The sequence below is a fragment of the Gasterosteus aculeatus genome, chromosome 17 (genome assembly GCF_964276395.1).
Source record: "Gasterosteus aculeatus chromosome 17, fGasAcu3.hap1.1, whole genome shotgun sequence".
NCBI lineage: Eukaryota > Metazoa > Chordata > Actinopteri > Perciformes > Gasterosteidae > Gasterosteus > Gasterosteus aculeatus.
The window spans coordinates 19,017,647-19,078,594 of record NC_135705.1 but is presented as its reverse complement, the minus strand read 5'-3'; the positions used below and the strand labels follow the sequence as shown (position 1 = coordinate 19,078,594).

At 47.1% G+C, this 60,948-nt stretch overlaps 3 protein-coding genes and 3 long non-coding RNA genes across 9 annotated transcripts; 4 read left to right on the top strand and 2 right to left on the bottom strand.

Moving 5' to 3' along the window:
* Positions 1-1,444: 1,444 nt before the first annotated feature.
* LOC144388889 (uncharacterized) lies at positions 1,445-6,607 on the top strand. The gene is made up of 2 exons (XR_013453145.1): positions 1,445-4,981; positions 5,425-6,607. It is a non-coding gene; the product is annotated as an uncharacterized LOC144388889 (long non-coding RNA).
* A 20,151-nt stretch (positions 6,608-26,758) lies between these two features.
* barx1 (BARX homeobox 1) lies at positions 26,759-30,283 on the bottom strand. The gene is made up of 4 exons (XM_040203550.2): positions 29,561-30,283; positions 28,151-28,442; positions 27,641-27,725; positions 26,759-27,271 (listed from the first exon to the last, which is right to left on the bottom strand). The coding sequence occupies exons 1-4, from the start codon at positions 29,763-29,765 to the stop codon at positions 27,131-27,133; spliced, it is 723 nt and encodes a 240-aa protein (XP_040059484.2). The 5' UTR covers positions 29,766-30,283; the 3' UTR covers positions 26,759-27,130.
* A 1,455-nt stretch (positions 30,284-31,738) lies between these two features.
* ptpdc1a (protein tyrosine phosphatase domain containing 1a) lies at positions 31,739-43,550 on the top strand. 4 transcript variants are annotated; one of them, XM_040203542.2, is made up of 10 exons: positions 31,739-33,646; positions 36,250-36,345; positions 38,166-38,337; positions 39,132-39,212; positions 39,317-39,435; positions 40,289-40,426; positions 40,663-41,693; positions 41,946-42,131; positions 42,334-42,444; positions 42,537-43,550. In XM_040203542.2, exons 1-10 carry the CDS (start codon positions 33,205-33,207, stop codon positions 42,648-42,650), a joined length of 2,490 nt encoding a protein of 829 aa, XP_040059476.2. In that variant the 5' UTR covers positions 31,739-33,204; the 3' UTR covers positions 42,651-43,550. The 4 variants fall into 4 exon arrangements, with proteins under 4 accessions (XP_040059476.2, XP_040059477.2, XP_040059481.2 ...); XM_040203543.2 differs by having other exon boundaries at positions 33,332-33,646; positions 36,250-38,016; XM_040203547.2 differs by having other exon boundaries at positions 33,631-34,145.
* LOC120835049 (uncharacterized) lies at positions 38,528-50,792 on the bottom strand. Its single transcript, XR_005714532.2, has 3 exons — positions 49,017-50,792; positions 43,546-43,659; positions 38,528-39,555 (listed from the first exon to the last, which is right to left on the bottom strand). It is a non-coding gene; the product is annotated as an uncharacterized LOC120835049 (long non-coding RNA).
* LOC120835050 (uncharacterized) lies at positions 44,368-46,676 on the top strand. Its single transcript, XR_005714533.2, has 2 exons — positions 44,368-44,449; positions 45,980-46,676. It is a non-coding gene; the product is annotated as an uncharacterized LOC120835050 (long non-coding RNA).
* Positions 48,748-57,505, top strand: wnt7aa (wingless-type MMTV integration site family, member 7Aa). The gene is made up of 4 exons (XM_040203548.2): positions 48,748-49,317; positions 49,537-49,763; positions 51,604-51,875; positions 54,744-57,505. The coding sequence occupies exons 1-4, from the start codon at positions 49,247-49,249 to the stop codon at positions 55,221-55,223; spliced, it is 1,050 nt and encodes a 349-aa protein (XP_040059482.1). The 5' UTR covers positions 48,748-49,246; the 3' UTR covers positions 55,224-57,505.
* Positions 57,506-60,948: the final 3,443 nt, after the last annotated feature.

Below are 60,948 nucleotides of genomic sequence, written 5' to 3'. Positions count from 1 at the left end.
CGAGCGACGATTCTGGGCACGATAACTGCATTTTTGCTGCTGGATCGCGTTCCCACCGTGAGCGAAGGAAGCCGTCATTTGAGGCCTAATTATGTAAATTGGTCCCGTGCTCTTGACATGCATGTGTGTGTGTGGAGGAAGACGTATTTAACGCCTCCTGTCGCGGGCAACGGGCCAGCAACGGCCTCGTGGCAGAAGGGAATAAGTTGAAAGACTTTTTTTCCTTTCCCAAAGAATTTATATGAACGAGAAGGTTTTTAATACTCAACCCTGTGAAAAAAATGACACCGGCTATTTTGTTATTAGATGTAAATTAGTGTCAGTCAAAATCTGCTGCCTCGGCTGACGGCGTTTGGAGATTTCCAAATAAAAGCTGATAAGATGAAACTATAACAGTGAGTTTGCCTCAGCGTCTGTTTCTCTAAATGGCGTTCGGGGTTCTGAGGGGAAAAGACAGTTTGGTTAAATGTCCAAACTGCTTTTGAGTCATTCATGTTTCAGCACAAGGAGATTCATCAGCGTGTATGAACATTCCTTACTGTGGACTTGGCATAGATTTGGGGCGGAGAGGAACATTTAGTGTTTCAGCTCAGTGGGTGACCTCCTGAACAAAGTGCACACGGTGCCTTAGAGGGCCGTGGCTATTCGCTGGAACATCCTGCAGGAGTCTGTGACGAAAACCATTGCAGCCGATGAATTAATGAGCGCTTAACAGAGCGGTTGGTGGGAAATCGCAGCGGCCACACCTGAATTCACAGAGTCCGATTTGTTTCAAACGCCCTTTTTTTTCCTCCTCGGATCATTTATTTTGAAAAGGCTTATTGTGGATGTAGCATTCATCACCTCCGAAATTAGCGGCAACAAGAAGGCGGGGGCGGACGTGGGGGGACGTGGGGGGCGTGAGGGGGAGCGTGAGGGGGTAAAAAACTGGCCTTACAGCGAGCACAGACCCAGCAGACCTCGAAGGGGATCATTATCCTTACCCCCCAACCCCCGAGTGATATTGCTCAACCTCGCGGCCGCATGTTGTTGGCGGCGGCAACAACCCCCCCCCCCCCAGTCCAAAGCCGAGCGTTCGCTTTTCCCCCCGTTTTACCCATCGCAAACGGAAACAATCTGCTTCCATACTGTTGCACGTCTCGTGGGGGAGGGGGAGGGGGGGACATTTGTGGGGTCCTAGTTTCTGGAGGCCGTATCACGGTTGCCCGGCGCATCGCTAACGTCAGCAGCGTGACTCTCATTGTTTCATGCTTAGTTTGACCCACGGCTCGTATTCAGATGGCCGGAGCTGAAGCGAGCAGGCCGTGGAATATGCAGTGAAAATATGCTGGTGGGAGGTCTGTGTGAGTGTGTGTGTGTGTGTGTGTGTGTAGGAGAGGAGGGGCATGTGCAGTCTGCCAAACAGTCCCTGACAGAACAGTGCCTCTCTCGGCCATTTCCTTTAAACAGCAATCAGGCAGAATCAAAGCAGCTGCTGTGCTCTTGAATACTCCAATTGCGCTAATCAACTCCGTTTAGCAGCTCCTCGACCCCGCGGAGGGGGATTCGCCACACACACACACACACACACACACACTGGTGCATTGGGGGGGGGGCTCAGGCTGCAGAGTGAAGTCAGAAATAATAACACTTATTCATAGCCTGCTGGAAGACATGTTGAAGAGAAGCCATGCGAGGAGATGGTGACTGTTTAAGTTTTGCACAAATCATCCTGCTCATTTCTGGTAAAAAGCAGCAGGGGAAGAAAAACGCCATTTTTTTTCCCCTCTGCTTGGGTCTGTTACTTTGCAGCAGCTGTTGTGTCTATTGCACATGACAATTCTAGTCCAAACAACATGGCACTAATCCGCCCCAATTTCCATCCGCTCACAATTCAGGTTAATCTCGCATGTTGAAAGCTGCTCAGCGGTGATCCAAACAAACGTCTGGAGCAGCTTGTTTCGCCCCCGCCGGTACCTCTGGGATGCTCCGGTAAAGAAAACAACGCTAATTGTTCGGACTTGCTGGGGGCCCATTTCCGCCCAGCAGCGAGGCTGCAAATTCATTTTTGTGACTGTGTGCTGTGATCGCCGTTACAGAACTCCTAACATTTAGCAACACAAAGCGGAGGAAGTGCAAAGCACACGCAAAGTGCTTCAATGTGGTCCGGGCCGCGCAGCCTTGGCTCTGGGAGAGACTTCCTCTGTGAAGTATTTAATGTTGGAAGCTCTCTCTCTCTCTCTCCAAACACGCGGCACCTGGGACAACAGCGGGCCGCTCCGGAGCCCCCGCGTTAATCAGCAGGCCGGCAATCAGCGGCACCCGCAAGAAGACGGTTAATACGGCGCGCTGGCTTTCCACGCAGCTCCGCCGCCCCGACGTACGAAAACAAGAAATTAACAGCCGTGTGCCGCTCTGAGCGTCCAGAGAGAAAGCGCCTTGATTGCTGCGGGGATTTCAAAGACTTTGCACGGGAACTGGATGAAAGAGGGAAGGAAAAAACTTTAAAAGCATTCTTTTCTCTCCGCTGCAGTCAATTATTTTCTTCTGTTTCAGGCGGAGGATCCCTGACTGGTTTCAGTCCTCCCTTCCAAATGAGCACGTTGCCAGCCGAGCCACTGGGTCGTTCTGGGTTATTGCCTTGTAACTTGCTTTTATAGGTTCTGATCATTTCCGTCAATCATCACGTACTCACCTAAGTCATTCCAGAGATATGGTGAGACAATGACACGTCACTGCCTCCAGGAAATACACCAGACCATGAATGCTTTCTGGTGGACGTATTCCACGAGCATCGGTTTTCACAGGAAACAACACATCTTCTTGGTTTAGGTTAACGGATTGTGGCTTGGATCAATACGGCTCATTGATGTGACCTGATGCCAATATTCACTCTCTTTCAGCTGAACACTTTGGTCTCCACCAGCTGTCTTTAACCTCTAGATGCTGCAGGGATGTTCTCCGCGGCGTCTCTAGCTGGGCAGGTGGTGCATAGCGGGTCGACGAGAGCTGGCGGCACGCAACCAGACGGAGGCCCGGAGCGTCCCGAAGAGCCGACGGGAAGTCAATCAATCGGCCTCCCTGTTGCTTTCGTCACTTCAAGTGCAGCAGTATTTATTGGCGCAGCGTTGCCGTGACTCGGCGGAGCCACAGTTCTCTCACGCGTCTTATCACTTCGGGGTCCTGAAATATTCCCACTGTGTACCCTGACTCCATTATTGCTTGAGACCAATTTAATTGAGCGTTGCATTATGAAGAGAAATGACGCGTAACATGACCCTAGAATGAGCTAAACTGCAGGGAATACCACTGAGGGACCAACAGCGCCCTGTGGAGAAGGCTGCGGACTAATAGGCCGCATAACAAAGACAGAGAGTGGTCACTCTGCCCATTTAAGTGAATGCTGGTCCACAGTTTGGTATAAACACAGTGCCTTTTATGGAATTATCCTAATTAGTGTGACCATTAGCCTTAATGGGGAGTAATGGGCAGTTAGATGTTATTTGGTAAAACAACACCCAGGGGCTGGAGGTGTTTTATTACGGCGCTATATTGGGCTCATTTCTGGAAAGGTAAAGAATGTTTCCAGATCTCAGGCAAAAATAAATCGGCGAGGCGCTAATTCAGTTTCCACATCCAGGCGAGCGGGGACCACCCACCGGGAAGCTCCGCCGGCCGCTAATAATCAAGCGCGCCACGACGGTCTCTCACCCGGCCTCGCGTTTGATGGACTACGTTCAGGAACTCAAAACACAGGAATTCTTCAATCTCCTTTTGGGAGAACATTGCGGACGCATGGCTGATTCTGCGATTCACGGCAAAGCAGGATTGGATTAAACAAACGTCCAATGCCACTTGATGAATTCACAAAAGTCGAGCGGGTCTGTTTCGTAACCATTAAGAGTGTCTCCGGGGGAATCGTTTTCCCCCATTACGCCATTAGCTCTGCTGCAGTTTGCAGGAGTGCATTTCAGCTCCTTAAAATGAAACTGTTAGTGACAAAACGTTTTACAGCCCGGTTTAGCAGCGGTTTGGAAAGCGAGGCCTGGGAACACAATAACCTCTGGCAGCGCTCACACGGCGGGGGACCACGTCTGCAAAGCGGATTCTCCGTGTTTGCGCGGCCCTCTGAAGCCACGCGCATGAACGCTGTGTGCGTCTGCAGGGCGGCCGACGCACAAACAGGCGAGGGGGAAAAAAAGAAAAAGAAAAAAAGAAGCATTGTGAGGCATCGTAACGCCAAGTGTCTTCAAATGATTTCCAGATTGGGCCGTAATCACCATTTCCAGGGGAATTCCTTCACACCAGAGCCTTTGTAAACACAGCCAATAACGAGTTAATTGCTTTTACAGGGTGAATGATAACCGGCTATTTAGCGGCGGCGAAGTACGAAGTGTGAAATGTGGATACAACGTCACCACCTGCGGCGTCTCGGAGATTTACGGCACGTCTGCAAACTGGGTTTGATTGCGGCGTGGCCCGTTTGAACCACGGGCTGCTGGCCTCACACAAGCCGCCGTCGCCCCGGAGCTCAGCGCGCATCGTCTGTCTTTGTGAGTCGCGGCCAGCGAACGGGACGTTTTCCTCCCCTTGGACAAACCTTTCACGTCAGCGATGAATGGGGCTGTAATCGCATCTCAATCGCAGATCTGTTACCAGCCACTCACCTTGGCAATGGAGGCTCGCGGGTGGTGAGCCTTCGTCTTAGCGTTCTCCTCATAGAGAAGGCAGACTCCCAGCTGAAGGTGGATCCACGCCACGGCGCCCGTCCGGGCGTTTCAATCGGGAGAGACCAGTCAGATAAAGAAAATATCATTATTTAGCATGTGATTATAAAGTCTTACAGGGAAATACTGATTCACGAGACATAAACTATGGGTTCAGGCATTCAGGAGGATGATGTTCTCGACTGAACTCACGCTACAGCTCCACGGAGCCTCCAGGTTGGAGATTTTGCCGTTGCCATCTTGTTTTACCATATCTGGAGGACCTGTCAATCACGGTAAGCCCGCCCCCTGCATCTATTTGGCTCTAAACTGACCATAACTTACAAAATGAACATCAGGCTGCATTGAAGGTTGATTTGAAAGGTGGAGATTGAGACCATGAGCTCATGTTTGCAATGTTTACCGAGGTCATAAATCTGAATACTTTCTACAGTCGCACTTCCATGTTGGCTCCACAAAGTACAATTTATCCACCATTGTTCTTATAATGAATGAAGATGACAAAAGAGGTCTGAAATAAAGTTTGAGGATGCAAAGACGCTAAAATATTGGTCAATTCTTACAAGGAAGTTTTACATGTTATGTCATTATAAGACGGACCTGTTGTGAGCCAAAACACGTGCACCCTGTTGCAGACTTATCGGACTTCGGTGAGGAAAATAATAATAATTTGCTTTTCCTCTTTCCGGCTCTTGGTCTGTAAAATTGCGTTGCACAGGTTCAATCAGCGCGAACCGCCTGCAGGAAGCATCGGCCATCGAAGAACAAACTCACGCACAGCGGAACACAATTGCATTATCGCGGGTTCACCGACGAGAACGGACATTGTTCATTATACAACGCGAACACTGGAAGACAGAAGAGCGTCCACAACATCGTCCATCTCTCATCATTGTGTCGCATTTGGGACCTAAAGAGAGGATCCGTGTAAAACGGGGAACAGTGAGATCCCTTCGGAGGCCCGTTGAGCCGTAACGAGCGTCTCATCAGGCCTCTGGAATGCTCCACCCGGCTGCACTCACGTCACTCCGTTAGACGTCCACGATCTGAGACAAGTCGCTGCCCATCTGACGTGTGCTGGCTCATCAACGTCAATCTTTCTGCCTCTTTAAACACGTGACCCAAAGTCAACGAGAGACTCATGTGGGTGCTTTGAGTCAGACGTGAAGCTCTGTGATTGTCAGGAGGCTTCATTCGGCGTGACTAGTTTCTGCATCAGAGAACTCAAAAATGTCTCTTTTAACTCCCACGAGTCATAAAAAATCATTTCTATGATCGTTTAAGTAACAGAAATTCGAAAAGGCTGGAATCTGTATCCAACTTTTTTAGGAAAAAGAGTGAGCAGGTGGGGAGGAAGGAGTCAAACACGGGACCTGCAGCCAGGTGTCTCAGGTGAAACCAACAATGTCTCATCTAAGTCGGTTAGTTTTGCCTCATTTCAAATATTCACTAATTCCAAGTTACAAAACAAATGTTTCTGATTGGTTTCATCACAGTTAACATGAGATATGAAAAAGATAAAAACCTCTCGGCTAGTGTCAACACCTTGTCTCCAGATGTGCATCACTCATTATCGCTTCTTCTACTGTCGGTTCTACCTGAGTAGCTTCAGCCTGAAAGGAAGATGATTCATTTATAATTGTGAGGTGACGGCATGAAAAGCTATGCGAGCTGAAATTGAACCTTGTCATTTACCGGCTTGATCATAAAGGTGCATTTCATAACTTGAATTGGCAGTTAAAGATTGAACGGTTGATTAAAATCCATTTGATTCAGTTGAATGTTGAAAGTTTAGAAGCAATTGTTACTTTAATGTTATATGTATGTGGGTTTATTATACACACATATATGTATGTATATCTATCTATATATAGATACACTGTCTTCACAGTGGAAATGAATACTGTCGACATATGGACAATGGATTTATTTTGTAGATAATTAAATTTGGATACACAATAAACAGTGCACATATAATAATATTTTTGAGATTATACAGAAAACCGGGCATTGTTACAGCCCTCAGACACGTAACAAATAAAATCACACTCACAAACACACACAGTCACCATTTTTCACTTTTCACATTTCACTCCATTCCGACTGCTACACGAACGTTCGCCACGCGTGATCTGCAGCGTCACAGCGGGCCGCCGCTGTCTTGACGTAACGCCTGACGTCCACGTGTGGGCGAGCGGGATCCCATCTGGGATCGGTAAAAAGAGTCCCCCCCCCCCCCCCCCCCCCGGCGTCTTTCCTGATCCTCCCTGATTACACGCGGCAGCCTCTGACCTGCGCTGAAGGCCCTTCCTCTGACACGGAGGGTTGAAGACTATTGATTCAGAAAATCCTGTTAATTCAGCGTATTCTCCCGCAGCTGGAAACCTACTCTAACATCATTCTGATGGGATCAAGTTTGTTTTTGGAATGTAAATGAAGTAACAATGGTTACGAGGTATGATTTAAACATTTATTTTTGTACGCTTCTGAGTCCCAGCCTGTATCTCTCTTGCGCGGCGAGTAATTCCACATTTAGTGCAGGCCTGTGGAAACTGGAGCTCCCGCTGTGATTGAGTGGATCACCTGCTGTGGAAATTATAAACACCAGGCAGGAATTTACATTAGGCACCCAGTGGAAAAGTGCACTGCGCTGATGGCTTTGTCTGAGCGAGTAATAAAATCTCCATTGTATACAAGACATATTTCATCAAGGTATCTGCACTTCTTCACTCCGACGCTTTAAAAGCCATTTCATCCATCTTCAAACGGAGCCGCGAGAGCCAAGCGTGATGATGACGAAACATTCGAACTGCGAGAACGCGGCCGCTTTTGCGCCGAGCTTTTTGCAAGCGGAATTGCAACAATTTTTGTTGTGGCGGAGACGCGTCGCGTCTCAGGATGCTTCCGGCGGAGAGGTCAGTTCGCTTGAAACGACGGCAGCACGAGAAGCCTGAAAAACGTGGGGCCGCTTCTATATTTCCTTGTACCTTTTATTAGCATTAGCGGCGACCACGTGTACCCGCCGGGCGCCCTTTGCCCTTCTGCCTCTGTGACTCACAGCGGCTCACTTCGCATCAGGGAATTCCTCCCAGTTCATTTTGGATGGAGCGTTTCCACTAACTGTCACGTCATGCCGGGGAGGAGAGAATGCGCTGCGCACATCAGCTGCTTGGAACGTGTCATTACTGCAGGGGCCTTTTTTTTCTGCTTTAAAGTGGTTGGTATCAATTTGCCGGGATTTAAGAGTTGCTTTGCGTCACGTTCTGAACGTTCGCTCACTTCCCACCGTCGCAGCAGAGCTTCTCTCGCGGCTGGCGAGGTCTGAACGGCAGCTGCACGTCTGCACGTCTCCTGAAACGTACGCAGGACTTTCACCGGGGACACCGCTGATACTGTCCCATGACAGTAAATGTCGGTATATCGTTACGTAGAAGGCAGCTTTATTTTCCCAATATAACAATATTATTTTACCCAACCCAGTACTATTCCTGTTCAGGCCCAACCAAGTGCTTTTGCTGCAAGAAACATTACCTTTAGTTGCCGCGAACCTAAGCAACTTCTGTTGTCCCCAAAACGCCACCAAGATCCAGAGTTGCTTTCACCAAGAACTATGTTGATCTACGTAAGGAGACAGAAACAGACACGCTGAAGTGAGGACCGCTGAGCGTCGGTATTGGGTGAGACGGGGGGTGAGACGGGGGGGTGAGACGGGTCGGTTGGATGTCACCGGGACGCTGATGCATTCTGACTCTCATGGCGCTGATGTGTTGACTTTTTGTCAGCGGTGTGTAAAAGTTAAGAAATGAACTTTACCTGCTGGTTGCTCAGTAATGTTTTTCTACCCAATCGCTCGTCCTTTCCGGCGTCACCGTGACGATATATTTACCAGCTTTTCAGCTCGGTTTGAGTTAAAAAGTCCTATGTTGACAGTGGACTGTTGATACTGGTCCAGATCGAGGATTTAGCGCCACCATTAAGGCTCCATCTGAACCCGGAGCAACCGTTGCTTCGTGCGGCTCTTCGGCGGCGAGGCGGGCCCCCGGGGGGACTGCAGACATTTAAATCCACACTTGCTGTCACTTTAAGTGCACTTGAGGCCTCATTTATCGCCGAGCACTTGTGAACCTTCCCATTTCCACAAGAAGGGAAGACGAAATAAAACCAAAGTGTGCGTCGATTGAGGACGTTAAGTGTAGTTTTCCATTTGTCAGCGAGCGGCGGAGCAGCCGGGCCGATGTGGCGGGCGTCCGGGCCCCCCCCCCCCCCCCCCCCCCGGCCCATTTCAATTACAATCGGCGCGGTTTTGGGGGCCACTCGTCCTTCTTGAACATGGCTTTTTTCGCTCCGAGGGGTTACGAAGGCCACACTTTGATATCACACGAAAGAGGTTGAGTTTGATTGAAATGGCAGAAGATGGGTGTGGGTGGGGGGGGAGACGGGGGAGGAGGAGGGTGGGTGGGTGGGTGCCCTCCCTCCAGCGAGAGAACGCATGGATTCGAGTCTGCTAAACGTCCAACATGAGTAAGCCATGTATCACTTAGTTTCCATGATTCCTACACAATTAAATCATTAAGTGTCATTAAGGGACTCGTGTAATTGCCCCTCTGGTGCTGGCGGGGAGCTCGGAGCTCGCTGCCCGTAACGCGCTCTACTCGGGCTCTACGCCGGCGCATCTCCCACTCGCGCCGCGGCCTTTGCCCGAAAAGTCTGAACTCAGCAAAATCACTGGGGAAGTATGAAGCTTTGAGAGAGGAAAAAAGAAGAGAGAAAGAGAAAGGAGGAAAAGGGGGGTTTGAACGTTCGGCATCCATTTTGGCAAAAGAAAAACCCCCGAGCGCTGCCGAGGTCGGGTCAACGTTCTGGAAAAATGAAAGCGTGGTTATGAGTGGAAACACTTGTATTTAGATCATTACTTCACACGGTAATTATTACATACGGAGAGTAATGAGTCATTGAGAGAACATTAACTTACTAATCTCCAGGAAACAAAAAGAACTGGACGACGAAAAGAAAATGTTCAAATAATGTGTCATGTTCGCTATTGTAAACAGAGCGAGCCGGACTAGTTTTCTTGTGTTTCTTTATGGGAAACAAAGCGCCGGCGAGGGACTCGGCCGTGCCAAAGCTCTGGAGAACATTTGTTTTAAAGGAAACGTAAGCTTTGCTCCCTCCTGGCTCATTTTGACGTTAAAGACACCAACTGGAAGCATTACAGGCCGCGTTCGGCCTCATAACTCCCTTAATGAGCAGACGCGCAATAACTCCAGCAGGCGGGTCTTCCGTTGGAAAACAAACGGCTTTTATTCCCGGCGATAGCAACGCAGCATTGTGCGTGTCTATGCAAAAAAGCCTTGTGTACTCGCCGCTTCGGTAACAAATTGCCATATCATGTGTTACAATTACCCCCGTCGGAGCGGCCAGCCGATACGTCTTCCCCAATGGAACCGGTTGAAAGCTATGAATTATGGCCATATTTCAGTCTAAAAGAAACAAACCACTAATTGCGACGTGGCCTCTCGGTAATTTTCAACAAGGAGGGCCCAGAGAGGCACTGCGACGTTGGGGAAATCATTTGCTGCTGCTCCTGCTTTATTTTGGTTTCAAATAACAGACACTACTAATTTGGTGTGGGCTTGACCCCCTGCGCCCCGCCGCCCCCGCCCCTCGAACCCTCCACCCCTGCACCCCTGCGCTGTGGGGAAAACTCCAATCAGCCAACATCTCTACCAACTTTTTTTCCCCCTCCTCCCGCTACTCTTTTGCAGGACGCCCCCCCCCCCCCCCCCCCCCCGTCCTGCCTTTCTGAAATGTTTCTGCTAATTCCCATTTCCTTTATAATCACAGGCTTTTATGTGAGTGGCTGGGCCTGGCCTGGCCTGGCCTGGCCTGGCCGGGGGGGGGTTAATTACTCTGGGGGTCCCGGGCATTAACCCGGCCAGGTGTCACTGGATGGCCTGTTTACCTCTGTGATTAATGAATGGGCCGCCAGTCTCTCGCCCCCCCCCCCCACCACCCCGCCACTCCTGCATTCAGCGCGGAGCGTGCCACTGAATCAATTTGCCGAGCACTGACAGGTCCGAGCCACATCAGGCCTCCGAGGCCGGGCCGGTCCACCCGGGGGGGGGGGGGGGCCCCCGTCTCTGCTTACCGGGCCGGCTCATCTGTTAGCGGCGCTTAGCTAATTAGGTCAGAGTTTCGCGGGGCGGCTAACGAAGGAAGAGAAAACATTTGCGTGCAGCGGATTGACGGACGGCGGAGTGTATTTTTCTCCTTATGAACAGAAGCAAGCGGATGGAGTCAGAACACGGACTGTGGGTGCCGTGTGGCCCCGCGTGGCAAAAGGAAACTATTCATCCACCATAATGACGTCCTTTCTATCATCAGCAGAGGAAAGGCTCGAGGACCCAGAGCCGATAATACGCCTCCTACCTCGCTGAGATTAACTTTTCATCGATGCCTTTTTTTTTTTCATCCCCACCACCACTGTACAATAGACCGGGCCTGACCTCACCTGTCGAGACGGTAAACATGTTTTACCGTCTCGACAGCCCTGCAGCAAAGCTATTATCCACGGCGCGATGAAAAGGGGTGTGAAAACAAAGCGCGTCGTCCTGCTCGTGTCTGTCAGGGAGGACGTGGAGGCAGAGGAGCGAGCGCGCGGCGCTTTGTGTACACAGGTGATTACCTAATCAGCATGTCCTCTCTTAAGAGGGGCCAACGAGGGTTCACGTCACTCAGCCGCCACGAGGGATCCGCCCGAAAAACCAAACGCGTCCTCATTGCTATGATACTGACACAATAACACATGACTCATGGGGGGATTATTTCCAGCTAATGTGCGTCTTTCTTTACAGTCATGGAAGCAACAAGACACATTATAGCGCTGAACTCTCATTTTCACATCAGATATACATATATATCAATATCCATATATATGCAGAGATAAATATCTCTGCACTAAATGAACATATTTCAGACACTGATATAATAAACGTCAAGCTGTAATAAAAAAATAAATATTACAGTCATTACAGTAGAAGTTTATTATAGCAAAGGGTCTTTTAATATATCAGTGGCGATAATAACACTGATATATGTAAAAAAAAAAAAAGTACACGATTCTATGATTTTCTGCGTACAGTTCCTTTGTGTTGACAGGAATTATTGTTCATTATTTTTATTTTTATGCACTCTGTTGACACTCAAAGTAGACAAAAAAAAATCAATTTTTGAAAATAATACATTTTTTCCCCGTAAATTAGAACACGGTTGACATCTGGCTCCCGTTGGGTGACATGAACTAGAATCCCAAACATCTCAAATCTTTTAAATGTTTACGAATGAGTAAACCGTGACGCTGGAAGGGCAATAGCATAACAAGAGCGGCAGGAAACGCCTGCAAACGCAGAACCGCATTATGAAATCCACTTTAAAGCGAACATTTCCGCCGGATCCCATCTTTCTTTTTTAACGTGACACAAAGACATTTCTAATCAGAGTCCACGTTGGGCTGATTTGGTTGAATCACAGGAGGTTCAGACTGCAGCATGAAACCAAAAATCCATGTTCAATTATTACAAGTTCTGGTTGTGATTTAAACAACGTAACACACATACTTGTTTTAAAGCCAACAACAACATTTTACTGAAACCCTGCAAAGCCGTTTTGGAAACATTGTTTAAGATTGGCAGGGATTGAATGAATAGTGACTTACATTTCGGAATAATACTTTATGACTTCTTATGTTTTGCATTATATACTGTTGTCAACCGCGAGGACATTAGGTTTGTTACTCTTTCTTAAGACTACTGGGAAGCTCTGTTGCTTTCCTCTGCTTCCTCACACCGATAACTACATTCCTTGTCTTCAATCCCCAAAACTATGAGAAGAAGTTGAGTTTCCGTGCTCGCCGACCGCCGCGGAAACACTTTGCAGGTTAAACCCTTTCCATCCAAGTCGTCGCTTCTCACCTGAGCCCTTCACGGGGCGCACTCAAGTGAGTCATTGGGCCGTGATAATGAAATGATCCCGTGTGCGAGTAATCGATGCGTGTCACGACAGAACACATTCCTACCGCCGCATCGGGGCTCGACCGGCACGCCGTGGCATCAGCTCACAGGCGAACGTAAAGGCCGACCAATTACCAACGCTGCTGAGTTACAAACCGCCGCTGCTATCGGCCCCCGGAGCTCCTAATGGATTGCGTTTTGATTGTGTCGGCCGACACTTGGGGCGACCTTGCCGGGGGCGGCCAGCTGCTTTTTTCACGCGCCCGTCTGTCAAAACAACACGGCTGAGTCGGGCGGAGGCGGGGGGGGGGGGGGGGTGCCGGGCCCCGGAAAGGTGGGAGTTAAAATTGTTGTGACTACCGCAGGTGGGGGAACGTGGAGGAGGAGAGTCGGGACAAGTGGAGCTGTCACTGAGGAATGCTCCGGTGTCTGCAGAGGGTTCACTCCACAGGTGTACTGGATGCTCACATGGATTAATGCAGCGTTAATGAAAGAAAAACATGTCAAAATGACCCCTCTCTGAATGGTGTGTGTTTGCAGCGACGTGCCGGCTTGGCGCTGCGCTTCACGGGGCCCCCGGGGCGCACCGGAGGAATCGGCCTATCATCGCTGTGAAATATTACATTTGGTTCCCGATGACTGCAGCGCACGCAATTGCAATCACAAAGGGTTCACACTGGTGATTAGTACGGGAGGCAAAACATACGGTTTCAGAGGCAAAGCATGCGCAGGATCCGTGTGTGGCCTCGTGCTGCTTTACTCGATAAACCTTTTTTTCCATTAGCGACCATTCACCATTTGGATTGGCCTGGATGGACACACGGAATAAGATGACACTTTAAGTTACGTAGTTTGCTGAGCTGGGTCAGTGTCTGATGGTTATAAATTACCACAGAGCCCGAAGGAATGAATCTGTGCAGAGAAAGAACACTAGAGACACTGGAATCAGAGGGTAGAAATAGCATGAACTGTGAACAATGGGCTGTGGACACCAGTGGGACCAGTAGCGTTGCCTGCTGGGTGTGTGATTGTGTGTAGGAATGTTGAGGGTAACAAAACAACCAGTTGTGTCACCAGTCGGTGGAATATTTTGATGCAGACAGATCTCATCCTTTTCTCCCTGAGCCGTTCTGTCCTGTGTTTAAAGGGGACCAGTGGTGTCCTCAGTCAGTGGACTGAACCAGCCCAGTATCCCCGTTGGCCCACTGGAGATTTCCCCAGTATCCCCAATGGCCGGCTCAACGCTGCTTCACACCCAGAGAGACGTTAAAGTCTACAATCCTACGTTATAAAACGCTCCAAGCGCCATGCAAACACCAACAAGACTTGGAAAAATAGCTTTTTATTTCGCGCTAAAACAGACATTTGACCAGAATTTCAGTTTCAGGATTTGAACACTGGAGCTACAGAATGATGTCAAACCCTCAGAAGCTCGTTGACCTGCTCTTATAAAATATTACTGCTGTAATAAAGTAGTGTGTAATATAATGCAATTGATCTCATTGTGCACTAGTCGAGCAGGAGATTTTTCTGTTTTCAGGATCCGGAATCAGGAACATTAATGCCAAAGTGTGTTGGGCTAATTATTGGTATACTATTGGTATATTTTGTACCCACTGTGAACATCAGATAAATGTAGTAAATTAAAAAACACAATATTCTCCCATGTTGTCCTCTTGTAACAACATTGTAACAAAGCGGAATAAAAGTAGTCTCAATTAAGTACTTTTAACTCTATACTTGAGCAAATGTATCAAGTAACATTGTATCAATGTAATTAATTACTTTCTATATTTTGTTCAATACCTCCTTCATTTTAGTGCACTGGCAATGAAGTTAATCGTGTTTCAGCTGTGGAAAATGTCTGAGTGTGCGACTTTGACAGATGGTGACAAATGTCTCATTGGAAGCTGTGAATTTCTGATGAATTGGGCCGTGATCCATTTGCTGAAACCTGATGAGGCAGAAGCAAAGTGGACTGGATTCATTGCTCGGATACGCTGCTTCGCCACAGCGAACGGACATTAGCAGCTCTCAACGTCTCTGTGCTAGAAATATTAGATGGTTAATGAGATCTTTTTGATGAGTAAAACGCCGTCCTTTTGTCCCCCATTTTTTCTTTTCCACAAACCTTCAGTGGTTTCTGTTAATAAGATGCCATTTGTCCCACTTCTGTGTGCCAGTTGGCTGATGAGGGATCTTCAACGGCATCAGCACATCATCAGATAGAAAAACATTGCTTGTTAATTACGGCACAACAGAAGGAGGTGGTTGCTATAAGAGCTGTGACACTATCCCGACATCCCGACATCCTGCTTTTCACTACAAATTCAAATACTCCTGAACGGGAATTTTAAGTAAAAACATTTGATTGATATTGCCTGCTCAAAGAAATGTATCTTAAAGAGCAATTAGCATAGTGGGGCTAACTGCATGAGGCCGACAGGCTAATGTTGTCTTTGCTAAACCGGGAACCAGGAAACCAAACTGCTTGACGAGTCATTTTTGGAAGCATTTTCGGGCCCAACAACACAAAAGAAAAACCGATGGATAAACGTGAGTCCGCAGACAGAACTGGGAACCAATGAAACCATCGTGCACCGTTTGAGCTCCTCAGAACCGACCACTCGGGTGGCGGCTGAATTTATTGGCGCGCGGCACTTGCAGAGTTTAAATTCGTTTTGACCCACGAAACCTTCATTTGCTGCGTACGTGGAGGGCGAGGAGCAGCTGGGAGACTCTTATAAACAAACATGCGGCGAGAGCAATCCGCCGCCGCCATCAATCAGGGGCCTTCCTTTGTAGGTGCAGGTAGTTTGGCAGGAGGGTCATCGGTCAGCGTCTGGTTTACGCCTCCCTCTCGCCGTTTGGGGCTGGGGCAGACGGACTTGTGGAGGGCGGGAGGCGGGGGGGGGGGGGGGGGGGGGTCATGGTATAGATCGGGGGCCCTTGGCTGGGAGCCCTTGACCTGCGCCTCCATTTAAAAGCTATAAAGGAAGCCCTGGTCCGATCTAATGTGTTCCACCGAGGTGCCAGGAGAGGCGTCGGCGGACACCTGCACTATGTCACCGTGTTTGGATAGAGAGGCGAGGCCGACAGGGCCAGCTGGACCTCTCTGTCATCAGATCCAACATCGCTTACAATAACACAAGGAGAAGCCAACGCAGAAACGCATTAGATTCCGCCGTATTTACGGCATTTGATGACAAGAGCTCACGATCCGGCTTGGACATTAGCCGGCTAAATTGATGCAGAGCACTTACGGGGCTCATCCACCGCTCTAGTGTCCGGCGCGAGGATGCTTGGCTGCCGTAAATATTAGGCCGGAGGAACATTTTTAGCTTGTCAAAACAAAGCCCCGCGATGGCTTTTAACGTCCTTAATCTTTTGGATGATTGTTCAACACAGATTCTTGACTCGCTCTCCGTCGTGCATCTGTTCAAACGGCTCCCTTCACAGTTCCCTGAAGAGGCCAAGCGACCAGTACCTTCACCGGCTCAACTAATGGTCTTTTGTTTTATAGAAATAGTTCTTGTCATTAAACACAGCATTGCAAAAATAGATTGGAGATTGGACTTTCTCAAAGGGAAAGGAACTTTTTCCCTAAAATACTTAATAATGTTCAAGTCTTGTTCAAGATTGTGACTATTATTAAAAACAGTCAGGTGATCGACCCAAATCATGGTCCTGTTCATGGAGCGTTCACATTTCAACTTAGTAGCAAATCTTGGAGCCCATTTATTTATTTGGCCTTATTTCAGTCTCATGTCTTTTGACTGGAAGCCTTTTGGGGGTTTGAAGTTTTCCTCGAGGTGAGCAGGAGGTTGAGCTGCTCTCCTTCCCTCCCCGTGTGTGTCTGTGTGGTGGGTCCCGTTGCTAAATCTAAATTACAGCTAATTACTGGGTCGTTTCTGTCAAGGTTTCCCCCTCACTGTTTCCATAAACATTAAAAAAAACCCACACGGCTCGCTTTATAATACAACTTCTGCAGCTCGGTGACCGCAGAACTTTTTACGCTTTTTTTTTTTTTTTGCCGCCTTGTCGCCCGTCCGCAGTTAACGCGAGCGACGTGAACTTTCATCCGTAGCCCAGCACGCCGCTCTCATTTAAAAAATGGGAAATTGGATACCAGGCCCGTGTTTGGAGGGAAACAGCAAGAGGGGGAAGAGCGGCGAGGAAAAGAAGAGAAGGGCCGAGGAGGCTGAAACCGCCGTGTGCCTCGGGCGAGGCTAGCAGGGAAGGCCTCCATCTGGCAGCGTGCAGCTCGGCCGGCGCGGAGCTAAGCAGTGATGCGGTTTGAAAAATGTCAAACAGAGCTTACGAAAAAAGATAACGTAAACACGATAGTCGGACGTCCACCTGTGCGTGTCACCCGCGAGTGTGAGCTAAAGGCCGCGGCTAATGAGCGGAGCTGCGCCGCGCGCTCGGATTAAGGTCTGTGTGCAAAGTAAATCACTGTCGGACGGAGGCGCAGTGTTTACGGCGCACCATTAATATTTTGATCGGTATGATGAAGAGCGCCTTAATGCACGCTGTCCCCGGGGGCTTTTAATGGGATGCACAGGCATATCTGCCTCTACCGCTGCCCCCCCCCCCCCCCCCCCGACCAGAGTGTGTTAACAGGTCATTAATCTTTTGCCAATTTCAGCACCACACTGTTGGGTCTTTTCTTCGTCATCATGGAGACGCGAGGCCGTGTATGGCTCGGCGAGATGTTCCTGGCGGCTGCGCTGGTGTTTGGTTAATATTGCAAAGGGGGGGGGGGGGGGGGGGTTAGAATGAGAGTAATGTTGATTGAATTCCCATCTTTGATATGACTGTTGCAAAGTAACACTTAAATAATGTGCCATTGAGGCCTGGGTGGCCTCAGAACAAAACCTTTTTTGTTTTTTACGTGTGAAGCGACGTGACGAAGTTTTTAAACGTGGTTTGGCAGGAGAACCTTCAACTTGCATACCTTCATTTTCTGCAGTAAAAATATTCTACATTGAAGACGACTGTTACGGGGGTGAATTGGTGAAACATTACGTGTGGTGTTAAATCGCTTTGAGTGGTTGGTGGACAAGAAAAGCGCGATAAGTGCCGTCTATTTAACGTTTACCATAAGCAACGTAATTGATCCAGTTATGTAAATACATTACGTGAATTACTTATTTTTACTATTCCAACTAGCGCCCATGTGACGAGTCAGGAAACACTTTGAGTCCAACTGTTGGACTTCCTCCCTATATCGCTTTCACGAGGTCACCTACCTTCCTTCTTTGCTCCTGTCACAACCCCTCGGCCACTAGAGGCCGCTGTCACTCAACCGGATGGAGGAATAAATTACAACGTTTAAGCAGATAGGAGGATGAACCGGGGATTACGTCCTCCGACGTCGTCCAAGTCACGTCGGACAGGTTTTCCATGCACATCTTTTACATCCACGTTAAGAAATCCTTTCCACATATCTTGCCACTGGTCCCGTCCGTACAGCCGTGATTATAACCGTCACCTCTCGTTACCGTCTCCGACGCCATCATAGAATTACTTACAGTCCCCGAGCCAGACGTTTCTGATTGTTTTCACTGAAATCCACATACCGCCAGGAAAGCTCTCTAGTGATTCCAGAGCCATGTGAGGCACATCTGGGAGATTACTACGGCTGCGTCTTCCAGTCGACACACAGCGAAGGCCCTTTGCCATTTTAATCCAGGTTTAATATTCCAACAGCACGCAATCAATCCCAATGAGAGGATCGGACGCACCGCAATTGCCGGAAACTGTGTTGTCCATGTCTTGTTCAAATAAATCTCCAGACAACATGGATTCGGTAACTGCAGCTTTTTAACCCTTTGCAGCCCACGAGGTCAGTAGAGATCCAGGGCGACATTAATGCCTGGAGGGGGGGAGACTCTAATGTCTCATTGATCCCCATTGTATTAATGTGCAAGGATGTTCGTCCTAAAGTGGGGCCATTTCCCAAAGTGAAACTATTTTTGAGACCTTGACGTCACTGTATAGAATGACCTGTGACCTCCAGGATAATCACAACCTCATGAAGCTGGTCCCAGAAGAAGGACAAAACTGCGTGCATGTTTGTGGTTAATTAGATCACTTCTAGGAAGTGTTTGTCATGAACTGCAATGGCTGAAACAATTCCCTGAACTAAACGTCATTGTGTTGTTTTTATTCGAATCCACACTCATTTTCTTCTTTGTCTTTGATCTTTGTTTAAAGGTTTTAGAATGACTGATAATTGCAGTAATGTGAGTTAAGCTGTCATAACTTCATCTATGGTGAAAACGTTTCTTATGTTTGTTTGTATTGGTCTAATAATTCATTCCTACATATTTTTTCCAACACTTTAATCCAGAAAATACAATAAAAGGGAAAAATATAAGGTTCATGGAGCAACGTATAATGTAGTAAAAATTTCATTATACTTTCCAAAAAGTTTAAATAGAAATTTGTATATTTTTTAACTTTGTATTAGTCACCAGCCAATCGCAGGGCTAAACCATATTATTGAGAAAATGAACTTCATTATAAGTTTGTCTAACCTGAAGGTTTGTCTCAAATCTGTGTCTTATAACCAATTTACAAAAAGATACAAAATGAATTAACTTGTAATCCACAGCAGTTAAAAAGCGTATGGATTTTAATATCATAGAACTTTTTCCACAGTTCTGGACAAAAGCAGAGAATTGACGTTTTTATATTTTATTTAACATTTGAGTAGAAGCACTTATCAGTTACAGCCCAAACCCATGTTGAAACCGCTTCGTATTGTCAGAGCCCCGTGGACGCGTGAACGATTCTTTAGCTTAGAAAACAACCCTTCAGAGGATCAAGTGGTGCTTTAAAGAAGCTTCTCTAAAGACTCGCTGGTGATTCCCCTGTTTGCACAACGCACAGCGACCTCAGCTACCAACGCTTCACATAACAACACAACTTCAGATAATAACCTACACACTGAATATCTTCTGTTTGCAACGCTAAATGATACCAATCAGCAGTCGGTAGCTCCAACGGCTCTAATGTTTCCTCGCAGTGTTTCGGTGCCGTTCAAAGTAAGTTTCCGCTGCTTGAGTTTCATCTGTTTTCATAATCTCTATCACTTAAGGCCCAGTGCCTGAGCGCGGCCCCTGCCGCCCAGCTGCTCTCAGCCCCCCCGGCCAGGCAGAAAAGCTCTCGGCTATCGGCCACATCTAAATAAGAAGATAAATACGAACACTGAACACATCCGCAATGAGTCACGGAGGGCTTTAATGAGGAATGAAGCTGTTTCAACACAGCGGCACGGCGATAAGAGGTCCGCGCTGGAGGATGTGTCCAAACAGCTCTCTTGGAAGCAACGTGAACAGGGCGTGACGCACTGGCTCAGCTTCGTCCTTTGTTTAAAGCGCTGGGAAGGAGCCTGGGCGTCCTGCGGCAGCCTGAGCTCCAAAACCTGTTCGTAAAAATGTGTACGAAAATCTTGAACATACAAATTCGTGGTGATACATACGGAATAAATGCGGACTGCAACCGATGACGTCACCCTGTTCAAAGTGAACGGGGAGCTGCGCCCTGTAAAATAAACGTGTTATGATTGCATTTTAACGAGAAATCAATGTTAAATTGTAAGAATAGAATACTAACCCTAACCCCCTCAAAAAATCCAACATGGCGGAGAGACGTTCACTCAAGAATCCGCCATGGTCCGCCATGTTGTTCACTCAGGGGGCGTGGTTAACCACCGCCAGTTCCGTAGGAATTTGTATGTTCACGGTTTTCATATACGTTTTTTACAAACAGGTTTTGGAGATCACGTTGTCTGTGGAGACGTGTGTCGAGGTCGCGCTCGTTGGAGGAATTGTTGGCTACGTCGGTTTCTGCAAACCGGGGCGTTCAATGTGGAGCTTTTTGGGTTAAAAAAAACACTTTCATGAATGTGTTTCGTGTCCGTCTCGCATCGAGCTACAGGAACGCTATTGTGAAATAAGTACGGTCACGGCAACACACCGTGGCTTGTGTTATGATATTGTTGGAACGGCACACGTACGACGCCTAACGTTTACTTCTGGACGGGAACAGCTGTCTCCTGGGCCAAAGTCCCGCGTTTGTTTGACCCACTCGCCCCTTTCGAGGCGTCTCCCGCTGGTTAAACTGCGGCGATAGGCGGCTCGGTAGAAGCCGGTCGTGCTTTGACCAATGACCCCCATGACCCCAGGCAACCCGAGGATGTGGGCAGTGAATGGATGTGAATGGCTGGATAGTGGCACCTCGCATGGCCGTCCAAGCAGTGAATGGATGTGAGAAGGGGGGACTGAAACTGTGTTATTGAGGCTCCTTGTACATGCAGAACAAGTTCAAGTCTTTTTGCAATTCAAATCACCAAAGTCTCAGCAACTATCGCTTGGAAGCACAACGCCCCGTGGAAAAAGAAGGCATGCGCATGGCTGATGAAGCTTAGAAAGAAAGTGCATTGCTGGGGCTGCAGATGTAAAGCAGTTGGTGAACTGAAGAGTAATCTTTCATTAAAAAGGAATGGACGCGTGGACGAATCCTTCCGCTCTGCACCACGATAACGTGAGTCATGAAGTTGTTACTTGTCACGTCTTACTTTTGAAAAGCCGGAGAAGGTGGGAATGCCTTTCAGGTTGGATCCCGAAGGGAAAAGGGGGGTTTTGTGCTGTAATTGCTACATAATGAGGGTATTCACTGACCTTCTGCCACATCTTGGCCCTGATTTTTATTATTTGCTCGTCCAACAAAATGCAACGACTCCGTTAAACAGATGGAAAAAAAAACAAGTCTCTCCAGCTCCTGCAGGAATTTGATTTCTCCCCAACAGCTGTCTTGCTTTATACAAGCATGAAGTCAGGGAATCGCTCATCTCAAATCAATCACGCCGGCTGACATTTCCTGCAAACTGTGCTTGCGGAGCCGAGCGGAGGGGAGGGGGGGGGGCGACGGGACACTGGAGGAAACCGACGGGCTGATGTGCTCTTGTTTATGTCCTCTAATGCCTTCTCCCATTAGCTGCGAGACGGAGAGCCGTGATCTGAGCCTCAGGAAATCACCTGACACCTGCGGGACGAGGCTTCACTTTAACACCATCTCCCTTCGGTCTGAGTGCATTGTGATGATGATGGAGCAGTTTGCAAACATGTATTTTTAGTGTTACTTAAGCATTACAACCCTGATGACAAAAAACTCAAATTTAGAGATGTGTTGATACATCATTCATAAATTCAAACATGGAGGAAATGCATTATCTTTTTTGTACCTATTTATGGAGGGATACAAAGAAATATCCTAGTCATCCTCAGTAAAAACTGACCTATTATGTGTCAACCAAATGAAATCAGAATCAGAATGATCCGATTTATGTTCTGGAAATGTTTAAACATTTGCACGTATTTAGAAAGGTTATGGCTCCTTTCCGTTATTGAACATAAAAGTTCACAAATAATGATGATAATTAGTTAAATGTTATAGTCATTATCTCCTCGTCTTGCCTTGAAACAAAAAGAGAGTTTGGACAGTTCTGTTCCTTCAAATGAGAATCTGAGACTGTCTGAGATTGTTAAGTGTATCATTTCATTTTTAAATATTTTTTGAAAGAAGTCATTTGTGTGGCTTGCAAGACTATTTTGGGACTCAATAATATTCACATGCACAGAAGCGTGATGGATGGATCTCCGTCCATTGTGTTAGAAAGCGGTGGCTACTGCCACTAAATGCAAGAAGATATGTTTGTATTGTTTTCTGAAAAGACCCTTTAAACGTCATCATTAGAAAAGGAAAAAAAATAATACAATGTCATAATACTGAGCAAATCGCTCAGATCGCTCATATATATATATATATATATATATATATATATATATATAGAGCCTATATTATATAATTTATCCTTCATTCTTTTTGCATTTTTGCATATATTTGTGGTTCAGCATTCTACACAATTCCCATAGGCCCCCTTCACCGGACACCTGTCCGCTGCCATATATATATATATATATATATAATATATATATTCTATGTTTAGAAGTCTGCCATATATATATATGGCAGCCCAAATGGGTCCTTGTGGCCGATAAAAGCTGACTCTGAAGTCTGAGTCCACATAGGAAGCTGGGTGAGGACCCACTCACGGCACAAGTTGTCGCAGAGAGAGAAACAGTGAGGGCTTTTATTCCCAAAACGTTGCTCCCCGGTTCACTTCCCATCGTCCTCAGAGGGTTGAGGGTTCAGCCCCGTGATGAATGGCCGTCACACTGTGGGGCTATTTATGAAGCGCGGTCTGTGAACGCCTCACGGGTTAATGCGGCTGCAGCCAAATGCAGGCCAATCCATTATCACGCCAAATGGGGAAGTAATCTCCAAATGGATCATGGAATGAGTTTAGTTACAATTCATATTTACCTGATGCCCGTTGCAGTGTTACAAAGACAACTGTTGATGATGAATAGCCGATTTATGGAGAATGTAATCTGATAGCAGCTTGATGCGTTCAGGGTCTCGTTAGTCTCAGTTCAAGGACGTGTGCATGAAAATGCATGCGTTATGTTGGTGAAAACGAAATGAAAAGTGAGTTTAAAAATATATATACATATACATATATATGTATACCATGTCACTTCATACCCATTCACATTTAAGCTTACTGTTTTTGTCAGAAATGTTGGCCTCTATCTCGCTGGTAGAAACGCACACGCCACGTGGTTGTGGTTAACTTCAGGTCTGGGGCAAGAATAGTGATGAAACTTGAAGTTGGATTGAAGTTAGAAGAAACATAACAGTCCTAACAACGTAACTACCATAAATAAACATCAATCAATGTTAACATTAACAAACGTAAAGTTAACATTATTACAGCACTTAACTATCATACCAACTAACGATCAATAACGTCACAGGTATCACTTGCTCTGCGTGTTTCTTTATTTTTTTTTTAGATATCTGTCTTTAGCTTTTCCGTCTACACCGAAAACACTGCACCTATTTCTCCTATTTCCATTCGTTTCATTTTTTATCTTTGAAAACGTGTTGTTTGTAAGTAGTCTCTAGTCTAGTAGTCTAATAATAACGGTAATGATTGGCTCTATTCCGGATTACTTCTCCCAGCGGCCCATTGAACGCCGGTAACCGGAACCGTGGCAGTAATCATCGGGCCCGTTGTCGGGACGAGCAGCCGAGGCCTCTGCGCGCAGTCGGCTTCGGTTCTAATTGCGATCATGCGGCCGCATGTGCAGTTTGGCGCACGGGTTCGATTAATCAGGGGCGGAGGTGGTGGAGCCCACCTACTACACCACCAGACCCCCCCTGGGGGGCCTGGGACCCTGACTAAGCAGCGGACCCCTTTGACTCCACGAACACCCGCTCCTCTAATAAATCGGGGTCAACCTCTCATTGCTCGGAGTGCCATACGCCCCCCCCCCCCCCCCCCCCCCCGCCCCCTTTAATGATTAAATTGGCTGTCGGGGAATCTGCGTATTCCTGGCGGCTGACTCTTTCCTCCTGATTGCAATTTATGTCGGAAGTCGTTTGCTCCGAAGCCCGGGAGGGAGGATGCGCGCGCGTGGACAGAGCCGCCGCCGTGCTCGCGCAGAGGCCTCCTCGCGCACTCCCCGAGGACCGCTTACACAACGGAGGACGCGGTGACGGACGCGTTGCTAGGACTTCTAAACGAAAACACCTCGTTACAAAAAGAGAGACGGTGACGAAAAAAAAACGTGAAAAAATGAGGCTTTTCAGATGATTAGCAGGAATTTTAAGGTTCTGAATTGTATGATTTTGCGGATTGAAAATGAATATGAATTCATTAAGCCTCGGAGGCCTTCAACTGCATGTGACTAATATATATGTATATTCATATGAAGGGTGGGTGTGTTGCGTTAATAGATGATGACAGTGAAGTGCAGACACCGCTTGTAACTCGCGTGCACGTGTGCAGATGTTTTGAATGGGATTCAGGATTCAGTTGATTCATTGTCGGCATTTTCTAAAAGGCACGTTTTGATTTAGACGGGTACGATTTGTTTTGGAGGTTTGCAGCACTTTCCATAAGTGCCGACGTTTCCCGCACTATATGGTCCTTAGTCACAGATATTTATGCTTCTGGTCCCGCGTGCTGCCGAGTCAAGGACGACGCCTCCGGCCGCCACCCAAAAGTCTGACAGTACTTAAAAACAATTTAAGACTAAAGCGCTCGAAGACAAAAAATGCATGCAGACTAAAAACGCTAAAGCATGACGACAATTAAAGTCCGTTGTTTCCAGAGTTTGGGTGTTAAAAATAGTACTGAGTTGCACTGAATTATTTGAGAGATTTCAAAACGTCCTTAAAACAAGATGCGTTGTTTTCAAATCCCTTCAGTCATCGGCGACTCTTGATCATCACCGATCTCAGTATAAAACATCGAAATATGAGGTGAGAAATTCCAACAGAAAAGATATTGCTGGTTGACATATTTGGCCATGTGCCCGTACATTTAACTATCCGTGTCAGATTATTTACTGATTATTAGTTTATTTTTATTTCCGGTGTATGATTGCTATTACAAGCTATAGCACAGTAGCAGTAAACCGTGACATAGTGGAAGTTGTACTTATTGTGGTTTTTGACAGCGGGGTTATGATGTCATAATAACAACCTGCACATCGGAGCGCGTGTTCCGCTTCCACATGAAATGATTATGGAACCAAGTGCCGTCCATGTTCACACTAAAGCGAAACCTTATTGGCGCAGTAAAGAGCACGCGAGTATAAGACCGTTCAGGGAAAAGGCCGCGTGCTGCCAGACTGATATGAGGTCACGTGACATTTCCACTTGTTTTCATGTTTCAGACGCACAGATGTGCGCTTGTTTCTTACCAAATAGCACTTTATGTCTCCTCTGATTAGAACTGAGCGACTCAGTTTAACTTTGTGAATAAGCACAGTGTTAAATATTTATACTCGCTTGAAAAGAGAAGCGAAATAGTCGTGTAACAACGCGGAGGAAGATATGTAGAGCCTGTTGAAATGCAGTTGTTTGAATGCTCTACCGATGTCTAATAATAAACATATGAACTTAATTTAAAAATATATAATGAAAATATGAATATTGTTTAAAGCAAGTATGAGCTAATTTGATTATTATAAGAAAAATAAGCACGTGAGGAAATGTGTGTGTGAGGATTTTCATTAAGGTCATTTGATCTAATGAAACTAATTTGGATACTTGTCCCTCTGGACCTTAAAACATGGTATTTATTTAAAGCACTAATTAAAACAGAACTCATTATAACCATTTGAAGGATTTCAAATTGGAAGGCTGGAATAAAGCATCTGAGACATGTGGCTGAGGTTCAAATGAAAAGTTTTCCCACTGAGAGACAAGGAAGGGCGTGTTTTCATCGCACGAATTCTATGGAGAGAACAAATAGAAAATTATAAAAATAAATATATATCGTCAATACTCAATGTAACGTTCAACGTTAACTCGTAAATCAATATAAAGTATAATGAGAAAAAAAATCTTTCCAATGTGACTGCTTTTAAAAACCCACCCAAGTACAACCACCCACCAGCCAGCTCTGCATAATGTTGTGTTATTTGTATTGTTGTCCAATGTCCCCCTGTCTTACTGTCCAGTGTTATGCACCAACCGTCATGTCCAATCCCCATATGTATGAGCTATTCTGGCAATACATGTTTCTGATTCCTGGTTCCTGGTGTGTCCTTTGGCAAGAATACGATATCTAATAATACAAAAAGGAAGGAGGAAAATGGGAGATTTTGGGGCACGAACCGCAAGATTAATTCTGCAATTGCAACAAGTGGGCTGATTTTGCAGAATAAAATACATTCACACAAAGCCACAACTTTACGTAGCGACGGTTTGCTCCACCGGATTCAAAAAATATTTTTAGATCAAATGAAAATGTCTATTTTTCATGAGTACAAGTCAACAATTGTTCTCCCTCAAAACACAATAAAGAACCTTAACAGGAAAAGACAACACGCATGCGTGTAACTACGATTATAGCCGCATGCTGATCCCCACGAGCCTCGAATAAACAAAGAACAGTTACTTGTGAAAATATATTTAATAATTAAACAGTTTAGTTACACAAAGGGAATGCAAAGACACGTATCTCTTTAGAATATAGAAGGGTAGACCTACTGCGAAGGTGTCAGCTGCCCCCCAGCATCGAGCTCACCACCAAGGCAGCGCGTGGTAAGAAACAACAACAACAACACAACAACAACGCGCGGCCGCTGGAGGATGTCGGCGCGCGTGGACAGTTCAGGCCTTTTCCGCGAGGCTTCTGTGACGCCTGCGCGGGACGGGCCGGCTTCAGGAGCCCCGGCGCCCACCTCCCTCCTCCCGGCATGCTCTGCGCGCACGGGGACCCAGGAGTGTCCGTCCGGGTGCCGTGTAGGGGGGTCCCGGGGGGGGTCACTCCTCCTGGGTGTTCTCCGACTGGCAGCTCGAGCCCTCGGACTGCTGCTCGGAGAGCTGCTCGCTGCTGGGGATGGAGTTCTTCTTCGGGCGGCCCTTCGGCTTGGTGGGAGACTCCAGGCCGCCGCCCTGCAGCACCTGCGGGTCGAACGCAAGCAGAGACTTCAGTCGGCGGGGTGGGGGGGGTCATTTTAAGAAGAAGCACATGTGACTCCCTCCAACACACTCGACGAATACAGTTTCAGACAGCTGTTTTATTTTTTCCTTCTCAATTCTCCATGCCAAATTTAAAGATATGACAAATTCTATATAATTTCTTATGCCCCGGTTATACATTCACGGATCGACGTTTCCCGTCATCATCTCTTGAAATAACATAAAAACAGACCGATGCATTTGTTGGTGCAGGCCTTAACTACACACAGTGACCACTACCACATCGTCATCATCATCATCATCATCACATCCATGATCATCATCATCACCCCCATATGAGGACTAACTTACAATTTTCTTCCATTTCATCCGCCTGTTCTGGTACCATGTTTTCACTTGCAGTTGACTGAGGCCCAAAGATTCAGCCAGGTCTATTCTGTGAGGAACAAAGACACGGACACAATCAATAACTCCACATCTTGTCCTGGTCTTTTAACTTCCTTTTGCTTGTTGTTTATCTGTATTTTGGACGAATGGTCAGCCGATTCTAATATATATCAGCATAATGAATCCATTAAATCATTATTTTTGCAGCATGCCAACAATGTCTCTCTTCGTTTGAATAAACCCCTATAGGTCATCACCTGGTTAGGGGAAAATGTTGATAACATTTTTTTACATTTCGGTATTTTTTTTAATGTCTACGTGTTTGTACTTTTACATGGACACAATATTGTAAAACTTGTTAAAATAAAAGGTTTATTGAAAGCTTAATTATTTGGGGAAAAAAACAATAATCCACAATTTAGATGAGTTGGCGACAATTCTCTCTGCTGAAAAAGGTGGTCCAATCAAACCCACCTATCCGGCGTGGACAGATACTTCTGCTTCTCGAAGCGCTTCTCCAGGCCCATCAGCTGCAGCTCCGTGAACACGGTGCGGCTGCGGCGGCCCTTCTTGCTCTTGCCGCCCGCGTCGGGCCCGTGCTCCAGCTTCCCGCGGAGGTGCAGGTCCAGCGGCAGGTGGTGGGACGCCGCGCCGATCTGCAGGCCCGACGCGGCGGACAGCAGCTGCGCGCCGAGCGGGGAACCCAGCGAGCAGGCCAGCGGGGACATGGGGAACTTGAGCAGGCTGGTCTGGTCGGCTTTAAGGACTGGAGGGACCGAGGAGAAGACACGCAGACACGGAGGGGTTTGATCTTAGATGCTGTGGCTCAGGTTATGCTGGTGGTTCGGGTGGGTTTCAGGGAGGCTTTGACCAGTCTGTGACGCGCGCACACACACATCCAACACTACAGACAGCAGGTCAGCACGTCCGACTGAAAATATTCATTTATGACAAATATAGACATGCAATTAGGTAAAACGACCAATAGCAGTGGGACCTCATCTGCTTAGCCCGAAACGTTATTATGGGCATCTTGTTAGCTGTTTATTCATTGTATTGTAATAAAAACATCTGTATTTTTACAGGCGTTAAGCAGCTCGATACAAAGTATAATTTCAGCTCTTGACAATTTTAGCATCATGGCCCTTCGCGTGCTTTATTTGTTGTGAATGTGTCTTTAATAAAACACGATTATAAATATTAATGAAGGAAATATACCTGATAGATACAAATCCAGATGTGTAATTGAAACGCGCAGCCTTATTTTGAAAATGTTTCTTTTTTTTAACAGGAATATCAGTATATAATACAACATCTGCTGGTTCCTTTTTAGTTGTTATACTTCATGCACGCATTAAACTGAAACCTAACTGAGAAAAAAAAACATTTGCATTTGCAGTTTCCCGGGACGGAGGCTGTGTACAGATTGTAAAGCCCCGTGAAGGGAATTCTTCATTTGTGGTTTTGGGCTTTACGAAATAAAAGTAAAATAATAGTTACATTTTCGTATGCAACCTAAACATATATATATATATATATACAATAGTATTCTTTCAGTATTTTATTCTGTTTATTTGGGAGCCGTTATGTTTTTGTTTTTGCAAAATGAGACATATCCTCTTCTTTTCAATACAAATGAATTCTCCAATTGTCTCATTTAACTGATACATTTACTCAATAATGTCGATTATTATGTGTAATTTTGCTTGATTGTTCTAAGACATTTGCTAAAACTCAATTTTAAAAAGAAAAAAAAAACTTGTTTTTCCCCGAAATACTTTTTTTATCAGGCGCCAAATACGGACTTCAATATGTCAATTTAAAATAATTCTCACTAATATGTAATAACATGTCATTTGTTCAGTTCCCAGCATGACACCTTACCCAGCTGGTTGTGGAAGGGCCGGGCGGACAGCAGAGCCTGCACCCCGAACTTGAGCAGCTCCCCGGCCGGAGCCGACGCTTTGTGCTGCGGGTGGTCGGTCAAGATCTCCTCGATCATGAAACTCCTGTAGCGATGAGTCCTGTGGTCGTGCGGCTGAGCCTCCGGTGCGAAGTAATGTCCCCCCAGGTCCAAATGATGCTGCATTATGCGGCCGTGTGGTCGCCGCAAAACAGAAACCGATTGTCGCTCCCTTCTGTGGCCCAAAGCAGCTGTCACATCCCCGCTGCGAGGCCTCCGTAATCCGCGGATCGAGACTGCGGATCAAAGGTATCCTTTGGGGCGGCGGCAGGGCTTCTCCACGGGGTCCCGTGCCGGCCTTTACGCGTTACTTCTGTTTGGGTTTGGTTCTTCCTGGAGGAGAAATGTGGATCCGGGAGCGAACCTCTGACCGAAAACTCCCGAACCCGACCGCGTTCATGCCCACTCCGCCGCTGCCGCCGCTGCTGCTCCTGCTGCTGTGTGCGTGCACGCGCATGTGTGTGCGCGTGTGTGTGTGAGAGTGTGTGTGCGCGCACGAGCCGCGGAGGTCGGAGCGATTCGTGCGCCGCTGAGCGCGTCACCTTGTGCAGTGAGCGGAGGAGCAGAGCTTCGGGTTTTATGGGTCTCCTCGCGGAGCTCCGCCTCCTGCGGGGCTCGTCCGCGAGGAGACAAGAGTTACATGCAAAGCCGCACGTGTCCTGCAAGGATTTATATGCAAAAGAGGCAAAAGTAAGGCCGGATACTCGGAATGAGCTGCAGGTGACTGAGTGATAAGGAAAGATACAGGCGATAGAGAGGAAGAGAAGGAGGATGCGTTGGCTTTCGGTTTGCAGCAGAGCTTTATAATGCGCGTGACATGTCAGGTAAGGAAGTGCAAAACGTGAACTTTACTTTTTCCCTAAGATTCCTTTCAAAAGTTTTTTATTTTTTTCCAAACTGAACCAAAATACTCATAGTGAGGAAGATTAATAAGATAATTGACGCCTTAAAACACACACACACACACACACACACACACACACACACACACACACACACACACGCACACAAACCCATGAGAAAGATTAAATAAGATGAGATGATTAATGCCAGTGAGCCTTCAAACACACACACACACACAAACCCACTAGAACTCTTCTGAGATTTTTCCCCCCTCTGTGGTTATTTGCCTTAAAGATGGTGAAACATCGCCCACAGCGTATTTTTAGCAGGACTGCTCTGAGAAACCCGGAAAACCTCCCAGTTTGAATGCTTCTCACAAATTATGTTTTTCCCTCTTTAAATCTGTTGCCTTCTCTTCACACGTGACACAAGTGTCAAAAGGTTACACGCATCCCTGAACACGTTGGAACCAAAAGAACAAGTGAGTTTATAAGCAGTATAGAAGTGGATCGCAGGAAGCCTAATGCAGATTTAAGTGGCTGCTGAATGATAAATTGCTCTTAAATAGTGAACCCCTTCATGGGGTTACTTTAGGGAGATTCATGTTTATTGTGTCCTCCCTGCGGGCCAAAGTGTTAGTGTCTCTGAGCACCAGAGTCGCTTAAGAAAACCTATTTTTACTGCAGTTGTCTAATCAGATTTCACCAGCATCATTTCCCCAAGGACGAGCATTAATATAGAAATAAAGCATCTTCCCTCTGATGGTCTCGTTTAATGCTGGAGGTCAAAGGGAGACGCGTTCACAGCCACTTACCCACAGAAACGTTAAGAGTCAGAGCTCTTGATGTAGTAAAGGGTCCTGTTAATGTAGTTTTGTATGGTATTAAATACCAAATCCTGCAAAAGAATGTGAATCATGTCATGTTTTGTAACACAAAGTCAGGCTTCTGAGGAACAAAAAAGGAAGCGAAATCCGGATAAAACAATTTGTCCTTAATAATCAAACTGCTCCTGTGAATCATAACCAGTATTATTAATACCACATTGTGAATGAAGCTCTTATTCCATCTGCCAACTCAATCAAACACTCAAAAACTCATCTTGTCTTCAGGAACAAGTGGTGAACAACGTATTCCTCGAGATGTTCATATGCGCCGTAAGTGAGTCTTCATCTCCAGCTGGTTTGCCGTGAACACGTCTTCCTCTCCTGGTCACTGTTCAGATTGCAAGGAGAGTTTTCATACAGTGCAGTGTGATGCGCTCCCTGTTATCTGCTGTGTCTACAATTGCTGCACTATTGTGCAAATATTCAAATATATTTGAAAATTCCGGTTGTCAAACTAAATTTGCGTAATGTTTTTTTCTTCTTTTAAACACTTGTTTATTCATTTTTCCAGAAATGGTGGAACCCAAAGATCTCTCCCTGTATATCCAGAGACATGTCCTACAGCATTTCACCCACCCTATAAACGTGTATAATAACACAAATATTATATAGTTATTAGGACTATGTAGTAATGGAAATGGAGGAGTCTTAATGAACATCTGTCGGCTACTTCTCAAGGCACATTTGTGTCATATCTGAATAACATTCAGGGTTTCCTCATGATTATTCTTTGACTATTGGACAAAACCCCTTTATCCTTTGGGACGGGAGCTTCAGATTGGTTAAGCTCCCTTAACAAAATGTATATTTTCCTTAAATAACTTTTTCAAGAATCCTATATGCCAGGCAGCACAATCCGAGTTGAGAACTTCCCCCCCACCATCGACCATTTAGAAGATCTTCATATGTTTTTACAGGAAGGGTCTTGCATTTTTGATATATGGCCTTCAATCTGGGTCCATGTGGGACAATGCTCCCTAGTAACTTTCTAACATACAGGACTTAAACTCTGGGCCCAAATATTCTCTGTGAAAGTTAAATACAAGGCAAGAAAACCTCAACCGTCAATGCAGTGACTCAACCCTCATGCTGATTCCATGATTTGATTAGTTTTGTCCACGCACTAAACGTAAAGCTTGACCAAGACCTAAATCTATCTCTTCTGTGTGCTTGATTTGAAGCATACAATCTGAGAGGAATTCAATGGCACTTGGAAATTTCAACATCTCTATGTCTTCCTGTTTTTAAAAAGTGTTATTTACTAAATAAAACGATTTTTGGAAGATGTCACGATGGCTGGTAAACGCTCCGTGATGCTGTTCAAACATTGCAGAACTAAACTCATCAATGCAAGCAGCCACTAGGTTGCCCCAGAGGACCTCTGAAGAGAGACACGCCGAGCTGTGGCTTCCTTCTGCAGAGATTTTTCTTCTGTTCGCCAGTCACTGACCCGGCCGGCTTATTTAAATAGAGAAGAAATAATGCGCTTGCCTCAGCGTGGAATTCAATCGTCCCCACACAAACACAATGCATATCTACATATTTTTTAAATAATGAATACATTGGATTTCATCCTTCTATGGCATTATTTTGCCGTCAGGCAACCGGCAAACTTGTCTTTACACATCCCCTTTAATTAAAAAAATAAGCACAACGAATGTATGTAATATCCACAGATAATCAAATGAGGGCCTAAAGTGAGTGTGACCTTTTTGCTTGAGGTCAAGCGTTGTGTTCAGGGTAAAAGCTGCATGGGACACAGTGCCACTATTCAGTAAGATACAGGACACTTTTTAACTTGTTTTAATTGAAATAACCCCAAATACACAAAAATAGATGATTGGAGAAAAACAAAACGAAAAGAACAGAACCCAAAGCATAAAAAGAAACAGGCATTCACACAACTTATTACAGTGTTGCACCAACATGTTCTGTTTTAAATTCCCCATGTTAATGAAAAGCCATCGACACAAAGCCCTTCAGCGTTGGTCGACAGAACGCGGAACACGTGGTGGTTCTATCGACAGAACCCCGCTGACCGAGCTCAGTATGCGGTCCCGTGACGTCGTCACCGGGCCGGGCCGTTCCGTCCCGCGACAACAATGTCTGGCCGCTAAGTTAGCTCGTGAGCTAGCCGCGCTTAGCGGACCAAATGACGTGGCGGGAGAAAACCCCGGTTTGCTTCGTGCCCGCGACCGAGCCGCCTCGCGGGGGGAGACACGAGTCCGACGTGAGCCGCGTCGGACACCGCGAAGACGCGTCGGGCGGCCGGATAACGGTGAGTCGGGCCCGCGGCACGGCGGAGCTAATTAGCACCGGCTAGCGTTAGCATCGGCGCTCGCAGCATCAGCACCAGCCACCAATTGTTTCCCGACGGGGACGGGGAGCTAGCGTCGCGTTTAGCCGTTTAGCCCTTTAGCTCGTGTGCCGTGTACGCCGAATCGAGCGCGCCGAACGCCGGCGTCAGTCTGTCGGCAGGCTGCTGCGGCCTTCGACCCTTTGCCGCCGCTCGCTGTCAGGTTTTACGCCGTCAAAGTCGCCTCCGTGCTCTCAGGCGGCTTCAACATTATTGCTCTGGGTTAAAACACCAGCGTGTTGTCTCTCGCCATCATCTCGTTTCCACGGCTTTGGAACCCGCGCACGGACCTTTGTCGTCAGAAAAACACCATGGTTGATGTTATTCACCAAACCTAAACAGTGCATCATGTTTCGTGGCCGAGTGCTTAAACCCACAGTTTCCATGCAGTTAAACGTCTGCATGCTCAGTGTTCAGTGAGGTGAGATTGTATTGAACGTTGATAGAGAATAATGGTCGACATTGTAATTTAAGGTGTCTGCTGTTTACCATCCCTGATATTATGTGATTATTTGATTTTTGACTGTAATGATTTGATTGTAAGCATTACTCACCGAATACTTGGTACATTTCGCCGCCGCCAAGCGCTTCGCCTCATTCGCTCCAGACCGGCGGCGGCGGCTAATTGAGGAGATTCATTTGCAGTGGTACGGTGGCCTGGTGTCATATCGTTGTTAATAATCGATGAGCACGCGTCACACTTGTCACGTAGAGTGCTTCCCACTCACCAGCTTGTTATCGAGAGCTTCCTACGAACGAGGCCAAGCGGTGTCGGGCTGCAGCAGGACGGGCCCGTTGCGTCGGGCTTCTTTGCCCGCCCCCGCGGCGCTGGAAAACGCTTCAGCCGCTGTCGTGCTGGGTTTTGGTGCCGTATTGGTTTGTGACAAGACGTGTGGATTACAGTTTAAACCCCCCCCCCCCCCCCAAATCAGTTGTGGGTGGAAAAAGTGGGGCTCCAACTTCACACCATCAATATTCACAGAAGTGCTGCTCTTAACGTTAGTGGCACTTCTCTTTGAAGCGGTTCAAGATGTTTCTCACTATTAATTTAAACAACCTGCCATCTTTTTAACAGACAAGTGTTGATTGATCAATATAATACAAAGTCTATTTTCCAGATATGGGCTCTTAAAAATTCTGAACCACTATCCTCGCACTAATGTTCATTCATTATGTACAAACATACTTTGTTTCCCTGGTGACAGAGACGTGTGAGAATAGGACAGAGTGACTGGTGGCTTATTGCGTGTTCATGAATAGACCTGCATGAAGCACAGCTGCCACTGCTGTAATGTCACTAGTACCTCCGGTACAAGTCAAAGACTGTGACAAACTGGGTTCTTAGGCCACTTGGATCAAGAGTTGCTGCAGCTGATAGGCGGGGGGCTTACTGTGATTGACAGGTCTCCGCTGCTTTCAGAGTGTCTCTGTTTCACGCTGCGTTCCAAATAGGGTGACATCCGCTCACCGGCTGCAGAGAAGGAGCAATCCAGGGTGGTGACGAAGGAATCGCCTCGATGACTGTGTGTACTTCGTACAGTCTGTGGTCATGTGACCATTTATCGCTTTTCATCGCACGGTACCAAGCGCTCTGGCTTCGCAGGTTTGTGCCCCCCCCACCAGGCCCCACCCCCTTGTCATTAGGTGTTCTTGACTTGATGAAGGATTTTTGGAACTTGTCAAACATTATTTGTGTGAATTAGTAAATTAGAATTCACAGTTTAATAATATTTTCTCTCACCATTGACTACCGTTGACATTTTTGTGACTTTTCCCCTCTAAAATACAGTTAAAATAAATGTAAACAACCTCTCGGGACCTAAAGTTCTGTACTACTTGGCCTGGTTCTGTTTTCGTGGTGCCATCTTCGTTACAACTGGTGAAGTCATGTCAGACAGACACAGAAACCTGCTCAAATCCTCCACGTCTGGTCTCCGCCTTCCTCTCTGATTAAGCCTCGTTAATTCACCTTATCGAGGAGGAAAGAAAAAGCTAAAGGTTTCCCTCAGAGCTGTGGCTGGAACGAGAGACGCCCATTAACACACCCGCGTGACGCCAGCCTGATATCCGGCTGCAAAAATCAAAAGTGCAAGTCAAGAGGGGCGGCAGCGAGAGGCGCACAATGGCAGGCGGTGTTTTCGCCTGAATAATTGAGACGGGGATTATGCCTCAATCTCTCTCGTGCACTTTAAAGCGTTGGCAGGTGGACGGCGGCGCTCTGTAACTCGGCACCTCCCAGGCCCCCCCCCCCAAGAGGTGCAACCACCGCGCTGACACAGGAGCTGCTGACACGGTGGCTCACTTTGCAAACAAACACCCACCCCCCCCTCTCCTCCCCCCTTCCTCCCCCACACCCCCCCTCTCCTGGGACGACTTTGCTGGGCAACGGCACTCCTCCCATCTCGTTTGTGTGTGCACCTCGTTAGCGTTATCGGCACATCCAGACCGTCTTTCGTTTCGCCACTTTTATTTATTTATTTTTCATCACCGCCCTTTGACGCGCAATGTTTATCCGCCCGTTTCAGCCCCTGCCATGGCAGCCGGTGTCAGCCTACTGAGCAGCCCGCCGTGCTCCGCGGGTGGAGCTCGCAGTGCGGAGATCGACAGCGAGATGGAGACAGGTAGGAACCCAACGTCTTTTTTTTTTTGATTCACATGCGCTGCGAATGCGGCATGTGGACTGTGGGCCGTCTTTCTGTCATTCAGTGACGATAACGTGCCTCTTTCATGTCGTGTTGGTGAAAACGTTGAATCTGGGGGCAGAGGGGTGTTTGCAGGCCGCCTCTGAAACAAGCAGGGGTCATGTCTTGGGAAGAATTCTCTCCTCCTGCAGCTGATGTTTACAAGTTAATGAAAGAAGACACTAGGATCTTTTTAGTGTTGATGGTGGTTAAATAAGACGTCCGTCATCATGGATGTGACAGATCGCGCCCCAGGAGATAATTCTTCTCAATTATTTATTTTTGAAAGGCTGAAGTTGTTTCTGAGATTATCGTTCTGTTAGCGCCCCCACCAGGTCAAAATAAGACAGTTTGAGCAAATTTCCTAATTTGACCAATCCTTCAGTCACCACGAGGAACCGCCTCTGAACACGCCTCAGTTTAATACTAATGCCTGTGTGACCTCCATCAGTGAGAAGGTCCAGCTTCTCTGCCATCTTCAACCCGCAGGAGGGAGGAGGAGAGCTCAGCTCCCGGCATCTCTCTGGGAGGCAGATCCATCTCCATGCGTGCTATCGGTCAACATGCTTTTCGGACACGCTGAAATGTCGTCGCTTCCTGAGAGCCTCCTGGCTGGTTGGAGAAGCGTAACCGTGGCAACCCATGCTGGTGTCACCCAATCAAACGGTGGTCCATAAGAATCCTAAAATCTAAACTAATTTAGTGAATTTTCATAGTCAAACTTGATTTAAAGCGTTGTTGGTGTTACGGAGCCGCCAGCCGCTATCAACGTCATCAACGTTATCATTTAGCATTTTGGGAAAACGAGGCTCAAGTCGGACAACCTGTGAGATCTATCTGTAGGCTACTTGTAGCTTCCACACTTTTATGTCTTTTTATTAATATCCATATGTTTGTGTGCAACAGGATGGTAGCCTCCCACATCTAAATACTTAATTCCAACCACAAAACAACCCGGCTGCACAGAGCCACCGTCGCCAAGCACGCACATATAGTTAGAATAGAAGTGCTTCCCTGAACAATGTAGTCTCTCCAGCTGGTTTCAGTTGTAAATATGTGGACATTCTCGCCTCTCTAATTAATCAAGTTAAATTAATATTAATATTAATAAATCAAGTTTTATCAGAGAAAGTGTTGTGTTCTTAGCCATTGCGCCGTGGTTGTGTCCTTCAGTGGTGCAGGCCCCTCAGATCCGTGTGCGTCTGTGTGTGTGTGTGTGTCAATCGTCCACCTCCCGCCGACGACTTTGGATGCGGTCGTCATGGTGACACATCCAATGCTGCTGCTGAAAGTGATCGCCCCCCCCCCCCTCTCTCTCTCTGATGTCGTGCAATGACTCACGGCTGGCACGGAGCCCGGTCGCTGTCGTGAGTAAAGCGGGCGCAGTCGGCAGAGACATGCAGCGCCACCGAGGACGGCGGTCCGTAGCCACGGCGATGGCGAGTGGCGCGAGTGGCGCGAGGAGGCGCGACCGCAGGCACTCCGCCCCGGACGTCCTGCTGAAGGCCCTGCGGCGCAGACGCAGCTCTGCCCTGGAGACGCTCTCCGCCTCCTTACACAGAGCGATGGCGGCTGTCAGCGTGAAGCAGCTCGAACGCGGCGCCAGGAGATGTAACCGGCACACGGACGACATTGCCCTCGCATTTAGGGCTTTAGGGGTTTAGCGCTTTGACTTCCGCTGCACAGGCGTGGTGTATTAAGAAACTGAGTATTGTTTAATTGTTCTTATGTGTCTTTTCTCTTCCCCCACCAACTACCAGCCAGTGGCCGGGTCCCTACGGCAAAGTACACCAAGATGGGGGAGACCCTGAGGCACGTCATCCCCGGTCACATGCAGTGCTCCATGGCGTGCGGGGGGAAAGCCTGCAAGTATGAGAACCCGTCTCGATGGAGCGATGAGGAGCAGGCCGTCAAAGGGCTGTACTCGTCCTGGTACGTTGGCCGTCCTCCCGTCCGGGTCACTGGAGTCGACGTCAATAGCGACACGAAAAGCCGATATGTTTGTTCTGATTATTCTACTGTGGCTTGTTTTCCTTTTTTTCAAGTGGAAACATTGAACGCGTGACACACACTTCTGTACGAGTGTGTTTGCAGGGGTGACGCTGAAAGCAAACACATTTACAGCGATTCATGCACCGGCTCATTTAGAGGGGACGGTTTATTTGGCTCCATGACAACGAGCGGACAGAAAAAATCCAAAATGCATAATCAGGTGCACACTTTCCTAATTTGATCTGTAGATTTCCTCTAAATGTAATCGTGCCTTATTAGCTTATTGAAACATTAAATTTAAAGAAAAAAAGTGTAATAATGTAAGGAATCAACTGGGTAATTTATTCATCATATCCACCCGTGTTGTGTTAAAACATGTCAGTTTACATTTGTCCTTCCTCTCCATGTTCGGAAGACTTTGACTCATTTCATTCCCATCCTGATTTACATTTTGTTCCTGAAAACATATTTTTGAAATGGTTGATACAAAGACATGTCTCTGTGCAAACCCTCAACATGTCAAATAAATTAAACAAGAGTTTGGACTTCATCCAATGTTTCTGATATTCATGCTAGTTAGTAAATAGTTAATAGATCACGTCTAATTTGCCTATTTAAAGACATCATTTCAGAACTATAATGCACAATACAGTTGGGTTGCTATCTGTCTTTTCCCCTGATCATTTTTTTGATTAACACAACTCCCCCTAACTTGTCATATTCTCCACTTCCAGGATTACTGACAACTTGCTAGCTATGGCGAGGCCTTCCACTGAAATCATAGAGAAATTTCATGTAATTGAACAATTTCAAAGGTACAGTCGTCTCCTTCTTTCTCAGCTTTCTTCTACTAACGTTTGGACTGTGAAGACGTGTCTTCATTGCTCTGTAATGTGTGTTGTGCTGCCGCGGCGCTCAGGTGCGGGTTGAAGACGGTCATTAACCTGCAGCGGCCCGGAGAACACGCCAGCTGTGGCAACCCGCTGGAGCACGAGAGCGGCTTCGCCTATCGGCCCGAGACCTTCATGGAGGCTGGAAGTGAGTCTTCGCATGAACCCGATTCACGAGCTCCCAGCTCCACATCGCGCTTCGGGGTCTTCTCAGGATCTCACACCGTTCTGAAGTCTGGATATCTTTGTCTGTGCAGATTACTCGTCACTGAACGGGACAAAAACTGAAGCGTTTCAGATTCAGTGTGAACTAATACTAATAAAATGGTGTAAGAGATGCATGAGTGAAGGACGTCAACAACACTTGGGGAAATAGGCAAAAAATAGCCAAATAGCCAGTTTGGCTAAATAACAATAGCCAAACTGGCCAAGATCATGGTAGAGATCTGTCAATCACACTGTAGGCCCGCCCTAAATCATACCCAGCTCTATTGTCTATTTGACTCTAATCAGACCATTGTTTACTAAATGGACCTCATGCTGTATTGGAGAAGACTTGCAACTGGAGATTGAGACATAGACCGATGTGTACAATGTTTACTGAGGGAATAAATCCAGAGAGATATTTTCTCATTAACTTCCATGCAACCCAGAGGAGTCGCCCCCTGGTGGCTAGTTGTGAGAATGCAACCATGTTACTCCCATAATGGCTTCGGTTCTGGACACACTTACTCTGCGGGAGGAGTAAAGCTCACGTGTGTGTCCTGGAGAGACATCAGTGTTTCCCCTTCCACCATGAGGCAACATAGCCCCCCTTTCTTTACGTCCGGGCACACAGTAACATGCCCCCCCCCCCCCCCCCCCCGTCGATTCGTCTGCACGTACACCTTTCATGTGTCGGACACGCGTGTCTTTCTGATGAACTTCCATTGCTTCAACACTGTGGTGCAAATAATGTGGATGCTTGACCAGCTCTGAATTCTTTTGGCTTTGCGGCTCAGTTTATTACTACAACTTTGGGTGGAAGGATTACGGTGTGGCCTCTCTGACTACGATCCTCGACATGGTGAAGGTCATGTCGTTTGCCGTCCAGGAGGGTAAAATGGCTGTCCACTGCCACGCCGGGCTCGGAAGAACAGGTTGGTTACACCGCTCACTTTGGCACATGGCTCAAAGAGCGGGTACATTTATTTGAGTTTATCTACCCAAGTCAGTTAATGCTAGTATTCACATAACTCATACCTTTTTGACGAGTTTACCTTGGTAACCTATGTCACTGCTCTGTTTGAGAACCCTGGAGATGGACCCGCCCTCTAAATGCTCATCCATGCTTGTCAAATGTCAGTGAAGTATTTTATCTTCTGCCGTCATGCAGGCGTGTTGTTGGCTTGTTACCTGGTTTTCACGTCGCGGATGAGCGCCGACCAAGCCATCCTGTTTGTGCGAGCCAAGAGGCCCAACTCCATCCAGACCAGAGGCCAGCTGCTGTGCGTCCGGGAGTTTGCCCAGTTCCTGGTTCCCCTCCGGAGCGTCTTCTCCTGCGCCGAACCCGGGGCCGGCGCCGTCACCCTCTCCCAGTACCTCGCCCGCCAGCGCCACCTGCTGCACGGCTACGAGGCGCGCCAGATGAAGAACGTGCCGAAGGTGGTCCACGTGGTGTGCGCGCTCCTCGCGGCCATCGCGGCCGACAGACAGGTGGTGATGGGGGAGGAGCGGCCGCAGATCCCCGACCTGACGGCCGAGGTGGAGAAGACCGTGTCGCGGCAAGCCCTGCAGCAGCTCGGCAAGGAGATGAGGGTGAAGGGGATCCCCGTGCCTCCCTGTCTGTTCCCCCCATTCGGCCCCCCCGCTAGGCAGCCCGGTGCCACTCGCGGTCGGCCCCTCGCCAGTGACAATGAGCTGGACCTTCTGTGCCGGGATGCAGGAAGCCCCCTGATGTCCACCCTGTCCAACAACAGGAGCCTCAGCGATTCCGTCCTCCACAAACTTGGGTCACTGCACAATGACCATTTTGGAAATCTGACGAGCAGCCAACCGACCAACGGGGTGATGAAACACTCCTGGTCTCACAGCAGCCTCACGGCGGGCCGGTTCTACCAGCTCGCCCCTCGGGACATCGGCACTCGGGGGGGCGACACGGACGCAGAGCAAGACGCGGGGTCCCTGCCATTAAGAGAGCCGCCCCGCCAGGGGCATCAGAGTCTGCCCTTCGCCCTGTCCGAGCAGGGAAGAGCTCCCCCTGGCCAGGAGCAGCCGGGTACGGAGGCGCCAGCGGGCCGAGGAGAACTTCCCTCCATCACCTCCCAGTCTGAGCTGTCCCGGGAGGGAAGGCGCCTGCTGGTGGCCAAAGCTCTGGCCATGGAACACACAGACAAGGAATTCACCTCCAAGGTGTCAATGTGGCAGGTAGCAAATATTCCTAAATGTTCGTGCCTGTTTAAAGCTCCTTATTTCTTCATAGCTGATGTTTAGCCATGATGCATATGATGATACCAGCCTTGTCGTTCTACTGGAGGAAATCAGAATTTAGCTCCTAGTTTTTCTAAATCATTGTCGTATTTCAGCGCGGTTTGATTACAACAATCTTAACGAAAAGAGCCATTTGGTTGCTTTGTGAATCTTCGTGGTCATTCCTGCCCTTTTTTTTGGGATGTGCAGGCGGAGCTGAACTCCAGGGAGGGAGCGTGGGAGAGGCTACGCGTGGAGAGAGATCCTCTCGTCCTCTCTGGTCTCATGTGGTCCTGGCTGGAGCAGCTCAAGGATCCAATCATCAGCAGCGAGGACGCCAAAGCCCTCAGCGAGAAGAGCGTCAACCCACAGAACGCCCTTGATTCTCTGGAAAAGGTAGCGGGCTCGAATGTCCTCCACAGCACCGATGTCCCGGAGCGCCGCGAGGCCGTCGTTAGCGCAGCGTTATCACAGCCAATGAGAATCCTGGTTCCGTCTCATTGTGAACGCATTGAGGGCACGACAGAGCCACAGCATGTGTGAGAGGTGTAATGTTACCCTAATGTTCTGATGGTACGATCCGTCCTTCCCGCCGCAGGGCCACAGGCTCACTCTGCTCTGCATCCTCGACTGTGCTGCTCACCTGCTGCCAATGCCCGAAGCGGTGGAGGCTCGTTTTCTCCACCACGCGATAAAAGTGTTTACCAAGGTGAGCGTTGACATGACGCTGCGTGTCGGCTTATGCAGGGCAGGAATTCTCATTTCTTTTTTCTTTTCTTTTTTTTTTTCTCCTCCCTCCAGATGGACCCTGCCTCAGAAAAGAGCGAGTCCTTGTACGCGGTACTCAAACAGACCCTGACCCCCCTCCTTCATGAGCTGCGGGACAAAGCTATGGAAGAGAACGAAGACTCCTGAGCCTCAGGGACGGTCCGACGGGAGGAGAGGGGACTTACACACAGCGTCCCGCCTTCCCTTTCGGGCATTATTGTAATTGAAGCCAGTTCCTCTCGTCAGATACCGCTGAGATCTGCCAATCTTTAGTCTTTGAAGGTTTAGCGTTTTCTAGTGTCTAAGCACTGCCATCCTCTGTTAATGTGCCAGCGTGTTCCGTGTCTTTGTTTCCAGTGTAATCTTTGCGTGGACTACATGTCACTTTTATCATCTAACTCTCGAGTCGTTGACTGAGAAACTTTCTCTATTTAAACGAGACTCTGAATGTCAAAGAGGATTCCTTATTTAAACCAAAGTGATGTTCTCACACTGTGCAGATGCTACGACGTGTCTTATTTACCCACATTTAAAGATGCAATCGTCGGTTCGATAGCGGCGAGTCCCGCCGCTAAGTGTTTTCTTCACGCCAAATGCAAACCGGGGCTGCTGTTGTGGCGATGCAAACCTGAGCGGCACCACAGTGCATATTCCTGTCGATGTCCTCAAGGCGCCGCGCACCAAAAAAAACTGTTATGTTGTTCATGCATCGGTCAGACTTTGATCTGCATTCAGCACAGTGCTGCCTGCCTCATCTCCACTGGCCTCCTGCCTGTGTCACGCTGCTGTGTGTAACCTCGCCTTGCCTGTGTGTGCGTGTGCGTGTGTGTGTCTGTGTGTGTGTAACAAGTCGGTGGACGCCTCAGATTTCTCGGATGTGGATGCAATGTATTGTAGATCTGCTGACAAGTTCTCAATGCGGAACACTGATGCTAATAATAATACTATACTAATGGAAACGACACGAGATGTTGTATTGTGGGGAATTTGTCCGACAAGCACTATTTTTTCAGACTACTTCTTACAGAATTAAACAACTTACTGGAAGCCATGTAGAGCGTGTGTTTTCATTGGACCCATTTGAGGCTGACCAGCTTTATTTTCAGCAGCCAGCTCAGGGAAAGTGTGCCTCCTGGTGTCTTCTCAGTACTCTCACCTGGAACACAGGGAAAAACATTCAATACATCGTTTTTGAATGAAAAACAGCTGTATATGTGGAAATCAACATGAGATGGAGCTTAGAATTTAGTGTTTGTTTATATTATGTATATATAATGGTCATCATTGCTACAGTGGGTTCCTGTTTCTGGGTTATAATCAATCAGCCCAGTACATACGAGGCTCCCACATGTTCTTGTAAGCCGGGAAAACAATCTCCAGTCATGGAAAATGACCATATCCTCTGTTGTATTGGAAAATGATTTCAACCTTCTCTGATTCTCCTTTTAGCCCTTTTAAATCTTATTTTTAACACTACGCAGAGTTTGGGGAAATCCAACATTCTTTTATAAATACTGTCAAAAGTTGCTGAATATAATTTAATATCTTAATATTATTACCCAATATCTTAATATTATGTACAGTGAATATAATAAGATAAATGTCGAGGGAGGGTGCGATGAGATTAACCAGATTTCGTTTTGTCAAAGGAAATGTATTTCATATTAAATTAATTATTTATTTACATATTGAATTATGTAAATGAAGTATATTGCTCTGCACACGGATGTACACAGTATAGACTTTGTTATTTGTGGCGCAATGGTTCATTCGGTCATTAGGGGTCTGCTGCAGTGTACACTCCTAAACAGCAGGGGCGGATGACGCGGCTCTAAGCTCGTGGCAGGCTGCGCTATCCACCCACGAAGAAGAAGATGAAGAAGCAGCAGAAGAAGAAGAAGAAGCAGTTAGAGGGTGTGGAGCAGCGGTCCCGACATGGCAGCCAGGTGGGTAAACTGTGGCAGCTAGACATTTTTAATAAATATAGCTCAGTGACGGGCCCATGGTCTTTAAAAACGTTATAACACTATTTGGAGCTGTGTCCTTGCGGAAGAGCCAGCTGCTGCGCTGCTATCCAACGCGTTACCGGACAGCCATGCCGAAACGTGCTGCTAGCTAGCAGTTAGCTAGTCAGGGCTAGTTAGCACGTTGTAAGGAGTGGTTAACTGACGTAGCTGGCATTACGCGGAGCAACGTATCGAACACTCTAGATGTAACGTTTCTTTTCATTACCAGATTTATTGGACATCCCTAACGGTTAAAACCATCCAGAGAAGATGTTGCCCTTCTTAACTGCCCAGTCACGCTGGCTAGTAATTTGAGCTAATGTTAGCAGGCTGGCTTCCTTTGCCTGTTAAAGGAGTGTCGGTCCAGTCTCCGGCAGGGACGTTAAAGGTCACGGTACAGAAAAGCGCCCGATGAAAAATTGTTAATGGTTATTGTTACAAAAAATGTCATTTAAAAGTACTCGTGTCAAAAACATTTCATTCACAAGCGCCTCCTGCCTCATTTGGCTTTAGTTAATTCTTGCTCCGGCTGGCCTCTGCAGTCTTTTTTTGCTCAGTCTCACATCAGTATATTATTAACGTTTCACGTTTATCCAGCTGGATAGTGATCACATTAGAAGTACGATTTGCTGCTGCGTTGTTTATTGGTTCAGTTCAAGTCGAGACATTCAGCTCATAGCAGGATTTTAGTTGTGGAGATTAAGAAGATTTTTCTCATACATTCAATGGTAGATTTAAAAAAACAAAACAAAAAAAACAATGGTTTTGACATTGCTGGTCCTCAAGTAACCTGTAGGTTTTTCACCTGCATAGTTGGATTACATTTGATGACACATCTCCTTTTATCAGTGAAGTAACAGTAATAGGATTTTAACATTTCCAGACAGAAAATGTGCTTCCCATGTTGCAGTCGCGCCGCAGTTTATTTCCCCTGAAGCTTAATACAATTTCTCATTGATCTATTGCTTGTTGCCGTTGGTAGAAACTTGGAATACACTCACAGAAGAGCCTGTTTTCTTAAGCTCCAATAAAATATACAACCAAAACAAAGCAAGTTTAAAAAGCTGTGTAAGTAGTCCTTACTTTGATTTTTATTGGCTATTATTAATCAGGTGATTATGCCAGTCATCTCCCGCCGCACATCTGTAATTATGAATGCACTCATTTGGTAATCTTTATCAGAATGCCGGAGAAAACGTAGCACAATATTTGATCCGCTGCCAGCTGCTGTCCGTGGTCCTGAACGCTAAAGGAACATTCAGATGGGCGTCATCGTGTTGGTTTGGGCTCAGATTACAGTTACAGTTGCCCCTCAAAAACTGAATGGTATTTTAACTCAATTAGTTGACTGAAAGTATGTTTTCCATCGGTACAGTTAAAATGCATGTTTCGTTCACTGCTTCCTCAGCTGTACTATAATTGATGTGGAGCCTAACTTCTTGTCATCCATGTTACCTTCTATCCAATCAGATCTCAGCTGTTGGCCCGGTTCACAGGACCTGAAGTCTTTGACCCGGGAGTCTGTTTGTTATGTTTGCACTGTGGGATGAGGTAGTAGGTTGTATAGTTTTACGGTCATACCCGCACTGGGAGATAACTATTAAACCTACTGTCTTTCCCAAAGTGCTAATTACACCTCTCAGTGGAAGCTCCCCGTCATCTGAAGGCCGGTTCTTCAGCCTTTGCTGCACAGGAATACGATGTTTTATGGCGTTTGCTCACACAGTATGAGGTAGTAGATTGTATAGTTTTGGGGTAGTGATTTTGCCCTGTTTGGAAGATAACTATACAATCTATTGCCTTCCCTGAGGAGTAGCATCTCTTCAAAGAGCCGTGGAAACACCAGACATGTGGTGAACATATAAGTCCTGTGTTGCCCAATGAACACGTCAAGCTTGAACCTATTTTTAGTAGTTTTACACTTAACTTTACTTTACTTTACTTTACTTACACCCCTATAGTGTTTAAAAGGTGTAGTGTTTTTTTTTCTTTTTCAAATACTGTTTCAAAAGATCATCTGAACTGTAAATAATAAAAGTTTTCATTCAGCCTTACTGAAGCGTCTCAACTACCATCCCTATTTTTAAGGTTCATGCTTTGTGTGTGTCATCGTCATTCATATCTATAGAAGCAATGTTTTAAAATAAATTGTATGAAAGCACTGGAATGTTTATCTTGCCTCTTATTTATGCACAAGAAGATTGATCCATTTAGTTTTGAATTGTAGACTGAATATATTCAATATTCATGTACATATCGGTCTTTATGCAGCTGCACTCCAAATGGTGTGCGTGTGTGCGCGTGCGCGCAGTGGAAACTGGCTGAATTGATTGGAAAAAGGACACAAGGATTGCGTGTTCTCACTAGTTGGACGTGGCAGGAAGAGGAAGCTACCAGTTACCAAATGCTGAGGAAACAAGTGGTGAAGAACCATCAAGTGAGTGCAAAGAAGATGGGAAAGAAAGAAGATTGCAGCAGGTCATAGCAGGGATCTACTAAGTACTGAAGCGCTTGTAATGAAGGGGTTGGATCATTTTCAGACTGCTGTACTCATTAAAATTATTATTTCGTGAATCAAGTCAAGAAAATCTGACCCCAGTAATTGTTTTCAGAAATGTATTTTTTCTCACTATAGCGTAACACGGTGTTGTCTTGTAACGCTGATGTCTAATACTGATGGAGGCGTCAGAATGCGCTCCATCTCTCTGACAACAGACTCCGCCTCCAAAGCGGTCTGGGTAATTGTTTTCAGGCCTACAGCCAATTACGTCGCCATGGTAACTAAATCTGACACCAAGTAAATGTAGGAATATAAACTCCCAATATGTCTGGAATAAAGTTGACTTGGAGGCCGTGCCAGGAGTCCTCACCTGCTCTGTCTGATCACACCTGTACTGGCAATGATGAAGGTACATTTAGTCTCAACGATATTCGAAACGGAGTAACTTCATTCATCTGATGTTACGCACATCCACTTCTTCCATTATTGAATCTTTTGTGTGCTGTACCAACGCCCCCCCAAGACAACTTCCTGCCCACTGGAGCCCCGGGAGCGTTCCAGTGAGCCGCGTTGTGTCGATAGATGGTGCTGCAGTCCTTCGACTCAGAGGGTGTGAAGCTTTGAGCAAACCATGGTGTCCAATGAGGAGAGAACCTGACGTGTGCTGCACCGCTTATTGCTGCTGCAGTTCTATTGTTGCTGCTCTCTTTTTAAAAGGTTATTTGAGGTATTTCAGTTGGTTATGTACACTGGCCTCTTTTTACTCGGGAATGGGACATTATTTAATAGTTAATAATTTTTTTAATTATTTATCTTATGATCATACAAGGAACTCAAAGTATTAGTAGAATGTACAGAAACTATTAACAGTGAAATTATACAACTTGCATTAAATGTTCAGTTAAATGATTCTCCTTATATTATAATATTATTCATATTAGCCCATTGCAATGTAAGAAGCATTTTGGAGAGGTAGCTCATTCAGCTGAAGCTAATTTCAACTATATTTAACTTTAATCATGAATCTAATCAAAATAATTAAGCATGATTAGGCTGCTGAAGCCATCTTCGTGTAAAAAGAGCTCGATGCCTTTAGAAAGACAGTGGACATTTGAAGTAGCTGTTATAATTATTCAGAACAGATGAGCTTTATTAAAAAATGGACAGCATATGAGGAGTGGCTGCTGAAGCCATAATGACACTGACGGTGTTATGAACAGTTCTGAGGCCTCGACCTCTGTGATTTAGCTGTCGCCATCTCGACGTTCTGCAGCCAGTAAATGGAAGTGACCATATTTGGACTGTGGGGCGTGGCCTGCTAGCAGAATGTCAATCATAAAGCAACTAAAGATCAATACCATGAACTCATGTTTACAATGGTTACTGAGGGAATCAATCAAAAGCGAAGTATTTTCTCATATATAATCTATAGGACCGGAGGAGTCGCCCCCTGGTGGCCATTGGAGAGAATGCACATGCGCATTGGCCTCATTGTTCAGAACCCGTAGTTTTTCATCTTTTAAGTGTGTTTTAACGTGTGCGATGCGCGTGAAACCCCGATGAGGAGTGAAAAGCGCGCGACCCGACTCTAACCCCCCCCCCCCGAAGGTCACTTGAGTGCATCACAAACGCACGCGGCCACGGACCAGACGCCCCATCACATCGGCCCGACGCGAGAAGCGGGGTCCCTGAACGTGCCAGGACAACGTGCGTGCGATGGGAGGGGCGTTCGTCGTTTTGGGGGGGGGGGCGGTGTTGTCTCTCAGACGCGGAGGATGCGGCGTCCCGCAGAGAGCGTGTGACCTACGACCAGTGCGACATCGGAGCGGCTCCCTGAACCCTGAGCCGGACCCGGGTGCTCCGCGCGCAGCCACCGGTGAGCTGAGCGTGTACCTGCAAGCTGCTCAGAGGCAAATCCTCCGCAGAACACGCCCTGATAGCAGAAAAGGTACACACACACACACACGCTCACACACAGCCTGCTCAGTGAGGAGTCGAGCTGCGCACCTGGAAAACAGCAGCTCCAATGCGCCACCGCGGGCTCGCACCGCCGGACACCCACCAGATGAGACCAGGACGGGTTGATCAGCACGGAGTTTGGTTTGTCCCGAGGAGCTCTATCGTCCCCGCGCACAGCGGCTCGGAGCACCTGGACACCCGGCGCGGCTCTGCGGAGGAGTAGAAGCCGGTTCGCTGCACCGAGCAATCCACCGGCTGGCTGCGGCCGAGCGGGCACCATGAGCAGGAAGACGCGCCGCTGGATCTTCCACTTGTTCCTGTGCCTTGGAGTGTTGTATCTGAAAATCGGGTGAGTTATGGAAACGAATGCAGTGGCAAAAACAAAATAAATAATATTTCTGAGTAAAATAAGAATACAAAAAGTCCCCCCCCCCCCCCCCCCCCCCTTGAGAGTGTCGGGTCCTTTCTGGCTGCGCTCTTGCGTTTCATCCACGGATTACTCCACCGAATTAAAACACCTGCAGACGCTCCAAAGACGCGCTGTAACCTCTGACCTCCTCCGCCACAGGGGCCTGTCCTCGGTGGTCGCACTGGGCGCGAGCATCATCTGTAACAAAATCCCCGGCTTGGCCCCCCGTCAGCGGACTATCTGCCAGAGCCGACCCGACGCCATCATAGTGATCGGAGAGGGGGTTCAGATGGGGATCAACGAGTGCCAGTTCCAGTTCAGGCACGGCCGCTGGAACTGCTCGGCCCTGGCGGAGAGGACCGTGTTCGGGAAAGAGCTCAAAGTGGGTAAGTTGCACTTTTCATTTCACTTCAGCGACACAAACTGCCCTCATGAATATTTACTATGAGGGAGCCTATTGGATTGTTTTGTCTTTTTCTCATATTTCCTTTTGAGATGGTTTAAAGTAAATTGTGCTTATATGATGGAAGTTGCGCAAAAGGCTGAGAGCTCAGTTTATCTTTTGAGGTCCATGATGTTGGAACACGTCAGCAGGTCTTCGTCGTTCAAGTAACCGCATTCTATTTTCAACCAATAAAGTACCAACAATTTGTTAAACGACTGCGTCAAACCACAGCAGCAGCTCCACCGACACGTTTTTCTTTAAGTTATCTTTACTGTTTGGGAAGTCATGAAATAAGTTTAGAGAATTGCTATAATTTGTAAGAAAAAAACAGGGCATTCCTCCCTCTTTGACCTCTGACACGTTGAAGCTCAGACTCATCTGCTCCCGGTGAGAGAAAAGAGGAAAAAAAAAAAAAAATCTGCAGATTTTTCATCCTGTGTGTGGAACAAGGCTCGAGGCGATGTTCTCTCCGAGGAGAAGGACTGCGGAAATAATTTGGAAGAATCCCGTTTTGACGCGCTGGTGTTGAACCGTCGCTTCTATTATTTCATAATGCCTGAAAGTGGTGTGGAGGACTCGGCACAGACCATCTAATGTGTTACGTGTTTCATGTCTGAATGGCTGGACGCTGCCGCTCAGCACGCACGGGCATCCTCAATGACCTCCCATTGTGATGGTGGACATGTCTTGTTACCATGACGACGTATTCCAGCCACCCATGCTCCCCTGAAGTTGGTTGCAAGCAGAGCAACGTGCTGTGTGTCTGCCCTCAGCTTAGCTTCTGTCATGTATGTTCGTAAATCCCACCCTCAAAAAAAAGCTTCAAATACTCTTTCCTTCAGGTTTACGCTCCTTATTAATTTTTTCATGCATTCCGTCAGATTTGTAAAAAACTGAAACCGATTTCTGATAAAGTTCCAAGTTGGGTCCGTCTGAGTCCATTGTTTGGTTTCAGCAGGCTGGAACACTGATAACTGACGAGAGCACATTCGTCTGGGATAGCGGATGGCAGCAATGCAGCAATGTACAGTATTTTGGCAGGAGGATCAAGTATTTCCTTCCCCACCCACCAAGTAAGCTCCTTGAAGTAGCTCACGGTGATCTGCTCCTCCGCTGGCTGCAAAGGGGGTTGTTGTGCCGACGCATCGGACGGTAAACATGGCGTCACTTACCGAGCGTGCCTTCTGCGTCCGATGTTTATGTTTGGATGCTATTTATATGGCCTCCAACAGGTTGCAAAAAACCCGCAGTTGAGCTGAAACACTCAGATTTATGGAGTGGGAATTCATCCATTCAGGGAGGATCCGCGTGCCTCTCGGATGCACCTCGCAGGGTGGATCCCATTTATGATGGTGGTGCGGAAGGAGGCCATGAACGATGCCCAGACGTTGAGAATGTCTTCTTCCCCGCTGAATAATAATAAAAAACACATCTTTACCAAGCAAACGTTCTTGGCTCATTGACTTTTTAATTGGTGGATTTATTCAATTATGGCAACTAGTTAGTAGAATTTGATCATAACTCGTCACAGAGCCACGGCCTTTCATTCCATTCCCGACAGCTCCGTTGTATTTTCTGCACGGTTCAGAGCTTCGTCCTGTGTCTGCTTTAACTGAGCTTGATTGAGCAATTGCGCTTGGCTCGTGTGTTTCACAATTTGGTCTGAGGCTGCTATGCCAGGTATGCAAGGAGTCCTGACAGTGCCTGAAATAGTGAATCCTGTTGTCTGCATTGGTAATTAAATCATGCATTTTTTAAAATTTTTCCTCTCCCAATGGCAGGCAGCAAAGAGGCCGCGTTCACCTACGCCATCATTGCAGCCGGGGTCGCCCACGCCGTCACCGCGGCCTGCACGCAGGGCAGCCTGAGCGGCTGCGGCTGCGACGCGGACAAGCAGGGCTTCTACAACCAGGAGGAGGGCTGGAAGTGGGGCGGCTGCTCCGCCGACGTCCACTACGGCCTCGGCTTCTCCAAGGTGTTCGTGGACGCGCGGGAGATCAAGCAGAACGCCAGGACGCTCATGAATTTACACAACAACGAAGTGGGCCGCAAGGTACGTGCTATTCTGGAGTCTCATCACCGTCATTTACAGCAGATGCAAATGTAAATGTAAGACCTTCGGATGTGCCGGATTGGGGCTCGGTTACAGCAGATAGAGTTTGGTGGCACCTAGCTGAGCTCTTGTTGGACAGAACAAGCAATGCAAAGACAATATCTTGGGCTCTGGGAGATTGTCACTCAAAAACTAGAACCTAGAAGTCGGGCGAACAACAGCGCTGCAACGAATCGATATAAAAAAAGCGAGCCTCTCATCTGTCAGGAGGAGGGAACCGTCGGCCTTCATTACGTTCTCGGCCGTTACCTTACTCCCTTTAATCACTTGCACTGATTGGAGGCAGCCGGCGTTGCGTTTTGAGCGATGTGCCCTTTAGTGAGCAAGGATCGCTAATTAGCATTAGCATTGGTTTTCATTTCAATATAAAAGGCAGTTCTGCGAGTTGAGAAAGTCACACATCTTCGTAGCTCTTTCGACCCGTTGTACAAAAACGCAGAAGGCATCCTGACTTTCCCGTGAAATGTCGGCTCAAATGACACTTTGTTGACGTGCAAAACTGTCTTTTAAATCGACAAACGTCATTTGTACAAATGTTTGGCGCAGATCAAATCGGATTAAATAATATATCTCGCCGTTGACAATATTGTTTAACAAAAGTGGGTCCCGTGTGTGGTACCTCATCTCACTGCGTGGATAAGAGTGTGTGAGGCGACCCCGGCTTGTTTTTACAGTAGATGCTGAAGAACTACATTACGTGTCATTTTGCAGACGCTTTCATCCAAACCAACTTACATTTTTAACCCGTGTTTTTATTTTACGTTTTGCTCATGGAGAATTCGTGGTTAGACGTCTTGTTTTGCTTCGACATGAAGCAGCCCGGATTCAAACCGCCAACCTCTCGGTTCCCGGCGCTCCCATCAGCCCTTCAGTAGCTACAATCAGTGTACATGCACGTTATGCTGCTATGGATGTTTAGCTTGTTTTCTGTGTGAGTTCGGCACCGTTCACTGATACAGCGGGTTAATCTCTCTATTTACTAGATTTACTAGACGTTTACCTCCCTAATTATTGTAGTTATTATTATTATTATTATTATTATATTATTATTATTGTAGGCTTTCGTGTGTAATTGGAGACGTGAGTGTGTGTCAGTTTCACTGCGTAATGTCTTGAGAAGAGTAAACAGTGTGAAGGGGGGCGGGGGGTCACGACCACGACCACGACCACGACCACGACCACGACCACGACCACGCTAAGCTGGACACATCCGCGGCTTTTTACGATTACACCGCCAGACTGCAGAGAGTCTGAAGCAGAATGACGCCGGTTCCCACTCAGTTAGAAGCGGGCGAGTGGATGCCGTTCTGTCCGTGGCACGCGCCGCCGGACCCGCCACGACGCCTCCACGCCACAACACGCCACGACGCCTCCACGCCACAACACGCCACGACGCCTCCACGCCACAACACGCCACGACGCCTCCACGCCACAACACGCCACGACGCCTCCACGCCACAACACGACGCCTCCACGCCACAACACGCCACGACGCCTCCACGCCACAACACGCCACAACGCCTCCACGCCACAACACGCCACAACACCTCCACGCCACAACACGCCACAACACCTCCACAACGCCTCCACGCCACAACACGCCACAACGCCTCCACGCCTCCACGCCACAACGCCTCCACGCCACAACACGCCACAACACGCCACAACGCCTCCACGCCACAACACGCCACAACACCTCCACGCCACAACACGCCACAACACCTCCACAACACCTCCACAACGCCTCCACGCCACAACACGCCACAACACGCCACAACACCTCCACAACGCCTCCACGCCACAACACGCCACAACACCTCCACGACACAACGCCTTCACGCTACAACACGCTACAACACGCCACAACACGCCACAACGCCTCCACGCCACACCGCCTCCACGCCACACCGCCTACACGCCACACCGCCTACACGCCGCAACGCCTCCACGCCACAACACGCCACAACGCCTCCACGCCACAACGCCTCCACACTCCCTCTGTCGCTCGCTGTTTTCTGTCACCTTGAACTTTTTGATGAAATCAGCTTCTGCATTTCTTAGTACTTTAGATTTCTAGTCTTAGAAAAGAAATATTTAATTTACGGTAGTTTACGGTACTTAAACAAGACAACAATTATTTACAAAGTGTACATCTACTAATTAACTATAATACGTATAATAAATGTAAAATGGGATTAAAGGGAACATTGCGTAATGAACACATTAATTAATCAGTAATAATAATTAAAAAGGGTTTTTGTATAAGTGAAGCTTTTACTTGTTTCAGACTATTTCTACACTGTTATTAGTACTTCTCTACAACCACCATGAAACCTTAGATATGTTAATCATCTATAACGAAAAGGAAATGCGTAAACTCTGAGTATGTCTCCTCCCTGAGTGTGTTTTCAGGCTCACCCTGTCTCGTAAAACGAATGGCACATACATAGCTGCTGGCACAATGGTGACATACTGTAGCAGCTCTGAGATCTCTGGAATGCTTACATTCATCTGGAATGCTGGAAAACGTTTGTCTCAACCTGTTGAACTATTCATGCAATATGTCGGACTGCGTATCCCTGCACACTCGTATGTTTCTTACTCGCTCAATATGGAAAGATACCAACAAAAGAGCTGTAGGACAGACGAAGTAGTTCCTTTGGTGGTGCAAAACCAACGCCAATCTCAACAAATTCAATGAGTGCATGTGAGTAGATTGGGCAGTTGGGCGGTTGCAACCCGGCGCCCTTTTCAGTTTGAAGCTTTGAGACCGTTGCTCCACACCACCTCTCCGCTCTGCGTTTGCAGGTCCTGGAGAAAGGCATGCGCCTCGAGTGCAAATGCCACGGCGTGTCGGGGTCCTGCACCACCAAGACGTGCTGGACGACGCTCCCCAAGTTCCGCCAGCTGGGATACGTCCTGAAGGACCGGTACAACCAGGCCGTGCACGTGGAGCCGGTGCGGGCCAGCCGCAACAAGCGGCCCGCCTTCCTGAAGATCAAGAAACCCCACTCCTACCGCAAGCCCACGGACACAGAGCTGGTCTACATCGAGAGGTCGCCCAACTACTGCGAGGCCGACCTGCTGACGGGCAGCGTGGGCACGCAGGGTCGCCTGTGCAACAAGACGGCGCTGCAGCCCAACAGCTGCGACCTGATGTGCTGCGGCCGAGGCTACGACACGCACCAGTACTCGCGCGTCTGGCAGTGCAACTGCAAGTTCCTGTGGTGCTGCTACGTGAAATGCAACACGTGCAGCGAGAGGACAGAGGTGTACACCTGTAAATAGAGGTATTTATTGGGCGAGTATTTGGGCCGAGGTGGGCGAGACACTCGCGCGGAGGGAACGCCCATTCCGTCAACAGTCACGACACCCCGGTTCCCCCGACGTGTCCATCGTACCGATGCCAATGGACATCTGCCTCGACGCTGGACTCTTTTTCGCTTTTCATTTGTGTGCCATTTGCTACCCGGGGCTTGACTTCTCTCCGCTGGTCTGTTGGCATGACTCTCCTCTGGCTGGTCTTTTATTTTTTTAGACTAATAATTTATTAAATGAGAAAACTACTGATCATTTTTGAAAACTCACTGATGGCTATATTCCGGTAAGGCAATAAGTTGTGTAGATGCCTTCAACGCAAACATTAAAAAATGATTCGATTTAAATTTAACAAGGAAACTTACACACTGGAGCTCGACTGAATGTCACAATTTCGAGCCTGCAGCTCACGTGCTTTAAGCCTAGCGGAGGAACACTAAACTACCAATCGTGGGCTTGCTATGATAGTATTGTTTTTCCACTTCTCGGTCCCCGGCCCCCCACCGTTTGCTGCTAGTTGTCTGGAATGTTGCATGAGTTTTTGACTGAGCAACAATATTGACTCTTTAAGCCAAGATGAAAGCCACAAGGAGCAAAGCTTCCAGACATTAATTCCCCCTTAATGATGGTTGATAGAATATATTTTGTAAGAGATTATTTTTATATATATTTTTTTCTTTATTTATTTTCTATCTTTATGTAAGATATTTCCCTTAGCATTTCCAACTGTTGAGTTGCTGAGTTTTCTACTGATGCACTGTTTTGAAAATGTGCCTTGTTCCCGTGCAGTGGAACATAACGATGTTGAATGAAATGTGCAGCATTGTGATTCGTAACCCGTTTCAGGGAACCTTTATCGCACCACAAAGGGCTAACGTTACCACCGTGCTAGCTGCCGGTCCGCTAACGTTAGCTCATGAGGCTAAGCTTTTTATATCTGAGAAAGCAACAATTTCTTTTTGTGGTTTAGTTAAACTGAAATCGGCTGCAGCTTTTGCCATTCGAATTTGAACTTTTGTAAATTTACAAATTAAAAAAACGTATCAGCAGCAATACGCCATTGTAACTGTGGGTCTTCACGTTATTAATGATATCCACACTCATCGTCTTTTGAGCTGTAATATCTGCTGTCTAAACTGCGTCTTGGTCATATCCCGTAACGAATAGTAAGACGTGTAAGTAGGAAATGTCTTTAATGGTGTTTTTTTTTAAAAGCTGCTAACCAAGAAAAATGTAATTTTAGAAAAATCTTTCTATCCATCTAGCCTCCAATGCCTTGGTCATTAACATGAGACACACGCGAGGGAGCTTTTTGCATCTGTACGGGACGCACCGAGATTTCAACCAACCCCTCGAGCAACACAAGAGTGTAAAGAGGGAGGAATTCGGTTGGACGGCAGGGGAAGCCGGACTGGTCAAACACTGGACGTTCACACAGGAGACAGCAGTTTGTGTCCAAAGTTTCTTCTTTTTTTTAAAGTAAGATACGCAACTACTCTTGCCAAGCAAGTGTACTTATTTTAAGTATTAAACATACTCATTTTAACCCAAACCATGAGCCTTTATGTTTTTATATATAAACTCCACCAAGTAGTTTTTCTGCCTATATCCAAAATAATAGGTAGACCGAGGTTGGAAGTTAATGTAACAAAAAAAACTTTTTTTATTATCTCACCAACAGGAACTAGGGCTCGGAATCATTTCATATATTAGAGTAGAGAGATGGGGATGGAAAGTGTAATGATATGCAAAACATGTTCATTAGTGGACGTTAACGTTGGGAGCTTGAGGCTGTGAAAAAACTGATTTTATCTGTCAATACAAATAACAAAGTGGACCAAGCATTAAATCAAAACTTCTAATACCTGCGAGCCTCAACTTATTAAGTACGACATTGGGATACCCGGCCCTAATACTGCAGCATTCAACCACTAATCGGGGACTAGTTGGGATTGTAGAGTATATAGCGGGCTGATGACAGAAATGGTTTTAAGTGCAGAAAAATGGGTTGTTTTATTTTTAAATTCCCAGTTCTCTTGTTAAGTGGTTAAAAAAAACCTTTCCGGTGAAGTAACATTCTACACTAACTCGGTCCTCATTAAAGCTTCTTCTTGCATGCAACTGAACTCACAATGCGAAAGCACACTACTGCTGAAGTCCTCATACGTCAGAGGCCACTGTCGACCTATTCAACGCAAAGCCACGTTGTCTTTTATTCGTCTTTTTGTCAATAAAACTTGTCTCAGAATTAAGGAAGGTCATTTTTTTTATTCAACATATTTTATAAGTGTTATCAGAAATCGAAGTCTTTGCAATTGAGGGTTGCGTTTGCAGAGGCTGTCCCACCAATGTGTGTGTGCGTGCGTGTGTGTGTGTGCGTGTGTGTGTGTGTGTGGGAGTGGAAGTGCGGAGCTGCCGGCTGATGGATTACTCTGACATCTGCTTCATTCACTCCTCAATGACGTTGCTACAACAACCACACTGTGCCCCCCAAAAATGCTCTTGGTCTCATCAAGAGGCCAGACTGCGCGTTAACAAAGTGGTAACCATGCAAAACCCCAGATAAAATTTGGACGCTATTTATTTTGTGGAAATGGCAAACGGGAAAGCTGGGAGGGAGGGGGGGGTGGGGGACTTTACAATTGCAAGGGGGGTGATGTCAAGAAGGATTTCAGTCCGAGCAATAGAAAAGGTCTTCGCTCCCGGGAATAATCGGCACAAAACATTCCTCGGCTAAACTTTGCCTCAATAGAGTGACGCTTTGAAAAGGCAGCTGGCCAAACAGCCTGGCTAAGAGTAACGCCGAGGCTCCGTCACGGAGAACCCAACAACGTTGTCGTTGGGTGAAACGGGAAATTCATTACTGAAACAATTGGTGGCGTGTGACGTGTTGCCTGGTCAGGCTTAGAATAAAGTTGTAGTTTTAGTCAAAATAAGCAAGCTGTTTGTTGTTAACATGTCAAAAATAAGTAACAAAACCGTACATTTTGATTTCCTACGAACGGTGTGAAGAGAACTAATTGACCGATGGAGGCGGGCGACAGCTTGTCTTTAATATGTCACAGTGTGGGGCCCGTTGTACTTGGTCAAGGTGACATCTTCGTGTTGCTTTTTTAATCTAAACAGCCCAAACCCTAAACACGTTCCATCAGAATCCAAATCAGCACAATACGCTTCCTGGGGAAAGTGTAAACGGACTGCAGCGGAGCCCTGCAGATACAAGCGCAGCACTGACTTGTCCTCCCAAGGACTCAAACCGCACGCCACAAAGGGCATCACTGGAGTACCAATTAACTGCTTTGTGGTGTTTTTCCTGTAAACACCAGTACGTCACTGCTCGTGTTCCAGGTGTTTAACATTCAAGCGGTCTGCCGGTGCCAGCCTTGCACCTGTGAACACCTGCATTGCGGTTCTACTCTTAAACAAATGACTGTCAGTAACTACCGCTGTGTCTGCTCCCGCTTGTGTAAATTGTAATCCAGAGTAGATATCTTATTTGTGCAGCGCTTTATTCTTGAATATAAATATTTGATGTTTTGAGATCCGGACCTTTCGGGCGCTAAAAAAAACCTGATGGTGCTGGTTCTCAGCGGTGGATGGAAGCCGCCACACTGGGTTTGGGGCGGGAGAGGTTCTTTGTCAGAACGTTGATTATTTAAGACGGGGGATGCTTAATAACTATCATTATGGCAGTACCTTGAGAGCGAGGGCCAATTAGGGTCCAAAATGAAATCTCTGCCAACAATGACGTGGTAGGTGAGGAATGAGACATAAACAAGGTCGACATGCTTTGGAAAAAATGTTCAAAAGGTGTTGTGAAGATTTTTTAAGAGATGCATAAATCAAAGATTTTATATCGCAGGCTTTAAAGGCTGAACCTACAATACATTATAATTTGGCTAAAAAGGGATTGATTGCTGAATTATGTGATGTTTGTTGGTTAAAAGAAGCCAAGGTTGGGGCATGCCAGATAATAAAATATCTATACCCCTGAGCTAAAGTTCTGCTGTCTGGTTGTAAAATCTTTTCAGCATTACATGCTGCGACACAATCACCTCGGCAGATGGTTTTGTTTTGGTCTCTCAGCTTTTTGAGACTGCAAAAGTTGTACAATATTTAATGTGAATGAGATCTTGTTTTAGTAGTGGCAATTGTGAAAAATATTTTCAGAATAAATTCCCCCAAAGAGAGAGCTGTGTTCCGGCGCTCGGCGGTAAGTCGGAGGCATTTCCGGTTGGGGGGTCGGCCTTCGCCAGGGCTGCGCCTCGTCACCGATCCTCTTTGTGGTTTTCATGGACAGGATATCGAGGCGCAGTCAGGGGGGGGGGGGGGGGGGGGAGGGTCTGCGGGTTTCATCGCTACTTTCTGCAGATGATGTGGTCCCGATGGTCGTTGTGACGAAACGAGAGCACAGCCGGAAGGTAGACGAAGGAGGGGTGGTAACGCAGACCTGAAGGCCATGCAGGAGGTTCCAGGCCCCCTTTGTTACCTGCTTGATTGACAGGTGGCTTAATCCCGGAGAAGCCAAAAGGAAATAACATCAAGATGCACTTAATTACCCGTTTTCTTCCCCCTGCAGGGCTTTTTTCCACATGTGTTGCGTGTATCTGAAATTACAATCCATGTATGAAAAGGCTTAGCGATGATTCTTATGCTTGTGTTAGCATGCACCTCTGCCCAACGCATAGAAGACTTTCATGCTGTTATTACAGCTTACAGACCAGAGGACTCAAATTGTGAGTTGTCCCTTACATCACACACTACACCCTTTGCTCTTTTGACAGGAAAAATGTGTGAAGAATGTAATAATGACACGTGGTGTGCGGCGCATGAAGAACTTTAGGCTGTTGAAGGCCAAAGCGTAGAGTGGAGGCAGGATAAGTGGAATCAAGGACAACTACAAACCCTGCATCCTGTGTCAGTGCACTGTGAACGGCACGGACCCCTCGTATCAGTGGGAGCAGGTATACGCTTAAGGTGACGCTTTAAATTCCTCTGTGGGATTTGCTCATTCTTGATGGTTTCATCACCTCTCACCATTCACAGTTGATTAGGACCAAGGAATGCGGTGCATCATCCCCACAACCGAGGGGGCGGCTGGAGGAACCTGGAAACAGTTGTGACGGTCATGCTGAAATAGGTTTGAGTAATGAACAGCCCGATGACAGACGGATGCTGTATCAATACCTCCACTGCATTTGTGCCCTCTTCAGATGCAAGGAACGATGAATGATGGAGCCTTTACGGGAACTTCATGCAGCCATCAGTGATATTTTCAGATATTATTGATTGTGCCGTCATTCGACCGAGGAACTGCCCATTCAGAACGGGCCATTTGCTCGGCTACACTAATACTGCTGTCTGCTGCGGGGGACGGGGGGGACGGGGGCCCAAGCAACAGTTATTAGACAAATGATCCTGATTCCAGTTGAGTTGAATTTGTGTCCTAATTCCCAAATTCCCCAAATTCCCTTTGTTTTCGGGCTCCACCAACCCTTGAGCGACTGTTGGTTTCTGGAGCTGCTTAATATTTCATTGTGTTCACCAGCCAGTCTCTGTTTGGAGGTGATCAGTTCGTTTTATGGCCTCCTTGAAACACGTTTATTCTTTTAAAGATATTGCAGATTCTCCCTCAGACGACTGGCGTTGATCTTGACAATGATCGCGGGGATCGTGGAAGCGGCCTCGGTTGACC

Excerpts from the sequence above, each read along its gene's own strand:
- barx1 (XM_040203550.2), bottom strand. The coding sequence starts at position 29,765 with ATGCAGCATCATTTGGACCTGGGGGGACATTACTTCGCACCGGAGGCT. Across the intron at positions 27,726-28,150 it reads TATCTGTCCACGCCGGATAG|AATAGACCTGGCTGAATCTT; the intron begins GTGGGTTTGATT and ends TGTTCCTCACAG. Across the intron at positions 27,272-27,640 it reads GGATGAAATGGAAGAAAATT|GTGCTGCAGGGCGGCGGCCT; the intron begins GTAAGTTAGTCC and ends TTCGACCCGCAG.
- wnt7aa (XM_040203548.2), top strand. The coding sequence starts at position 49,247 with ATGAGCAGGAAGACGCGCCGCTGGATCTTCCACTTGTTCCTGTGCCTT. Across the intron at positions 49,764-51,603 it reads CGGGAAAGAGCTCAAAGTGG|GCAGCAAAGAGGCCGCGTTC; the intron begins GTAAGTTGCACT and ends TCCCAATGGCAG. Across the intron at positions 51,876-54,743 it reads ACAACGAAGTGGGCCGCAAG|GTCCTGGAGAAAGGCATGCG; the intron begins GTACGTGCTATT and ends CTGCGTTTGCAG.
- ptpdc1a (XM_040203542.2), top strand. The coding sequence starts at position 33,205 with ATGATTGGAGAAAAACAAAACGAAAAGAACAGAACCCAAAGCATAAAA. Across the intron at positions 36,346-38,165 it reads CGACAGCGAGATGGAGACAG|CCAGTGGCCGGGTCCCTACG; the intron begins GTAGGAACCCAA and ends ACCAACTACCAG. Across the intron at positions 39,213-39,316 it reads GTAATTGAACAATTTCAAAG|GTGCGGGTTGAAGACGGTCA; the intron begins GTACAGTCGTCT and ends CGCGGCGCTCAG.